We start from the raw sequence: 71431 nt of genomic DNA, 5'->3' as shown, positions 1-71431 counted from the left end.
GTATTTTAGACCTTAAACTGCAGATTTATGCCCCAGAACAATCCAGGCACAGAAAGTGTGATGTCAAACTTCCTTGTATGGCTGTGCATTGGAAACATTTTAGAGTACTGCATGGGCAGCTATTTTACGTGTTCTCCTTAGGATGGAATATCTTTTAGATTTCAGCTCCACTTTTAAATTTTTACAGACAATGCAGACAGGTTACTGCATAGGATTCAGAAGCACAAGACACCTTTCAAATAAAACAATAGATTTCAATTCATACAGACAGAACAATAATATGAAAATTATTTTTTTTTAATGCTTAGCTCACATTTAAAAGGAAATGTATTATTAAGCTCACAACATATCATTTTATTAAGACCTTCAAAGCTCAAATTATTCTAAAAAATGTTATTTTAATTTAAGGAGAGCCTGTTGACACTGGTCTCATTATTCTTGCAGTCCCAATGCCCATTCTTCCAAACTTTGGTCTGTTTAGAGCTATGGCCTTTTAAAGAATCTTTACATTTGACATTTCCTGGATATGTTAGATGCATGTGACCCTTGCATGCAGTGTCTCCCTTCTCTGACCCTTATATCACCAATGTGTCCATTATATATGTGGTGGCTAGAAGGAGGAACTAAAAATCTGATCAGGAATCTGGAAGTGTTGGGTGTATACAGGGGGATTTACTGCATTAATGAGAATTGGAAGAACAGGCACTAGGACAAGTAAATACCAACACTTTTCTTTTGTAGGTGTTATTGTATTTTTGTTAACCCAGAAACAGGGTCACTTTACTGTAGAGTCCCCTCTGGGATATTACTGCATGTAAAGCAAATCCAGAACCACGTTTGTCAACCTCACAAAAAAAATAAAAGCTCAGATTTAAACGAAAACTGATAGTTTGGCAAAAGTAATACAAATTCAAAACATTCACAAATCCTGAACTTATTCATTGAACACCTTCCGGGTGTTCTTTTTTCACTTATGAAAATATGGCTATGCAAGCAAAATGCAAGAAAGTTATGAAAGAACTCAGAATTGGATCCCCACATATGATGGAGGTGGACCTTTTATCATATCCACACACTCATTTTTCTACCTTCTTTCTTTTTTAGTTTATGGGCCTTTCCTGCCCAGCTATGCATGGCACTGCATAATCCATGCTTCATTTACACATTTTTCAAAATTGTTTTCCTGGAAACCCTGAACATAAATGATACTACACAAACTAGAAATAAGCACTTGTGTGTATGGTGTCTTATCCTTGGCAACAAAAACATTTTGCCATTGCCTAATCTTTAAAGCTGCAAAAATGGTTTTACCAGACAGGAAATCAGGAAAATCTCCAGCCACAATCTGAGTTGTTCTCAACCTTGGAAAGGGGAAGTCTTAGGACCCTCGTCAGATTTCTTTGCTCTTTGTGCTGTTGCAAATTTTCCCTTAGTTCTTGTCTGGAGAGTGACTCACTAATGAAGCCTTAGATAAAAATAACTTCAACAGGAGATTTAGTCTATCCAAACAGAAAACACATGATTGGACATAATGCTTAATTTAACCAAGCCTCTGTTACGGCTTTACACTTTAGCCATCCTACAATCAAAGCTTGTTAAGGATGAAGGCTTCAAATGGGCCCTCCCGGAACAAAATCTGCTTATTTTTTATTAGAAAAACGTTGGCATGAATGGTCCTCGACTGTTTGGCCTTCTGGGTGGAAAGCCACCACGGCCTGGTAAATTGGGGTTGATGTGAGGCCTCGCAGGTTGGAAGGGGTCCATAACTGGTCTTCTGCCAGGTCTGAGAATAAGAAGGGGGTCTCTAGCAATAGGTAGTAATGGACGTTCGTCATATTCACCTCCAATAATGCCAGGTGGATAGGGAATGTTGGGTGGGAATGGGTTGGGAATAAAAGGGTTAGGCAGGCAGGGTGGAGGAGGAAGGGACGGGTAAATGAAATGTTGATTTGACTGAAAAATTCTTGCTTTGTGCATCTTCATGTACAGCTGTGGAACACAAACAGAAAATGTGAGGGATGAAACAAATCACAGCGTAAAGTACTATATATCATGGTGTGCAGAACAAAACACACATCCTTCTTTTTGCTCCAGGTAACCTTAGAACGAATGTCTCTTCCATAGTTTAGTATTTCATAATGCTTTATGGAAAAGGAATGCCTGCCTTACACATATATCATCAAGCCTAAAACTAAATGGACCACAACTACAGTATGTGACCAGCCCTACACATTCAGATGTGTAAAGTGAATACTGTTAATGTTACAGCATCCAAAGAGGTATTTTAGTAAATTCTATACATCTATGATAATGTTGGTGCAGACAGACTGTAGCACGATCTGACGTCCAAACTTAAATCGTTTTCATAGCTGCTATCGGGGTTTGCTTGAGTTGTGACATGAGGGAGGGAAGTAAATAAAATAGCAGCATATTTGTGCTTGTCCACTTCGATATGATACAAATATTAAATAAACCTAAGCAATATAAATAGAGCTCTGTGTTACTCATAGCTCTGAAAAAATAAAAGCTCATTCCTTGTGGATTGGTAAACCCAATCTCGAACACAACAGGGCATGTCTCTGACCTCAGACAGACAACTGCTTTCATATAGAGAGCAAAGCCTTGTACATATGTTGGAGGGACATCAGATGATTATTGCTGGAAACAATCTATTGTGATCATTTCCAGTGACAGATTAACAAACAAGAACCGTACACAGAGCACCGTTTCGTTCAATGGAGAGGGGAGAAAGAGTGTTCACACCTATATGAGTGCACAACCGTCATTCCTGATTAGTTAAACAATGCTGTGGGGCTGCTGTACACATGCCAGATTTTCACTGACTTGGGTGCAAATCATGTGACATGTATATATAGCCTACAGTTTTCCCCCCCTACTAAAAAAAATAAATCGATATGATTAAAAAAACATGTCAACATTCTCACTTCCTTCCAGTGTGTGTGGGGGTTTCCTGGAGTTCGATCTGTAAAAAAAAAAAAAGAAAAAACCTGTGATAGTAAAATTGACCAGAAACAGATTTGTTTTCTTATTTGTTCTCCACAAAACTTAGTTTAGACTTTTAGGTCTTTACACTTTGCAATAAGGGATTTTACAAGGCTGGAGCAAACATTCTACATATGCAAAGAGTGAAATTTATTAAAAAGCTGGTGGCCTTTTGAATAGACCCTGTCATTAATAATTTTCACAACAATTTTCACATAAGATTGCACATGTACTAATATATTTTATGCAGGGTATGTATTTGTAAATGTTTTCTTGTGTGGACATCCAAAAGCCTTTAAAATGCTGTGTACAGCTCCCTTACCAACCTATCTCAACAGCCTATGCCACCTACATTGCATCAAGAGACTCAGTGTTGATTTGGTTAGTTCTAAAATAAGGGTATGTAATGCAAAAAAATAAGTAACCAAAAAAAAGAAAAGAAATAAGCGTATTGAGTGGGATGGTGGATCAGGGAATGCATAATATAAACAGAAAATCTTTAAAAGTTTTAAAACAATTTTTGAAATGACATGTTAAAATTTACAAAATGTTTAATGACTGGTATTGGTATATAACTATGGCGTAGCATGTATAATAACTCACGTCCAAAATCTCTTATATATAAGAACTTCCACAGGGTGGGGTCTTTTGTTTCTGTATGTAGATCTTTACAAGAGGTGGAAAGGGAAAGAAGTGATTGCACATCCAGGAGGCGAAATATACGCAGCTTTATCTCCAGTGGTAAAACCAGCAAACCAAAGGCATCGGGGAGTTCCAGGGCTGTAAGAGAGAATACACAAAGTCAGGCAAATTAAATAATGAAAAACTTTATGCAGATATAAAAGACACAGATTAATGTTACTTTAAATGTTTAGCAGGGTAAGTACTTGGATTTGACTTAGTGTCAGCCTATTACAGTTTCTGTACAGCAGAGTTCAGACACTGAGAGGAAGAAGCAGTACAGGGAGCCAGTCACTCATGTACTAACAAGGAAATGCTAATAGGAGAAGAGAACAGAATGGCAAGATATTTAATGTGCTGTTTCTCTTTTTACTGTCCATTCACAGTCTGGGGGTGGGTTGTAGACTTCATGCAAGTCTGTAGAGAGCAGCTGTAGTCTATGAGGGGATATTGCAGTCAAAGTTGCTTTTTTGTATATTTTTTAATAGACTATTCACATTTATCATGTTATTTTTGGCTGGAGTTCTGCTCTAAACAAACACCCAAAGCTTATTACCACATTTCCATGTTTTCATGTACCAACCATCGAATATTGCACAATACACTTTGTATCCATATTTTCTTCAGGTTTACTTAAATCCGAACGCAAGAGCAATGTCTTAATAAGACATTTTCATTCCAGATGAGACAGTTATGTATGAGTTTCCTAGAAGAAAGTTGCTACTGCTGTTCTCCTTGGTTGACCCATAGTGTTCTTGCTATGATTCTCTTGAAGCTCTGTGTACTTTATAAAAAACACAGATAAAGCTCTTGAATGTTAGTTATAAAAAAAAGACCCGAGAAGAAGACAAGGAACCATTTAGCTGTGCTACAGTGCTCATGTGATAACAAGGAACATGATGATAGGAGGAGAGAATAGAATGACAGACTGATTCGCAGTGTGCTGCTTCTCCTTCTACTGCCCATGTACAGGCTAAGGACAGGGAGAGAAAATTTAGTCTGCAGGCAGACTGTGCTGCCTGCCAAGACAGATTTCTGTGTGCACAGAAATGTAAATCTGCTTTGGATAAAACAAATATCACGTGTTTCAACTTTGTTTTATTTAAGCTGTCTGGAATTCTGCTTTAACCCCCTAGCAGTAATACCGAGTGTGATTTTACCTGCAAAAAGTGTTAATCCTGAGTCACACTTGGGGCTCGCTAAAAAAGGTAAAAAAAAAAATTTATCTTGCTCTATTGGCGTCCCCCAGCAACCTGCTGGTCCTCGGGACGCGTCCTTCTCCTTCGATTTCCAGCCAGCGAATGCAGAGACGTTCTCCGGGGTTTCCCAGTGACGTTGATGCGAGCAGGAGGATCGGTGGGAAATTCAAATAATTTTGTATTGAATTCAATACAAAATAACTATTTAGTCCAATACAAAGAAATCTTCTAATTATATATATATATATATATATATATATATATATAATTAGATTATATAAATACATATATTATACATGCTACTGTACAGTTATATGTTTCACAACTTTTTTTTAACAGATTTATGTGTTTTTTATTTAAAGTTTATTATTAAATTTATTAAATATTGGACATATTTCGGTGAGTTATGCCTAAGAATTATAGCCTACAATGTAAAATAAATTTCCATGCAAAATATTGTAACACTTTTTGCATGGAAATATGGACATAATTAGAACGCTAGGAGGGTTAATTAAAGTTTAAAAATTATCTACTATCATTCTACAACAGTTGGTGTCAGGTAGTCAGAGAGAGATGTTTCTGTTGCTCCTCTACTTGAGCCCAACAACATCGAAGGAAAACAAATGCAAGCAGAAGAGTTCAGTTACAATAAGTTCTGGTAAGACTGTCAAAAGGAAAGAAAGCCTTCAGCATAGAAGTAAAACTCATCATATAAACTATCCAAAACTTTAATGTCTTAAAAAATTACCCTGATTATGGAAAAAAAGGAATGTTCCACGGTTTAGCCTACCTTGCCGTGTTGCAGCCAGTAATGGGTAGACAAGCTGATCTTTGAAGAAACGTGATAACCTCTTAAGGTCCCTGTACACTGAGCCCACATTATTCTCTACAAGAAATAAAAGACACATTAACAGATCATTACAACAATTGCCTATGGTTCAGCAATCATCAGGCTATAATAATAGCTACATCCCACTGTCCTAAATGCCATTTAGCCATTCAGTTAGGGTTTATATTTATTTTAAAGATACATGATTAAATAAAAATACATAGGCTGCCATTACCAACATGTTTGAAAATTCAAATGATTGGAATCCTTGACAATTCTAGTTTCCTGGCTACCATCTTGGTTCTCTACTTTTTACCTTTATGGGCTTGGACAAGTATGAAGATCAGCAGTGTAAAAAAGTTTGCTGCTGCTCAGGAACTGGTCACTCCAGTACATAACCTCTCAGTCTCAGCTCTTCAAACAATGCTGATCAGAAGTTGTGACTTCACTGGCTGGATACTAATTCTGGTGCAATTGAAGCCAGAAACAGCCAGGCAACTGACATTTGAAGGTCAGGAATGCCAACATACATTTATTTGTGTTGCTTAACAGTTTCCAGCAGCTGTTGTTATTATTATCATTATTAATAAACAGGATTTATATAGCGCCAACATATTATGCAGCACTATACATTAAATTGGGGTTTGTAAATGACATACAGATACAGACAGTGACACAGAAGGAGGAGAGGACCCTGCCCTGAAGAGCTTACAATCTAGGAGGTAGGGGAATTAACACACAATATGATATTGTAATAGGAGATATTTAGTGGTGGGAAGTAGTGAGGGATTTAAAAGACAGAAGAAGACGAGTAGGCAGGTTTAAAAAAATGGGTTTTGAGTGCACTTTTAAATGACATAGAATGACAAATGGATCCATAGAAACACTGTAAGCATTTACAGCTCATCCTACCATCTTGACTTTATAATCTTCGCTACATTTATCAAAACTATCAATATCAAATGAGGGAGGCATTTCCACTACATAGTTTTTGGTACATTTAAAGAAGATCATACAGCCAAAGCTCACCAATGCCTACATTTCCTAAAATAAAAATCTGAGCACTACACAAAGATTTCATGAGTTGTACACAAGAAAACAAAAATTAGGAAAGAAAATAAATGCAAAATTGTAGATGCATGTTAGAAATCCACATATCTAACTTACCAGATCCTGGGAAGTTAATGAAAGAATTGGTAGGTAGCTGAAGGGTCTTCACACATTTCAACCCCTGGTTTATGTTTATAGCGCCTGCAAACAGGAAGGTGCAAGATTTTAGCCAACAATAAGCAAAAAGACTAAAGCCCCATCAACAATCAGAACAAAAAAAATATTAATTCCTGAATATAAACAGACATGTTAAAAATCTAGCTGCCTGGCTGGTATTTTTTTTGGCTTTAACTCTTCTGGAGTCACTAGTCCAGGAAAGCATATGCAGAGGGTAGGATTTTAACATTATGTTCTATGTAAACATTGATCTCTGTGGCTTTCTTCTTTCCTTGATTTTTGTTTTTAAATAGAGGACCCTAAAGAATAAATAGTGAAAGTTGCTTCCCCTACATGTACAACTGGGACAAAGTGTAAGAGAATGTCATTTTTTGGAAAAGTAACAGTTTTTTTTTTGCTTAGCATAAGTATACACCACAAAGGCTAATAAGGTATTATCATTATACATATACTGTACATTACCATTGATGACAAGGAGCTTGCTCATAGGTACACAGGCCAGATGAGTGAAACTATCACCACACAGGGGATGAGTGTAAAGAAGCTTGTAGAGGCCATCACGGTTCTGCCAGCCCTCCGGCATGGAACCACTCTTTCCTTCAACACCCTGGAGTGTAAGATAAATACAAGCTTCAAACGTCTGGGTTATTAAAGCTCAAAAGGTATGTACAGCCAAACATTTTATTATATTTTGTAAAGAAACGAGACCCAAGTCAGTTTGTTTTCTACTGGCATCTCATTGGAGAGCAGTTTGCATTGGAGACATTACAGGAAGGAAGATATCTTAGGTAGGGGTTTTATATGATTGTTTTTTGTAACAAGGGTCCCTACTGGAACATTTTATACTTCTTGTTTAGGTGACAAATCTATGTAGTGAGAACAAAGACAGTTATAAAAAAATTACAGCGGCTCCAATTCTTCCATACCTAATTCAAAACCAACACTTGGCTATAGATACACTTTAAAGTCTTACTCCAGTACTTTTTATATAAATTGTTTATGATACACAGCAAACTAAAATGCATGAAGGTTTACTCAAGATCTGAATGGAGTTGTCAAACTGAAAAAGAATAAAGATACTAATGCCTCCTCCTAAATGTGTCAAGTACTGACAGTACCCAAAAGAAACAAGATATAATACCTAAATAGAGTGGTATTTTTCTTAGTGATTTAATATATATTCCTAAAATGATTTGTACATAATTAGAACAAGTGCATACAATAGGTAATGGTTTTTCCATTTACCATTCCATGGGATAGAAGATTAAAACACTATACATATAGATTCCTGATATATAAAAATGGTGACAAAGTTAACGTCTCATGTCCCGGTGCGTTTTGCCAGTATTCTTTCTCGGGGATTAGCAGAAATTTCATGCAGAAATTACAAAAATCCTTCAAAGGGGCGAGATCTAAGGCAGAGGTCCCCCACACATGCGCGGTCCGGAGTCCATAGATTAAGTGGTCCGCAAGCTGCAAAAGGTTGGGGACCATTGGTCTACGGAATTCAGAATAGGAGCATGAATATAGCTTCTGCTGCTGGAGAGATACTCAGTGTGGTTGGTGAGTAGAACCACCAAGTAAAACAGCCAGCCAACCTTACCTACTGAATGCACTTGTTACTAATTTTTGTACAATTCACTTTAACAGTATATATTAACCCACTGCCAAATTAATCCTCAGCTTTCTTTGTTCTCTGTTTAAGTATTTTATCTGACTGCAGTTGGACAAGAACAGTTGTTCCCACTGCTTACCTTAGCATTGTATCCAGACTCTATCATGAGTGCATGGATGACCACTATCAGAGCATCATTAGGGTCGGTGCAGCCAGCAGAGAGATAGAGAGACTCCAGGGAGTGAGGTATCCTCTCATTTACAGATTCACTGATCAGCATTGGTTCTTCCAGACAGCAAACAGTCTCTTTTTTCAGTGTGTCCTCCTCTGTAGATACCGCTCCATGACAGGAACCAGCCTGGGGCTTTAGGAATATGGACAAGGAGATAAAAATTATTTTAACCTTATGACGCCATGTGACGTAGTATAGATATTACAGAAATCTGCTCTTCCTTTTAGTTTGGCCTATTGGAAGCAACACTTTGAAACCCAGCAGATTAGAAAGTCAGGGTAAAATCAGAACTCTGATATGCATGCTTGTTCCAGTATTGTAGTAAAAAGAGAGCCAGACACATACTAGAGACAAGAGCATACACAGGTTATAGTCAGTATCCTTTATATTTTTTTTTCAAAATGACAGAATCCAAAATGACTTTGCATACATAAACCTTAAATCCTAAGAAGGATAGTAGAAACAACAAATAAACAAGTTAAAACGAAAACAAACAAAAAGTAAATAGAATAAAATAAACTATTGCATGCATTGGACTAACAGATGATGAGGCAGAGGAGAATATGGAGTAAACAAAAAAAGAAAAAACATTTCAAAAAGGCACAAGTGTGCTTCATGGTGAATGAAGTGAAGTACTTTAACAATTCATATATAAACAATAACAATTCATATAAAAGAGTTTGTTGCAGAGAAGATAAAATAGGTTATATGTTAATAATACTTTAAACACAAATATTCAAGCGAAATGAAACTAGGCAGCGAATCAAGTCATAGAAAAATGTAACAATATGCTCCCAAACCCATATACAATAGGGCAGTGAGATACATTGTGAAAATGCAGGCGGGGGGGGGGGGGGGTAGATAGGCAGTGTGGACGGCAGTTTGCGGTAGTCCAAGTCTAACATTGAAGGACACTTTACCCACCTCTGGTAAGCTCTGTGTTACTGGTTTCCCATCATCTCTCTGGTCACTGGGACTTGTGCTGGGCTGGACACCCTCTGTATTGGAGACAGAAGGCTGGCACTGGTGCAGGGCAGATCCAGCAGCTGGTGAAGGAGCTGCAGCAACAAGCTGTGAATCCGGCACCAGGAGAACTATCAGATCTCCGGATATTATTCCACATGACTCCAGGGGATCTTGGTCCTCAGTCAGAGCATCCATGCCATTTAAAGTGATGGTGAAAGCCGTACTCGAACTGTGAAAACACATATCACACTCTTAAAGTGAACTGCAACCTTTTAACCATACAACAGCAAAGCTTATTTCAATAAATATTGGATTTTAATAATGGTCTCAAGCTTTTATTTATTTTGAAGCAAGATCCTAGGCAGACATGAGGTGCAAAGTGGGCCCATGCACAAGGGCCATGGACCCTCCTCAGCCAAGAGGAGCCCTCCAGTTCAGTGGGGGGCCCAAATCAGTTCTGCACAATACTCTGAACAGCAGGATGGTAAAAAGAACTGGAAGTGTTGGTATGTTGACAAACACAAAAAAAATGTATTAGTGAGGTTAGAACTTTCAATGTTTTCATGGTTATATGCCTTCCTTTGCCAGTAACAAGGAACCAAAAAAATATCCTCAGGAGGGTCATTGACAAAAATAAAACCTAACAGATATTGTAACTTTTCCCCATAGTGTGGCTGCAGACTCTAAAATGGACCTGAAGTTATAAAGTCAAGATTTATAGGGAAATGTTAAATGTTCAAAACCTTATGACAAATTATCTGTGTAATTCCTGGTAGGTGAGGGTCCCTGGGCACTACGGTACCTACAGCTTCCTGTTTGCATATCTGCAGTGTGAGATGTAGGGCACTGCTGCCTCTGACTGCCAGTCCCAGGAGATTTGAAGAAGTCATCATTGTGCTCATCACTGTTCTCCTTGATGGAGGCTATGATATGAGAAAGCAAAGCCCTGTTTAAACCAAGATGGCACCCCGCACAGACAGTGCAAACCAAGGTATAGCAAGCCTGGTATGGAAGAAAGACCCCCGGGGTGATCACTAATAAATGATCAATAATAAAGCCTAGTCCTTCTTAAACCCTCAGTGTTCACCTGACATGTTTTGGGATCAGATTAGAGAGATCAGTTGCTCTTTAAACTGATCACATTCACTTTCATGAAAGTTTGAAAAGACAAAAAATGGTATTCAATAATAGGAAGATAAATAAATGATTGTTGTCACACCTGTAACCCAAGGAGGGAAGGAAGGATTCAGACAGTTTCCTGCGGAGATCTCCAAGGGTCGGCTTATCCTCTTCCAGCTCCAGTCGGCCCGTCTGTCTTCCAATTCTCACCCGGAGCCTCATACTGCAACCCGGGACAGTCCTAAAAGACAGTGCCCATCAGTAATACAGAAATAACATATGTAACAATATACTGCACAGTCAGCGGCGTCTCTACAGTCTAATGCCCCGGTAACACTATATTCTGTACACTTCCACTGGCCAGCTAAAACTTTCACTTTCATATGCCAAAGATAACAAAATAGATGTTTCCAGTGTATGTTAATATAATATCTTAATATAAAAAAATGTGGTATCATTTTATTCATGATCTGATTCCTTTTGTAATATTCAGTTGCTTTCTCTTTCTCATATGCACAGAATGTACAATACAACGCTTTGCTGACCAGAGGATGATAAAGCCTGGGTGCCCGGAATAAATCTAACAACCATTGTATGTATCTTGGTCATAATTCTAGAACTCCCTAAATCACGGAACATGGAACAATTCATACAAAGGGCAATGTACAATATGGAGAAAATGTTTTTGCAGAAGTGACTTCACCTGTTCACTCTGCAAATAAGGAAACAACCCGATTACATTTTACACTTTTCTTCTATATTTTTTAGGTTTGACATTCTTTTTTTTCTAACAGCCCTTCCACTGTCCATGTGCTTTGCTTTGTGCCAGCCACAATTATTATTAATAAAGAGGATTTATATAGCACCAACATATTACATAGCGCTGTACTAAATTAAATAGGGGTTGCAAGCGGCAGACTAATACAGACAGTGACACAGGAGGAGAGGACCCTGCCCTGAGGAGTTTACAATCTAGGACTTACAATCTAGCATTGTGCTTGTGGGGTTTTTTTAGAAACAAACCCAAAGGTTGTCCCCGGCCCCTTTTAGCTGGGCGCACCACCTGGCACTTTTCAGTAGCTACCCGGTTATATTTGGCTGGTTACTGAAGAGTTAGGTCACCACCCGCCTACAAATTATTCCCACCCGGCTTACAAACATTTCTGGGTTCAGCACTGCTCTATAAGACGGATCTGAATAGTCACATCCCAAACTCACCAGAACATTCCCCCGGTCTGATAGATTTCACCCATAACAGGATGTGTATGGTATATGAACACACATGTGTATGGACAGCGGGGGCCATGTGGTATTTTCTACCATTATTGCTGAAATCCAGTCAGATATAAAGGAAAGAAATGATTGCTGATGTGTAGCCATGGATACACTATTTAATAAAGAGACTGGATCTGTGTTGCCAAGAAAATCTTCTGCTTTGCAGGGCAGGACTACCGTAGGATGTGTGGCAAAGCTGTGTAAATCTCCGGACTGGATAGGCAGACATAGAACCCCTTAGAGAATTAATCAGCATTGGCATATATGCATTAGTTGTGTCTCTTTTAAGAGTGCAAGCTCCTCTGCCAAGTCTGTTCTGCATCCATAAACACAAAATGAAAGCAAAACCAGTGAGGATGAGGCTCCTTACCAACCAATCAGGTGTAAGATCTACACAAATAGTTACTGATTGCTAAGGGTAACATTGCCACTTCTCCCCAAGTCTCCTGGCTTTCCAATGTTCTCCAGTAGGGGGAAACATAGAGACCACCCGTTACCACATACCTGCACGCAGGACCCTCAGCAGACGTCGCGCACAGCAACCCTACTCTGTATCACGTGACCCGCCCTCGGCTGCCAGTTTCCACCATCTTTTTGTGGGGCGGAAGTATCTGGCAATGTGACGCACGTTTCCTATTACGTCGTGCTGGGCGGAAGTGAAGTAGTGATTCCGGTGCCGGCTGGCAGTGTGTTGAGACGAGCTGTCACCATGAGTCGTAGCTACAATGACGAGTTGCAGTTTCTGGACAAGATCCACAAGAATTGTTGGAGGATCCGCAAGGGATTCGTCCCCAACATGCAGGTCCCCATAATAATTTCCTTATTCTTTGTAAATAAAGCCTCTGCATTGCCTAGCCAGCTGCTGGGCCACACATGGCAGCACAGAGAAAGGTGTAATGGGATAGGGAGTCCCCATCATGGAGAGTTCATATATCTCACAGTGGTAATATCTAAAGTGGATCTGTCTATTCAGAACAATATTCACCATACAGAACCCATATGTGTTCTTGTCATAACTAAGGCGTACCCCCACCTTCATGTCTGGCCAATAGCTGTTTAGATGCTGTGCATTGCATTGTGGGAAGGACAGGAGGTCACATGTTCCACCAAACCCAGGGGGTATTGTCATGGTCTTAGGGGGTAATAGGGTGCTGGAATTGGAGTAAAAGTGTTAGGCACCCTGGTTATCCCCTTGTACATCCTGCTGGTGATTAAAGCAGAACTAAACTAAAAAAAAAACTTGCTCATCTTTACTTCTGCAGATCCCTCTGGAGGTTTCCTGGATCGCCCTGTTATTCGTCTTCGTCTGGGAGCAGGGAAAACGCCAGGCATCTCCATCTTCTTCCTTCTTTTGGCTATATCACCTGATCTCACAATGCACAGGTCCGAGATCAGGTGACGTAGCCTTCCGTAAATGCCAATCACTGTGCATGGATTTTTATTTCCCACCATTGAAGACAAAGCTCCTTCTGCGCATGCCTGAGATCAGCCAGAAGACTCCTGGGATGTGACATGGGTATCCCCAGAGGCTCTGCGCTCCCATTAAAGCGTACCTAAACTCAGAATTTTCACTTTACATAAAAGGGTAGACAACCCTTTTATGTAAGGTAAAATTTCTGTTTGTGTTTTTTTAACTGCAACCAGCCCTCCAAGGCGATCGAGAATGAATGGGAGCGCAAAGCCTCCCGGGATACCTACTTCACGCATCTTGGGAGGCTCATGGCTGTTCCTTCTGTGCATGCACGCAGAAGGAGCCATTTCGTCAAAAGGCAAAGAAATTGCCGATCTCACACTTGCCTAGTGAGATTGGCAAGTTTTTTTTTTACCATCTATGTCTCCCAATATCATGCCTGTGTCAGGGGACGTAGGAAGAAGAACTTGGAGAAACAGAAGATGCCCACTTCGTCCCAGTATCAGTCTTTGGGTGTTTTCGGGTTTACTTCCTCTTTAAGAGGCTTAACCCCTTTTTTTTGTCTACCCCTTTATGTAAAGTAAAAATTTCAATTTAGGTCTACTTTAAAGCAGAAATAAATTCATATTTTGTCCAAAACATGCAAATATTTTTTGACCCACTTCCCTGCCAGATTTTGAAGTTAGAAGTTTTCCGCCAAGTTAGAATGATGAGGCTCCCATGCATACATGTGGGAGCTACTTTATTATGGCACAGCTTCATGCCAAGTCTGTGTACTCAGCTGATAAAAGTCCTGACAAGCAGAAGAGACTTCATAGTCTTTTGTCAAAAAAGCCTGCCAGCCGAGTCTTTTAAAAAATTTTTATGAAGTTTATATCTGCTTTAACGCCACCACCAACTTGTTCACCCACCGTGCTTGTGATGGAGCTTGCTATGGGTTCTGCCCACATGTGACAGCTCCCGGGCTTTGGATACTCGGGCAACCCTGTAGAAGAATGAAGAGGAGGTCATGTTCTCTACTGTACATGAACTTATGGGGTATTTTCAGGGACCCTGGTAAGAAGGGTGGTATGGGGAATAGAGCGCAATGACCTTGTTTTCCTCATATCTTCTTCTAAAACTTGTCTTCCATGCCAACCTGTCCATCTGCTAGGTTTGTGTCAGACCTTACCACAGACTAGGGAGTATCTGCTCTAAAGTGCAGAGCCATATTCCATATACATTTAATGCAGCCATTTTCTTGTTTGCCTTTCACTCATTCCTACATGTTTTTTTCCTTGCTGCAATCAGGTGGAGGGAATTTTCTACGTCAATGATCCTCTGGAGAAGCTGATGTTTGAGGAACTGAGAAATGCCTGTCGAGGGGGAGGTATGTCTGGTGTTTAAAATATGTATACCAAGCTTGGATTGTAAGCTCTTTTGGGCAGGGTCCTGTCCTCCTCCTGTATCATTGTTTGTATCTGTCTGTCATTTGCAACCCCTATTTAATTTAATGTACAGCGCTGCATTTGTACATATACGTGTGTTAGTGCTTTATATAGTTTAATAACAACAATAGTATAACATAGTCAGAGTTTTCCTCTTCGGTCTATATGGGAACGTTTCTTCTCTCTTATTTTCTAATTAATATGAATTGCATCAGCCGTATTTATAATGTTTTTAATGGGCTTTTACTTTATTACATGAATTGTATAATGTTACTGTATTACATTATTTTTTATTTGTTTAGGAGCTGGAGGTTTCCTACCCGCAATGAAGCAGATTGGCAATGTGGCAGCCCTTCCAGGAATTGTACATGTAAGTATTTTGTTTTGCGTTTATTTTTTTTTTAATTGATTTCGAGCTACAGGTGAAAAAAAAACCTGACCAACCCAGAAATGCCCAAGATTGATAAAAGTTATTAATCTCCTAAAATACCTTTTTAATTTTCAAATTGTATTCCTCCTCCTCCACTGCCACATACACTAAAAAACTAAAAATATGTATGAAAAAACTAACAGTGGATTTCTTTTGTTTATTTTCTGTAAGCAAAATTTACCAGTTCTCCCCCCCTGCAAATTAGTAATTACTCCCTCCCAGGTTATGGAGAAGAGAGGTAACAGTAATGGGAGTGAGCATACTCACCTGAGGATAGAAAGTGTGTTACTGGTAGGATTGCCTGGAAAAAACAATTCTGGAAAAAAACAATGCAACCAGCACATCCAAGGATTAATCATTTGCAGTTTAATAAGTGGTCTTGGGTTTAGATACCCTTTGGGGTCTGTCTATAAAGCAGTGAATTTGGGATTCACTGAAACATTCCCTGATGTAGAGCCTTAAATATTGCTATTGAATGACATGAAAGATTCTCCATCATGTCCGATTCAGTGCTTTTGAATAGTTTAATTCCAAGTGTGATTCCATCAGTCGTGGTCTTTTCATTTATTCCCTGGCTTCAGCAGTGGGAGGTCCTCACCAATGGAGCAGTAAAGTGAGTCAGTCCTAAGAGGAGGGTAGGTCCTTGACATCTCGGCTTACAGGAAGAGGGTTGAATGAGAATGTGTATAATTGTAGTGGGTAAGTGAAGTGTCCGTGTTGGACAGTCCTGGAGAGAAGTTGAGTATTGCAATGAAAACATTAATTATTGTATACACGAGGTAGACTTAAAAATTCCAAAATGTTTTTCTTGTTGTTACAAATAAAATCCTGGTATACACAGTACTTGTAAATGTTTTTTTTTTATTTTGCTTCAGAGATCTATTGGTCTTCCTGATGTCCACTCCGGCTATGGGTTTGCCATTGGGAACATGGCTGCTTTTGATATGAACAACCCGGATGCTGTTGTTTCTCCAGGTCTGTAGTAATGAGGACATGATCTGTAGTTTATCTCTGTATAGCGGATTGTTCTGAATTTGTGAATTGACCATTTGCATTTTAATACCTTAATAACCTTTTTTCTGCAAGTAAATGCCAAAATCACTTGTAGTATTTCTATTGAGAACAATATTTTGTTAATTGATAAGGAAAGTACATAAACAGAAAGGAAGAAAAAAGATTGGGTTTATGCTGGCAGAAATCATTTTTATATTTGGCATAGCAGTAAGAATGCCAATAAGTACGTGAGTATACAATAAGTACAATTCAATAGTAGGTACATATGGTGAAAAAGGCTTCCCCCTAGAAACTGACGAGGGGAAATGCCTTTAGTGCTAAACATAAGCCGCCTAAATATGAGTACTGAGAGAGTCAGGATGGCAATTGTCTCATACCTGACGCGTTTCACCAGTAGGCTTCTTCAGGCGATGGATAGAGACCATTAGTGTCAGCAAGGAAATATTCGTAGGAACCACTAATATTTCATTTCTGACACTACCACTATTAACCGTTTCCTCCCCATCTCCTGTGGGAACTTTTGATGAAGCCTTTACCGCCCTTGGGGATTTTCTTTACCCCTAAACAAACCATTACTACTATCCAGTAAAACCCTACAGAGATTTGGTTATCAACTTAAAGTCGCAATAATGGTCTCTATAAAGTTGTCTATACACTCTACATCAACCTCTAATACGTATTGATCTGCCATTAGTTAGCATTATTCAGCTTATAAAATAAAGCATTGTATAGTAATAAAGTGACACTGTTAAAGTACTAATAAAGTAGTGGACAGTTCTCTTATTTTGACCTATAACTCTTTTATCCAATGCAGGAGGTGTCGGATTCGACATTAACTGTGGAGTACGTTTGCTTCGCACCAACCTAGATGAGGGCGATGTACAACCTGTGAAGGAGCAGCTGGCCCAGTCTATGTTTGACCACATTCCCGTCGGTGTGGGATCAAAGGGTGTCATTCCTATGAGCGCCAAGTATGTGTGGACACAATTCAGACACACTGAGAAAAAATGGTCACAAAGTAAAATACCTGTGTGATAATCTGCAGATAAATGTTTCATTTCTGACCTCAGGGCTGTACACCAGTTTTTTTTCTTGTACTAACCCTCTGTAGCTTCTGTCTTTTTTATCTTTTCTATGTCTTGTCTTACATTTCTCTGACTAAATGTTTTCAGGCCAGGTTGTTTGTTTTCATTGCCCTAGGACACCTTAAAAGTCTAATTGTATCCAGTAGCTCTGTGCTGTATTTTAGGGCAAAATAAATAATCTGTATTACATATATGTGATCAAAAGATTCTGTTTGGCAAATTTTGCCACCCAAGCCCTTAAAACACTACAAAGACAGCAGTAAAAATACTATATACTGTTTTCTTCTCATTGGACTGCTTTACCCTTACAGATTTCTGGGGTTGTTCTTTATCTCTTTTCCTTCCATAAGCTTCTTTACCCCCCACTGTGAGTACGTCACTAGCGGTTTTAGATATAGTAGTTGAGAATTCTTTTGAATAACAACTGTTGCTATCTGGGCTTAATGGTGGGTTGACTGCTTTAAACTTCCTTGTAATTTGTAAAATGTCATCACTTTCTTTTTACTCTTCATGTCCTGTTCCATTCAGTTTAACCAATATCGGTGTATCTGTGTTCTGTTTCTAGGGACCTAGAAGAGGCTCTGGAGATGGGTGTTGACTGGTCTCTAAGAGAAGGTTATGCTTGGGCTGAGGATAAGGAGCACTGTGAAGAGTATGGCAGAATGCTGCAGGCTGACCCCAGCAAGGTGTCTTCCAAAGCTAAGAAACGAGGCCTGCCCCAGGTAAATGAAAATATTTACAGGTTTACATGTTGCTGAATGGTTAGTGAAGCTGTAATGCCAGCATTTGCTGAGAAGATTTATATGAGGGGTTTTAATTTTAAATGGTTGGGACTTTTTTTTAGAAAAGTGTCCATTGCTTCTCGAGGAAGTAGTTCAACCCTAGATTGCCTAAGAAAATTTTCCCTCTGAGCACTCTGCATACTCAGAAAAAGAGTGCAGAACTACTGTTTTTCTCTTTTTTTTTCTAAATATCCTCTATTCATTTTGTAGCAATGAGTTAATAATGATTAATTTGCTATTTTTCTCATTTCAGTTCAGTTGCAGTATTTTTACAGAAGTTCATGTTTCAACCTGTATGTCCTGTCTTCTTTGTCATCCTTGCAGCTAGGAACTTTGGGGGCTGGCAATCACTATGCAGAGATACAGGTCGTAGATGAAATCTACGATGAATATGCTGCAAGGAAAATGGGCATTGACCACAAGGGTCAGGTGTGTGTAATGATCCACAGTGGTAGTCGAGGCCTTGGGCACCAAGTGGCCACCGGTATGTGTTTGTGTATATTATTTTAGGGGATACTTTTATAAATGTGCCAAGTAATAATATTTGCAGAATATGTAGGGTTAGTGGTGGTGCATTGAAGTACACATCGATTGTATGATGTCTTGCCCTGTTGCCACTACTTCCATTGCGCTTGCTGGCAATTTTGTAAAATAATAGACATGAGTTATAAGTACAGTAGCTATAGAAGCTGCTACTTTCAAAACCTGTTTGTACCAGTGTGTATAAAATGGCTTTGGGAATTTTACTGACTGAAATTTACTGCTTATCTGCATTCGGGGTCAGGGCCCTGATCATGCTTTTTTGCAAGAATTGCTTGGTCACAGGACTGTTCACTTAAATGTAAAAAAATCTTACCAGATAATTGAATTGCATGAATAGTTATTATCTTTCCTGAATTCTATTTTCAAATATCCCCATTGCAAAAAACATTTTGTTTACATTTTAGTTCTTTTACATTTTTTATATGCCATATGTGCCCCGTTTGGAAGATTACTGTAGGCACACTAGAAATTGAGAAGAAATCCCCCCCCTTTAGAAACTTGACACTTTAAAGTGTCTAAATTAAAAGATTTTTACTCTATTCCTTCTCTGGTGCCAACTCAAAAATTTGGATTTTTATTTTATTTTTTTCTCCAATGACAAATAATAAATCTTGTTACACAGATATCAATTAGAACCTGTCAGGGCTTTTAACAGTTTCAAACTTCATCAAAAACTGATACACAAAGGGAACCTTATCCTTCATCTTCAAAAGGAAGACTATTTGTTATCAAACCGTATCATAATATAAATGATATGCTGTAAAATACAAGCCTTGACCGGTATAAAGCCAATAAAGTAAGCTTTTCAGAACATAAGTTGGGCCTGAAAAATTAACCAAAATGTGGTTTGCTGAATTATTTTTACCTTCTTTATTATTCCTATGAGCCATCTATTCCTTTATTTGCTGTGCAGATGCCTTGGTTGCTATGGAGAAAGCCATGAAGAGGGATAAGATCGTAGTAAACGATCGGCAGCTGGCCTGTGCCAGAATTTCCTCTCAGGAAGGCCAAGATTATCTAAAAGGCATGGCCGCTGCTGGCAACTACGCCTGGGTGAACCGCTCATCTATGACCTTCCTCACAAGACAGGTATGGGTTGGTAAGACACAGACTGATAAATGCTGACCTTTAGTCATAGTTTTATATGATTATCAGCGAAGGATGATTATGTGTAAATGTTGGAAACCTTCTCCATGTTAAGCTTAGTTAGTAAGCTCCTATGTACAGTAGAGCTCCCAAACCCCCTTAGGGTTAACTGCTAGGTGCATCAAACATAATTTTAGGTGCTAAATAGGTTAGTTGTGCCTACCATTTTTGTTGAGGTAACTCTCCTGTTCTTTTTTTCGATCTTCCTATTTTGTAGTCCTTAGAGCAGATTTATTGGTTAATCAGAGGCACTTCCTTTTGTGCCTTTTTTTGTAGCACTACAAGCTGCCTTAGTCATGGTCAACAAGTAAAGAACCTGTTCTGTCTCTCATAGGCCTTTGCCAAAGTGTTCAATACAACTCCTGATGACCTGGACATGCACGTTATCTATGACGTCTCTCACAATATTGCCAAGGTGGAGCAGCACGTTGTGGATGGGAAGGAAATGACCCTCTTGGTACATAGGAAGGGATCAACAAGAGCCTTCCCACCCCATCACCCGCTGATTGCTGTGGATTATCAGGTGAAAAGACTTAATAACCTCCTTATAAAACATCTAAAAACATAGATCAGCTGAATTTGCTATTCTTTTGATCTAGTAAGTGTCAGTCATGGGTAAGCGAATATCAAGCATTACTTTTTGCCTGCAGCACTTTTATTTGCAGTGTAACACCACATTTATTGAGAATAAAAACAATCCCACTCGGTTGATCTATACACATTGGAAGGATTTAAACAAATGTCTATCTTCTGTTCTGAAGAATTTGCTGTTTGTTTTACCTTGTTTTTTTAACATACTTCTACATTCATTAAAACCACCAGAGAAAATCTTGTTCTAATGAGAAAAACTAAAGTGTTTGCATCCTTTTAGTGGAAAAGTCTTACCTTATCTCAACAAAAATAAAAACACTTTTGCATGGGATGCCTAAATTTTACTTTGTATTTTAGATAAATTTTTAAGAAAATTAGTGAGCCAATCATAAAGCGGTATATGACAGTTTGGAGGGCTTTTTGTACACAAACAGTGTACATTATATTTGTGCACTTTAAAAAACATGTTAATGTACTCCTTTTCATCCCAGTTGACTGGCCAGCCTGTACTGATCGGTGGCACAATGGGGACCTGCAGCTATGTCCTAACTGGAACTGAGCAAGGGATGACAGAGACATTTGGTACCACCTGCCATGGAGCTGTAAGTTTTTTATCTTATACATAGAACTGGATAAATGCAGCCAATGGCCACCAAGTTGATGAGACCTGTCCTTTCTCCTGCAGGGAAGAGCACTCTCCAGAGCCAAGTCAAGACGTAATTTGGACTTCCAGGATGTACTTGACAAGTTGGCAGACATGGGTATTGCTATACGAGTGGCCTCACCAAAGTTGGTCATGGAGGAGGTAAAGCGCACAATGTTTTAGCAGTTCAGAAAAATTTAATGTTCTTTTGTTTTTGGGATGTTCAGATAAATGCATACTTTTAGGGACATATTTATAAAGCTGTAAATGTGACATTTACTAAATATTTTTAGGTGATTATTTCCTGTAATTTAAGACATATACATTCGAAAGACTGGCCTGCAGTAAATATTTGGTGAATGTCACATTGATGCAAAGAAAGCTGCTTTCACACAGAGAACAAAGGCTTCTGTTTGCAGTATGCTGCTAGGGGACAGGCTTGTCTACCCAGGCTGTGACTGCCTTGGAAACAACACCAACCGTAAGACCTTGATGTGTTCTAATGTTGATCTCAATGAGAATAGGCAGATTTCTGATTATTGTTTTATCACAGTAGAGATTTGACTATACCACCCACCAAAGTATCATTGGTTTCATCTCTGTACTCTCCCTTGTACTACATATACTTCTGATCACCTTTGTTGTACGTAGTTACATAGTTTTCTTTTCAAGACATTTAATTTTTTTGTGAAGCTTTTTTTCAATTAGTATAATTTTTTTTTATCCTTGTAGGCTCCTGAATCATACAAAAATGTCACAGATGTAGTGAACACGTGTCACGATGCGGGGATCAGCAAAAAAGCCATTAAGCTGCGCCCTATTGCCGTGATCAAGGGCTGAGCACAACAAGAATACTGGACTGTACAAAGACAAATAACTAATGCAAAATTTTGAGGACTTCCTTTCCCTGGTGGAACCTCCCGGTTATGAATCTTCAGTTTATTCACAGCAATTTTTTTTCTTTAACCGATTAAGCCCTGTACACCAGAAATTGTGTTCAATAATGAAGTGGTTGAAGAGAGTCTGGTTTATCCTGCAGATTTGAATGTCCAATTCTCCATTTCAATTAGTGTTCGGAGGAGCCTGTCATGGGTATAGCAGCTTCCATTTCTGATTTGTATGAAAATTAAAGAGCTGTCATCCTGAATCTGACTTAATCAGGACCTAAAAAGTAACCAACCATAGGCTTGCAGGACCTATGTCTAGTCTAGATTTCTGTTGCTTTCTATCCAAAAAAAATGGTGGAGCCACCATTAGATTAAGAGATTGTTTTCTTTGTCTCATACTGTCCCCACTGCCAGATGCTCTGTCTGCAGGGGGAAGTGATGTTGTTCCATGACATGCATGCAAGAAAGCGAGCTGTCCTATCAGTTCAGCATTGTTTAATTAGGTTCTGGGGCTCACACACATCCTCATTCTGCATTAATTTAGTTGTGAAATACTAAATTATATATCCCATGCACTGGTAGAATAGAACAATCATGTACATATCAAGTGTAAAGACCTTAATTTGCTTGTTCTGAATCAGTACATGAAGAAGTGAGGAAAAGAATCTATAAGTTCTTCATACATTTATAATGGCAGCTCTTGTATTTTTATGCTGATGGGTCCCCCTTAAGATTGTTATATGTGGCTAAGGCAGGTCACTAGAGACAAATTTTTAGCTGTGGATTGTCCAGTGTTAAATTTATGACCCCAGTGTCCCAAAGCTTTCAATAAAAAAGAGTTGATAGAGAGCTGTTACAGTTCTGTTGAAACGGGGCAGTGGTTTTCTTGTCATTCATTAGGGAACACAGCAGACCTCTGAAAGCATACAGATTGCTCCTAGGAGGATGAACACTGAACAGAAAAACACTGGTTCTCCATTTGCAGCTTTTATATTTGCTCAAGGTTTAAAGAAAAAATGGATGTACACCCTTAGAATATAGTTTGATTCTACACATTTGTTTTGTGCTTTCATTACAAAAAGTGTCGGAAAGAAGACTTGTTATTGCAGCTATTAGCAATGATAAAAGTGACTCACTAATTTAAAAAAGTATATTTATTAAAAGTTTATTATCCCGCTGCTCCCAATATACTCTTAAAGTCCTTTAGACTGTCAGGTACCTGGTCCTCTACGATCTCTGGTTCCTTTCTCCAATCCCTACATCACTACAGGACATTGTGTAGGGTTCAGCAAGAAATCATAGTGTGTAGCCAGATACCAGACAGCAGAGATCAAAGAAATGTAAACCTTTTCCATAACACGTAAGCCTTGTGTTAAATTTTTGTTTAAACCAACAACAAAGTATTTCAAACTGTTGCTAGAGACAAAGCTGATTGTTATATTAGGCACAATTGAGTCATAAAGCAGAGCTTTTAACTCCTAATGTAACAGAAGGTGATACTGTCAGTATAAACGTCACCCTGTCAGGCTGAAAAAAATGATCTGAACATAAGTTGTATTATACTTACCCTGCTATTCTTCTGTTAACAAGAGCATAGAACTGAAGCTCTTGTCAGCACCTGCACAGTGCTAAGGACTCTCTTCCCACTCCAGTTATCTGGCACCAGCCCTATCAGATAATCTTCATATCCAGAAGTATTCGTTGTTTTCTTTGCTCCTGGCAGTTTAACAGAGCAGTGAAGGAGCAACAGAAATTTAAGTATATACTGTTGACACTTTATTGTACTCATCAATCAGGCTTCTACATTTCCTGTTGCTACAGTAAGACATAACTTGGGAAAGGGAAATGTTTGTTCGAAGGGATGCAGATTTCTCTAAATACAACCTTGTACCTGATACCTTAGGTGTGCCTTTTGGACCGCAGATGAGCTGGTTTAATTTAGGCTGGATTTTACATGTTGACAACAGTCATCTGTTCCATGTTGTCATCAATAGACCTTTTAACACTAGTCATCTCACCATACACCATGTAAACTAGCGCCGTCAAAAAGTGTATACTGACATATGTGAATGGTCCCTAAAATAAAAAATTCTACCACTTGGTTTATATAAAAGGCCCAAGAACACTGTTACCATGATGAAATGGTTATAAAGAATTCATTTGTATTTTTTGATGTTTGTTCCCTGACGTGTTTTTCAGCAGTTTTAACAACTATGTGAATGCTGACATTTGATAAAGCACTTAAAAAAGATAATAGTTAAGTTCTGTTTGCCTACTTTTCTTTATGCAGTTAAATTTCTGTTTACATTATTTTTGTGTATGTTGCGAGGGGCTTTTGGGCAAAATAGCCTACGTTTTCTTTAAATTGCATGTGTGTGTCAATGTTCCATGAGGAATTTATAATACTTTAAAGCAAGCCCCCCTTCTGTGAATGAATACTTTTTTGTAACAGGAATGAACCTGACTTTGACTATCCACAATGACGTTGATAGGATATGAAATTAAATCCTTTATTTTGCTTTTGAGGGATATTCTGTGCCTTGCGCCTGTGAAATTAAAAGCACTATGAGCAATGAAAGTTATTCTTTGTTTTATTTATTTTGTGTCTTTACATGAACCAATACTTTGCCCATACTAAGCAACATAACAGTTCCACTTTACATTAGGTACTTTTGTAGCCTGTGCTCTGATCTACTGTCAAGTCATCTGGGTATTTAAGTTTTATCTTGCAGAGAAAGTCAAAACTTTCATGAGACTATAAATTCTCTTCCAGCTCCCCTTCAGAGAGAGCACTTGGCTGGTTTGCTGAAAGATCAGGGATATCTAGGAATAAATGCCCCCCCAGTAAATTATTAAAACATCTCTACAGTAATTATCCTATTCAGCAATTATCACCTTGTGGGTAAGCAAGGACGTTACTTGAATTCTTTCTCTAAATTTAAACCAGTACAATTAAATTTAGAACATGTTGGGATTTTAAAATCAAAACTCCATCCATTTTTTGTGTGTTTTTTTGCAGAGTGATAGGAAGCATTTAGTGGGTTCAAAGTCATTGAATCAGATCTTACAGCCAGCACAAAACATAATCTGATAAATACAATCAAAAGATTGTAATCTGCAATTGGCTACATTGTCTAAAAAACTGGTTCATTATTATCATTCAGAAAGGTTTGGGTTTATCAATTCCTACTCCAGGCCTCTTCAGTTCCTCTACACCAAACTTGTCAAATCATGTCTTCAATTATGTCTTTGTGCATATAAATGCTGAATGTAATTTGGAGGGCAGTGCTCATACTTTTGGTCATATAAGGTATATTAGGTATCCTAATTTCTGATTTTCACCCAAGAATTACGACAAAGAGCAAAGGCAGCATGAAGTGGTTTGGTGAAGGTGGCCGTAAAAGTGTAGATGTGTCTGATTGGGTTACCCAACTCGTAAAAGGACAGCTGCCCAGCATCTTAGTCTAAATAAATTCCTAATAATTTCAGTGATGAGGACTTCAGAGGTAGCTCAATTGTCTGTGAATCGTGCATTGCTGTGTAATCTTTATAAAACAAGCACATACACCAGGATTTGTCATTATTACCAAGCCAAGACTTGGGCCCTTCCTTCTCCATGCTGGCATAGCACACCCCTACATACCACACTCCATAGGTACTGATCTCCATTTCCCAAAAGTGTCTTCCAGAGGAAAAGCTTTCTTCACTTAGAACTAGAGATCTCCTAAATCTCTGTGGAGATTCCAGTCGATGTTGATCTATTTCTGCAGTCTGTGCAGTTTTCAAGTCACCCAACATGGCGACATCTTGAGCTGCAGTTCTCACATCCAATGTCAACTCTGAAGCACACAGTTGTATTTTGGCAGCAGTTATGATATCTGCTAGCCCTAGATGTAAAGTCACCAAGATCTGGCCCCTATCCAGATCAACAAGGTCATCCCCAGCTTCCAGGATTTTTTCCACCTTCCACTTATGATCCTGCAAGGCTGATGATTGATCATTTACATTACACAGCTCTTCAATTTCTTGTATCTTCATCGACAGCTCATCATTCTTTATTTCCAGCTGCTGGACCATATCGGAGATGGAGAGTAAAAGCTTCTCTTTCTGTCTGGAGATATCACCCAAAACTCTCTCCTCCAGCTCTTCCAGCTGTCTCCTGATGTCACTAAAAAGGGCAGAGGTTCTATCTGCTTCATCGGCAGCTTTATCTTGAACTTTTTTCTTATGTTCCCACAGAACCTGGATTCTCTTTTCAGTTTTCCCTCTTACTGAAGCCAGGTACTCCATGATTGCTCTGAGTTCTTCAGCTGTGTCACTAAGAGAATCCATTTTTTGTTCTGGTTTTCTTTTGTCGAACGTTTTCTTTCGGAATAAGCAAAGGTTATTACAGAAACCAGTACTGTCACCTGAGTGCTGGGTGTGGACATTGAATCTTGAAATCATTAACCCAGTCAATTCCTGCTTTGAGCATTCAGAAAGTTGACTTTGACATTTACAATAGTTGAAAAACAGGTTGTCTGGAAAAAAAACTAAAGCAGAACCCCAGATTTTTCATTGTTTGGTTCCTACAAAAGTGTTTATGCCTCTGTGTATGTAAAGTATGCAGGGTTTTGTGAAAGCCCAGAAATGCTTTTTTTCAGAATGTGTTCATCTACTACTGTACTGGGATAAAAACAAATGCTGAAGCTGCCGATCATCTCCGAAAATGCTAGTTCCCTGGTTCCCACCCTCTACTTTCAACCCTCCTGGGTGCCACCACTATTTACTATTGTATTTTCACAGTTCATGGCATTACCAGTCTGCCCACAGGGCTATGAAGAATGAGCATCATGTTACCTGGATTCTTCCCGGTCTCTCCATCTTTAAAATGCTTAAACATCTATCCTTTTAGCCCTTTGCTTGATATCTGACAACCTGATAGGCTTACAGTTAAGATTCACCCATTCTTAGTCAGAGAGACTTCAGTCAGCTACACTAATATTATTTAAATATACAATACATTTGTTATTAATACATAACCAAACCCAAACCAAAACTACATTTGAAAACAAAGGTGATTATTTCTATGCATTGCATTAGGAAGCCTATTTATTGGAATGGGAAGCCCACTGCTACAAATCATGAAGAAATGTAGTACATGCTGAGTTTTGTAAAACTTGAACAGTGGTGCCATTGGAGACCAATAAAATAAATAGCAAACCAACACATGCCAGTTAAATTTCAGCACCTTGCATTACTATACATGTTTCTGCATGGACACACATTAATGCAATGGACTAATAGGATTAAGCCATTATATTATGCTGCTTGTGGTACATTTCTAACCCACTGTAGGCACATTTATGTTGCTGTTATGGAGCCGGGGGCTGGGTTGATATAACTCCAATTCATGTACATAGGAATAATAGGATTAATTATCAATGGCCAATCAATTAGGAAAGAGGATGGGGAAGATTTGAAGAAGATGGCAGGGACTATAGACAGAGCAATGAGGAGGAACATGGACCTCACATCGCTGGACACACAGGGCACACTGGAGGGAAACCATGCCATAACCTGCCAGTATTCTGTGCATATTTTGCAACAGCCTCAGGGACTTACAGCAGATTTGTTACTTTTAAAATTTTTGCAATTAACTATATCAACCCTTTGGTCTTTTAAATATACAACTGAACATTTTTTGTTATATCTCCTCAAAATGCTTGTACATTCTGCCAGCTGCTTTTCGGGACTGCAGAACACCCCAACCACTATGTATGTGTGGACAAAAGGAAAGGACAGTCCTAACACATCTCCTGAGAAGATCCAAAAAGGGAGAGAACTTTGCACATCACATAATGCTTAAGACATACAGTTATGTATAAAAGAGTTATAAAGACATTGGGGTGGTCAAAAAAAATTGACTAACTTGGCTGTGTTGTGTAGCTCTCAAGGTAAAAACAAGGTAAAACCTTTGAGCTGTTTATCTAACATTTAGCTTTAGGTTTTCACATTTGAGAAGGAAGATTTACTGATGCTAAATAAAACAAAATATATGCAAGCAGCAAGCCTGATCCATTTATTTACCCAACAGAAGCAATAAAGTGAGATGCATGAAGCAAAACCAAAATACAATAAATGTGTACAATATATAATAGACACATAAAATAGGTTGACATCAGCATACAGTTTGCATGCATCCCTTAAGTATGTGGCTGAGCAAAGACCAATGTTAAGTCAACATTTGTATCTAGAAATGTATTTCAAGCCTACAAAGCCTGCATTGAGATCATATCTCAAGAGAATTCTGGTTCTCCTGTAAATGGTCACTTCTGGTTGTAGGTTTTAGGGCAAGTTGGTGTTTTGGTAAACATTGATTTTGTGGAGAGTCTGGAGGGCTGGCAAAGAGTGCAGATGGTCCTCTTTCTTTCTTTGTGTGACTTTGTTCATGTAGATCAGATTGAGTGTCTTCTAATGGAGACCTCAGGGACTCCAGATCCAGTAATCCTTGAAGACGTTTGATGTATCTAATAGCAGCACGAAGTGTTTCCACTTTACTCAAACGCTTCTCAGCCATGTCTTGGGGAAGATGCTGCCTGAGTCGTGTGTAGCCCTCATTAACACATCTCACCCGTTGTCTCTCCCTTTCATTCCTCTTCCGGATAAAAGCTGGCTCCAAGGAATAATCACAAAGTCCAAGGTGGCTTTGGAAGGGCAAGCATGAAAAATGTCCAGAGTATCTACTCTCCCAGCATGAAGCAGAATCAAAGTGGAAGGAGACTCCATATGAATCTCTTAAAGAGGCCTCACAATGGTCAAAGTGGAATCCCCAAGGGATAGCCATGGAATGCAGTGATTTTCTATTGAAAAACATATCTTGTTTACTGAAGTTCATAACTTAGCAGAGATAAAGTGAAAGTCCAAAATAACTGCACCGCTTATTTCTCTTGAGACTTTTCAATGCATCCGGATGTTCATGGTTTGACTGGTCATTCAAGAAAAGATACTATAATACCATACATATGGATGGAAGGCTAAATTTAATACAATCTTATTTTATCGAATACCACCCAGTCTACGGCTGTAATTTCCCAGACATGGTCCTTATCCAGGAGCTTCTTGGCTGTCCTGTTAATCCACACTTGAAAAGATTTTGCTTTGTGATCTTTTCATACACAGAGATAATGAAGGAGAAGATAGAACATGGAAACAAGGAGGGGGATCTTTTGATTCCTTCTTTCAGTATCCCCTGTAATTCCTAAACCTGAAAGAAAAAAATGAAAGGAAAACATAAACAGATTGCAAATTCCTTGTAACCTGCAGCTGCGGTTGATGTAGGTCCCTCTGAAAGATTGGCAATTTGCAGAGTCAAACTACATTAGGAAGGTGAGATCACAGCACCTTCAAAGACAGAACGGTTCATTCATGCTTAACCAGTTCATTGCCATGGCCAAACTTTCACTTGGTATAGTAATCTGTGATATAATACCTCTGTGAAAAAGGATATTAACACTATAAACTCCCAACTAATGTATTTCATGCTAGTTCTGAAGCAATAAACACTAAAGCTGCGTACACACTTCCAATTTTTGTCGTTGGAAAGGATCTTTCAGGATCCTTTCCAACGACAAGGGAGTGCACGATGCATGAACGGTGCTGTACATACAGCACCGTTCATGCTCTATGGAGAGGGGAGGGGGGGAGCGACGGAGCGGCACCCTGCTGCGCGCTCTCCCCTTCCCTTTCATTAGGATCGGCTGTCGTCCATCGTCCGTGGATCCGGCAGGTCGGTCGTCCGGACGATGGACGACACCGACTGTACACACGGCAGATTTTCGCCGGATAATTGGCCGATGCCGATTATCGGGCGATAAAAATCTGACGTGTGTACGTAGCTTAAGTCTATATACAGTATCACAACTCTAAAACAAATGGTAAATGAGTTGCTGATTCCAATAGAGTCTTTGCACACAAGTGTGTTTTTTATGACAAAATTCCTTTAATACTGTTTATTATTTTCTCATTTTAAATTCTTGTAAAGTTTACCTGAGGGTAGTGTTTCTTTGCCTTATGCCTTTGTTTCAAAAGTCCATTTAAATATATAACTGAAAATTGGTTGGAAGACCAATGATAAGATAAACCAATTTCATTTTGTTAGAACCCAACTCCACTTTTTTTTCTTTTTGAACAGGTTCCCTAGAGGAATCAGAAATAAAAAAAGTAGTTCTGGATGTAACTGTGACTTTTCTTTTGTGCAGTCTCTCACAGTAACTATTAGATGTCCTAAGCCTTCCATGTTAAATGACATCTGGAGTCACTTAACCTGGCAGACTGGGGACATCCTGTGAAAGCAAGAAGTAGTGGGCCCATGCCTTGAGGGTTCCTACACTCACATTGTAATGTTAAGAGCAGGCCCTTGGTCAACTATGCGTTAGGAGACAATTCCCTGGTCAGCGATCCCATTTTGTATACTACCGCAGGTATGCGCACCATGTTTATTCTCTTTGCCAGCATCACTTGAAGCAGCAGGAGAGATCAGGCAAATGGCTGCCAGTCCTCTGCTCTACAGTGTGAGGCAACCCCGGTTTCCTTTTGACTGAGAATGGTCTCTCTGTATCCACTGCACTGAGACAGTGTAGCTGAAGGGAATTTGGAGTTGTGCCGAGGCTAATGAGCAGAGTAGTTTCTGATCCCGGTCCTGCGGTGCCATTTGCTGCTAGGGCTTTATAGCCTTTCTGCTCCCAGTAACCTGTGCATGTTGTAGTATTAAGCTTGGCTGTTTTGCTGCTGGTGTATGATTTTAAAAAATTCACTGCTGACTTTGCCTGTTCCTGACTCTTGCATTGTATGCTGCCTGGACTAACCTTTTGCCAGTGACCCCAACTCTGCTAAGTATTTCCTTTTGGATACCTCTTCTGGCAGATCGATCACCTGTCTATGACCTCTGTCTTAGTGAATTCTGAATTTGCCTCTGTAACAGCCTTGTACTGCATTATCTGTGGGCTCCTGGTCCTCTGCCAGCTCTTCCCCAGATGCCATCCCTTTCCCACAGAAGTCCTTGGGGGGCAACTGTGTGCTTGGAGGTGCAACTTATGTATATTTTATATATATATATATATATAATGCATGTTTTAAAAATCCAAAGAACCAAAAAAAGTATAATAACCAAAAAATGCATTTTTTAGTGTAGCTGTTCTATGCTTGATCCTCCACCGTTATGGTAAACATTATGACCCCCTTACAGAGCGGCATGGGGATCTGTACCAGCTTGGTTTTGAAGATCAGAAGAGTTTCTTGCGGATTTAGGGAGTAATGAAATGACATGTTTGAACGGTACCTGTAATGTTTACGTCTACCCTAAGATGTTCATTAGCTTGGTTGAAGTATTCACAGCTGGCGCTGGTGAGATTAGGACAGTATAGTTTGATTTCTGTGTGTATCAAGTTTCATCAAAATTTCAGCTTTTCAGCTTTTCAGTATGTTTGGAATTTGAACATTCCATAATATTCAGAGATATAATAAAAAAACTAGCCATAAACAAGAGTATACCATTTCAGAATGCAAGTAATTATGGCATGACTATGTGACCTCATAACTTTGTATCACCTCGAATGTTTACCTATTGGTGACTCAAAGCCTAAAGCTGTCAAAAACCACGTAAGCGTGAAGTTTACTTCTATATTTGCTTTTGCTGGTTTCATGGGTTAACTTTCATTGTCAAGCAAATAAAATGTTAAATGTAATCACTGAGACTGTGTACTTCTCTTTGCTATACAGACAGAACATGGTTAGTTGTACTGGTCAGAGCCCTAATGCAAACAGTCAGATGAATGGGCATTCCCAAGGCAGGCTACCCTTGCATGCAGATCTCCCTCTTACAGATAGTCAACAAAATCTCTGGTGTCGGTGGTAACCTGAGAGGTCCAAATTGCACATTGCTTAACGAACCCCTAGCAACCTCTGGAGGAACCTCAAGGGATAAAGAGAAACGGGCTATGTTAAAGTTCCTTACCAGAAAACAAAGTAGTCTCTGACTTGCTTCAGGTTCTGATGTACACTTTAAAAAGTGCATAGTGTGCAATAATATCAAAGTAAGCAATTTCAGTAGGGGGGTAAAGACTGTATAACTGTTCAAGCCTGAATCTAATTTCAACTTACCAGTTAATGTTTAGGGTTTTACAGTAAATCTTTATAAATTTACTAAAGGTGTCCTTTAAAACAGAAGTTCTGCCTAAACATCATTTTTTAATTTTAGACATTGTGATGAATGGTTACAATCTTTTTTGTTGCCGTATGATTTCACTTTAGGTTCCAGAAGCTTTGTAAGTGCGTCCACTCCCATTGGACGTATATAACACAACCACGAAAGAAAACTGTTCACTAAGACTAAATGGGTAGGTAAGGAGGGCATTGGGCAGAGACACAATTTACAGCAGCAATAAGGGAAACTACCACTGGACACCTATAATCTGGGACATTAAAAAAAGGAGCTTTATAAAAAGTAATTAGAAAATATAGTTTTGCCGAAAAGGAGTTGTCAAAAGACTTGTATAACACAACAACACAACAACAATGTATCCAATGTGCCCAGGAAGAAATGCTAAACACAGAGTCAAATCTACAGTGGAAAGGTTTAATACCTGAGTGTCAAAGCCCAGACCTGAATCCTTTTGAGAATCTGTGGCAGTATCTAGTAGTAATGTACCTGTGTGTAATCCACTGTATTCCTCATCCAATTTGACAGAGCCAGGGCTAAAAAGAATAGGAAAACATAGCATGATTCTGGTGTACAGATACGGATACAGGCATACTTCAAAAGCCTGATATCTGTAATGTAAAAATGTTTCTACTGAGTAGTGATTCAGAGGAGGACCTGGAAAAGTTATGGTATGTAAATCAGGGGATAAAAAATCCAATCCAAAATCTGATTTTATTCTTGGTTGTGAGTATATTTTTTTTCCAGAGAACTATACTGACTCGAGAGGAAAACTTTCCCTTAGAAAGCTTTTTTGTCTCAATAAGTGCTTTTCCCCTTTAATAGTAACACAAATGTTGTATGTAATCTGTATGTAAATTTATATGTGTAAATCTAATGCAAACAATGCAAAATTAAATCAATTTCAGGTCTAAATTGTAACTCCACAAAAATCCAAGGGGATGTGAATATAAATTATAAAGAACAATATACAAACTATGTCATATAAAGATTTACTTATAAATCATTCCTTCTGCAGGGGATGGTATTATAAATTATAAAGAACAATATACAAACTATATCATAAAGGGCTTTATTTATAAATCATTCCTTCTGCAGGGGATGTTAATATAAATTATAAAGAACAATATACAAACTATATCATAAAGGGCTTTTATTTATAAATCAGTCCTTCTGCAGGGGATGTTAATATAAATTTTAAAGAACAATATACAAACTATATCATATAGGGCTATATTTGTAAATCATTCCTTCTGCAGTTCGCTCATAAAATTTGTTTCTTGCCTATGCATTTCCTATTGTGACAGCTGTGCACTTTTGACAAATGGCCACTAAATGGCAGAATAAGTAATTGTTTTAATAGGAGACCTGTAGAAAAATATGACCATAGTATGCACCAGTGGTCCCCAACTTTTTGGATGTCACAGACCACTAAATTTACAGACTCGGGACCATGCATGTGTGGGGAGCCGTGTGTCACTCAAAGGGGAAGAAACTTCCCCCATAGTGACGTCATGATGCCAGAACCTGCCCACTGACCCATCGCAGGTCTGAGTCTGGGAAGCATACGGGTGACATGGTCTGCAGCTCTGGCCAGTGCGCCCCCCCAAGGAGGGTCCTTCTCCTGATCCTGCTGGGGGGTGCAGCGCCCAGGGCCGTGGACCTCCAAAATTTGGTTGGGGTCGCTGGTACACACCACCAGTGAATTTCAGGCTGGAGGAACATTTTAAAAATAGAGCCCACAGTGTTTATTATTCATTAGTATTTAAAGCTGAACCTAGAAGGTAGATATAGCAAATAATTATAATTATTGCAGCTCTGTACTCAATAATCATTAAATGTGAGTGTCTGATTCTGATATTGTATCCATCTCATGAAGCAGCACAAGACGCCAGTGAGTTCTGCTGCATTACAGGGAGCATACTGATAAGAGTAGAGAATAAAGTGACAAAGAAATGAACTGATCAATCTGTGGCCTCTCCTTTCATAGTCATGTCACAGGTTAGGAAAGGGACAAGACCTGTATATCCAACTGACCGACATTTCTGCATAGTGTGGCAGAGCTGTGTAAAACTCTGAATAAACAGAAATGCAAACCCCTAAAAATTAAACAGCTACTTATACGTGGATGTCATTTGTGTATTTAGCTGTTTGATCATCTTAAACTGTATTTACCTATATATATATATAAATTTATGTTTCTACATATATATATATATATATATATAAACGTTTTAGATTTCCCAACCAGCTGTACTGACATCCTGAGTAGTCCATTCCTGCAGGATCCTCATATATATATATCTTCAAATATATAGCATCCTCATATACAAAAATGCCAGTGCTCATTTATTACACATCTGCAAGGAATGTTTGACACACATTCTGAATAGCGGGACAAAAAACGTCTTTAAAAAGAGAAAAATAATGATCTGTGCTGACAACACATGTTATTAATACAAACAAACTTGATGTTCCCCACCTGGAGAGGATCTGCCCTTATTTATAACGTACTGTCCTAAGTGTCAGGAGTTAAATAGCGGTACTACATCTTTACATAACAGAATCATCAGCTAATCTACAAGTAACACACTATTCTATATTTTACAGTTCTAATGGCCATCCCAGGTTCGAATCTTGGTCACAACATTTTCTGCATGTTGTTTTGTATGTTCTCCCACTGTTTGTGTGGGTTTCCTCCCACATTCCGAAAACACACAGGTAAATTAATTGGCTTCCCCCAAAATTGTCCTTAGACTGTTAATGACATATATCTAAAATTATAGTAGGGGCATTATATTGTGAGTCCCTTAGTGACATGACTATGGATTTTGTATAGTTCTGTGTAATATATTGTACTATATAAACACAAATATAATCTTTCCCCTGTAAAATGACTGATAGATTTTTGTATCTTACTATCTAAAGGCTATAGGTAATTAAACCCAAAATTTGCTACATGTATGGCCAGCACTGGGAAGGTCATCCAAGATGATATCTCTGGTTTCCTGTATGTTGGTCCACATGTGTGCACCATTCTTATAATCCAATCATTTTCTCAGAGAAAGCCAAAGAGTGATTGTACAGGATTATTTGTACACAATCTACCAACACATACCATAATTTTACAACCATTGAGGAGTAAAAAAATTGATTGCAAATAATTGGTGTGAAGTGCATTTTACTTCTGATTCACTTCAGCTTCGATTACTTTATTGGATTTTGGAAAAAAAATCTGCTAGTGAATTTAAACTTGTTTGTGGGGGTTTACATTCACTATAATCTGCCAGTATGCCATGTACAATGCAGGCATCGTGCTCTGCCCTGTCAGCGGCCATCTCTGATAGTGCTACATCTGGGTTCCCAGGCATCCTAGCATCGAGCAGCCAAAGGTAATGCACTTTGTATGCATGTGCGCAGAAGTTATATCGTCCCTGGCACCTGGCCCATTTTATGCCCATGGTACATGCACAGTGAGGGAAAGAGGAAATACATAAATATTCAATCACTAGCAAATAACCAATAATAAGGCCTTTTTTATGGCTGAAGAGACTTTGCATGTCATTTTCCAGAAAAAACACATTTTTTTGTGTTTTAGCTCTACCTTAAGTTATTGGTCGCTTTGTTTTCTTCATCTATCAGCATTCCCACTGTTAGCATATACGCACTGCAGCTGATTGACTTTGTGCTGCTTCCCCCTTTCCCAACCTAAACTCTTTTGTATGGGGATTGCAAGAGACTGATGCCAAGCCAAATTCAGTTACTTACACTGCAAGCATAAAAAAATAACTAAATGTAATGATGTAAGAGCCACAGAACTGGATTCATTTCTGTCTATTATGCCTTCCTGGATTGTAGCTTTCAGTAGGTTTTTCACCCAAAAGTTTGAGGTACACTAAATATTAAGTAATAAAATAAAACTTATATTAGTTGGTGATTTATTTATTTTCTATGCTATTTTGGGTAATTTAAAATTCACTGCATGTACCTGAAAATATACAAATAGCAATGAATATAGTATAAACCCCAAATGACCCACCTATTCCCAGTGTCTATACAGTCAAAACACAATTTTGTAATCTTACTTTAAAAACTCTCTTGAATATATTTAAAAATGCAGAGCATAGAAAAGTAATCTGAAAAGAATCGGAGAGCAAAAAAAAAAGATATATATAAAGTAAAGGAGAATATGGGTGACAAAAAACTGAAAACAAAGAAAATGAACAAAGAGGAAAAATGAAGAAAAGTAAAATTACCAAAAAAATTGAGAAAACAAATTAAAAAGACAATCTAGGAAAATATAACTAAAACAGGAAAAAATACAAATGGTAAATAAAAAAAAAAAAATCAATAATATAAACTGACCTTTTTTATTTGAATGCCTCCCCTCCTCTGTAAAAGTTTCTTCTTGAGTTGGACATAAGTGGAGACTGATAAGTAATATCCTGACAGGTAAGGACTTTATAGCCTCAGGTGAGATCTGTGTGTGAACAAGAAACCACGTGAGTGACTTAAAACAAACCCCCTAAGCTTCATCTGGGTACTTAGGTCTGAGAATAATGATTTACATCAAAGGATCATTTCAGTATCTTTATCATGTTCTTCCCCAGCACTTCTGCCCTACCTCTCCCTTTACTCCATTAAATCTCTCTATTGAAGGTGGGCCAGATCACATTACAGAGCAAGGTACACAAGAGTTATTTTAATGCATTATAGGATTACATGCATCCGCTTAATGAGAGCGATTTTTATCCCAAGATATGGGCATAATAAAAAAGTAAGAATGAAAAAAATGTGTCAGTTTCCTACAGTGTGAGAGAAAGGATTTTGATTCTTTTGGTACAAGAACAGGTTCAGATTAGTTGGAAGGACATCATATATTCTCTGGAAATCCTTTAAAAACCATTATACCCCCCCCAAAAAAAAAACTACCCAAAACCACCTGAAATTTGCCATTTCTATTCTACCAAATGGGACTTTTCACTGTAAATTCCCAGTATTAAATTTCACTCATATGTATATTTACAAATCCACAGGATGTGTGAGACATGAAGGTCACACATTATTATAATAAATACTTTATATACAAATTCATGTATTATATGTAGTATAACCTGTACTGACTTTGTCTGGCACATGAAGAGCAGTGTTAAGTGATCTAGGGTGTCTGTGGGGGCAGTCTTATGATCGGGGGCAAGTCTTATGATCTAGGGTGTCGGTGGGGGCAGTCTTATGATCGGGGGCCAGTCTTATGATCTGGGGTGTCTGTGGGGTCAGTCTTATGATCTTGGGTGCCTGTGGAGCCAGTCTTATGATGTAGGATGCCTGTGGGGGCAGTCCTATTATTTAGGTTGCCTGTGGTATCAGTCTTATAATTTGAGGTGCCTGTGGGTACAGTCCTATGATCTGGGGTGCCTGTGGGGTCAGTCTTGTGATCTGGGTTGCCTGGGGGGCGGTCTTATTATCTGGGGTGTGCGTGGGAGCAGTCCTATGATTTGGGTTGCTTGTGTGGACAGTCTTATGATTTGGGGTGCCTGTGTGGGCAGTGTTATGGTTTTGGGTGCCTGTGGTAACAGTCTTATGATCTGGGGTGTGTGTTCCGTCAGTCTTATGATTTGGGGTGCCTGTGGGGTCAGTCATGAATTGGCGGGCCCGTGTGGGCAGTCTTATGATCTGGGGGGGCCCGTGGGACAGTCTTATGATCTAGGGTTTGTGTGGGAGCAGTCCTTTAATTTGGGGTGCCTGTGGGGTCAGTCTTATAATTTGGGGTGCCTGTGTGGGCAGTCTTATGGTTTGGGGTGCCTGTGGGGTCAGTCTTATGGTTTGGGTTGCCTGTGGGGTCAGTCCAGTGATCTGGGGTGTGTGTTGGGTCAGTCCTATGAACTGGGGTGCCTATGTGGGCAGTGGTATGATCTGGAGTTGCTTCAGGTGATCAGGTTTAGGTTCAGCAATGTTTTTCCCCAAAAAATGAGGTCAACTGACTATCTGAATATATTGAATAACCAAGGTTTTTTTTATCAATGTTTTTTTTATTCCCTTATGGCACAGCCATATTCCGGGATGGCAATGCCAGGATTTATCAGGCTCGAATTGTGAAAGAGTGGTGAAGGAAGTATTATTTCACACATGGAATGGGCTGCACAGAGTTCAGACCCTAACCCTTTGGGAATCCTTTGGATGTGTAGTAGAAGACTTTACACAGCAGTCCAACCCTCTGCCATCAATACAAGATCTTGGTGAAAAATAAATGCAACCGGACAGAAATAATTGTTGTGATATGGCAGAAACCTATTGAAACTGATACCATGTCAAAAGTGTGCCATAACAAAACTAAAGATGATCTAATAAATATTAAAGTGTGTTTTTTTGGCCGTGCAAATTATAAAGTTTTTTTATATACAATATGAGGTTGTGTCTGACATAAATGTCCTGATTTAATAAAGTTCTCCAAGGCTGGGGAAGTTAGACCATCATGGGAGAACCTAGGTGATTCAGCAACCTGGAATAGATTTCCTCATTCATTTGCTATTTGTTGACAAATATTTTCAATCCTAGACCATTCCAGGTTTGCTGGATCGCCCAGGTTTTTCCAGGAACTAAGTCCATTCAGTAAAGTATGTTTCAGGACTTCTGTCACACAACCTGTGTGTAATGCCAGGCCCCAACACACACTTACATCTTGTATGTCTGACTACACAACCATACTGATCCTTCTGCGGTCTACAATGTACTGGGAAGGGAGGAAGTGTTTTTTATTTTGGTGGAAAGTGGCAATTGTTAAATTATATTGTTATATTATATAACATATAATATGCCCAGGTCGTGTCGGATACAAAAGTGCAGCATTATATTAAATTATATTATAGTATATACAATGTAATGTACTGACATATATGTCACATTTTACTGTACATTGTGCTCATAGTTCAGGCTGTGTCTGGCACACAGAGGGCAGTGTTATATTATACAAATTTATTATATTATGTATGCCGTCCCAGACTGTGTTGCTCTTTCTGGTGACAACCCTCTGGAACACAGAGGACCAGAAACACAACACAAGCCTCAGCATCCTCCCATCTCCATAGTAACACTTTAGATTTCAGAGAAGCGCGTCTTAAGTATTCCCCGCCCACTCCTCCGTGGCCTGACCCTTTGGCTCTCAGTGATTGGACGGGCCCTCGGACGTGACGTCGCTTCCGTGTGCGCCATCTTGGGAGTGGAGAGCTAAAGATCTGTGAGGAGGAGATGATGGGGCAGAGGGGTTGTATTGGTAAGGGATATGAGTAGCAGGTGGTATGGAGTCGTATGGCCCCTCTGCATTGTCTAGCGGGCCTTAGAAGAGCCGGACGTTCTTTATCCGGTGTTGGAGCGGAGATCCCAACATGCCTTGTTCTCCTGGGTGTGTGTTATTATATGATATGCCTGTCATTTTTTTCGTGTCACAGGGAGCTTGGACCTTATATGGCCTTTATTATGTGTTAATAAATCGGGTAGTACACAGAGCAGTCTACACAGAGCAGTGTCCTATGACAACCAATTACAATTCTTTTTACTGAAGCTAGGTGGTCAGCAGATACTGATTGGTTGCTATGGGTTACCACATATAGCATGGATGTATGTTTCTGACAAGTATGGATGTTTGAGCAAAGTGCAGACAATTCTGGCATTGGTTCTAGAAAATAATAGAAACCTAATGGTAGTACTGAAGAGTAGCCCAGTGTTATTTATTTCTCACAAATTATTATTAATAATCAGGATTTAAATAGCGCCAACATACTACGCAGTGCTGTACAATGATTGATCAGGCCTCTCTGAGTAGCTGTATAAAATGTCCCACCATGGGCTGGGTGTGTGATGGAGCAATGCTAAATGTTGGAGGTGCTGTGATGGCCCTTTATTTTCTGTCCCAGCAGGAAGTAGAAGGAAATCTCTCAGAAGTAAGGAAAATCCCATCTTAGTTGTCAGTACAACACCGGTCCTGGTCTCAAGATTTCTCATCAGTGCTAGTACAGAAGGTGAATCTCCCCAGCAGGAAGTGGCAGAGTTTGTCTATTTAGAGTCAGATGTAACAGCCAAGCAGTCTTTATCTTTCACTAACCTGTTTGTTTTATTCTCATGAGAAAATCATTTTGTCACATTGGGACGTTGCTAGGAGAACATTTTTGGAAGCACATAGATAGCATCCATCAAATTGCAGTTTAAAATCTTTTATTACTATTTCTGTGAACTATCATTTCTTGTTCTAGTGATTGTCAATGGGTTATTTATCATCTTGTGTTTGCCTTGCAGGCCCCCAATCACCTTCTCTCCAGCCAGTAATATGGAGGCTGCTCGTGACTTGCAGAGTCTGTCATTCTATCCTGCGGCAAGATTTATTCCACAATGAAACTGGCAGCGTACACAAAGTGAAACAGGTGCTGGTATTGTGCTAGTTAGGCCAATGTATGTATTATGCTAAGCTCTATGTATTATGCTAGTTAGGCCAATCACAGAAATGTTCAAAATGTATTGTTACTGTTCACAAATGTCATTTGTTTTATAGTAAACCGGTTATTGTTTTCCATTTTCCTTAACTGGTAAACGAAAAATGAAATGCGGACTCCTTGAATAGTCCAGGTTTTCCAGTTCTGTGGGAAAATGTCTTCATCTTTTTACTGTTACTATCAGTTTATCCTCCTAATAGTTCCTCCAGAGATTGCTAGGGCTTCCTTGATTTTTGAGCAATTTTATGCCTCTCAGGTGACACAGATGATCTTTTGGCTATATCTAAGGGTGACATTGTTCCCACTGGCCATTCTTCCTACTGACTGCCACACTAATATACTGTGAGCTGTAGATAAGGTAATTATAGTAGAAGTTCCTTAAGACCCAAAAGTTATTTCAAGCCCCCCCCCCCTTGTTAAAAAAGGTACAGAAAATCTGGCCTAAAGGAAAAGTCCATTTGTTGTGGACATCTAACCGATGAAAAGGCAAGAAGAACACATAGATCCCTGTTGTAGGGCTCTCTGTAAGATGTGACAATGGCATTGCCAGCTTTATCCTGCAGAGAAATGGTCTGGTCTGATATTATGATCCTTTTTTGTAAAAGAAGTTAAAAGAGATCTTAAGATTTAAAAAAGAGAAACAAGCCCATACTCATATTTGAGTAATATATTTTCTTATATAGTGTGTTCATTTTACTTTAAAAAATGCAAATTTATGTAGTCAATCTGAAGTGGAGACTGCTGGTGGTTTTCACTATTTCTGGGAGCAGAGTGACTTTAATGTCCTACAAAAAAATCTGTATGATGGATGGGAGTGTTTTCACTTGTAGGCTCCTCTCTCTACAGCACAACGGTATGGCTACACACCAATTTCATATGTTTTTTTGAAACAAGAGAAAAACGGTTTGGATTAGTATGGCACATAAAATATTTTTTTTTTTTTTTTTTTTACGTTGGTGACACAGCTTAAGTGTGAATGTTTATTTTTTACTTCTGCAGGATGAATGAGTTGAATTTGAGCGCTGTGGGCATGGACCAGCTTACCTCCTCTTCGGTTGCCAATGCTATGCCTGTCTCAGGAAACCACCTTGGGCTTACAGCCTCTCCGCCACACAATGCTCTCACCACACCAGGTACAGAGGGTCACTTGTATGTGCCTATTTCATTTCAATAATGTTTTCGTTTTTTAAAGTCTGTTTTCCATTCTGAAACTGTATACAATTGCTGGCTTTTCTTTAACGTATGCTCAGTGGTGTAGGCCTAGCAGGTCTGTTTCTGTAGATCTGCACAAGCTCAACACCCACTGCTTCTGAACCCATAGCCCAACTTTATTAACAGAGCTTGTAACTGAACCCCTGCAGAAGAATGGCAACAATTATAATATTATATCCTTTGCTTACAATGGTTTCACTGCACACTTTGAGCTTTTCATTTGTCTGTCTGGAGAGTGCCCAGGGTCATCTAACACTTGTCTCTGCAGCTTGACTGTCCAGGTCTGCCATTTTATTTAATTAGGTTTTGGATCTTTTTAATCATGGAGGTTTAGCATTATATCCTACTGCTTATATCAGGACTGATTGGCAGAGAAGGGACCAAGTAAAGCAAAATATAGGAAGACTAAACTTCAGCTGTAAACTCTGGTGGTAGATACACTTGATGCATTTAGTAATTAATGCAGTCAATATTGCTTAATTGAATTAAATGATAGAAAACTTATTGGCTGATGTTTTTTTTTTTTTTTCCCCATAATTTCCAATCACTTAAAAACTTCCCATGTACCCTAATGGTGGCTTGTTCTCTTCAGCTGCAGTTAAATGTAGCCTACATTATGCTATTACAGTTTTCCAATAAATCTTCTATAAGGTAGATCAAAACAAATATATGTAAACAGTTACCCCTGCCACCGGGAGATTAGCCACAATAACATGCATAAAAGTGTACGGATCTGATCATATTTTGCCAAATTCCAATGGTAGATGACTGGATGAGAGCATCTCTAAAATGGCAGGCCATAGGTTCCCAGTGTGGTTGGTACCTATTGAAGAAAAAGGACAACCAGTGACGGGGTGGTGGCCACCCAGGACTCATCATTGTGTGTGGGGAGAATAGGTTAGACTGTTAGATCCAATCCCACATACAGAACACACAGTACAGTTTCCTACATATAGGGCTGCATAATTTCAGACCAGTCAAATGCCTACAATGGAGAGATAAGCACTAGAAATGGACCGTGAAACAATAGAAGAAAGGCATCTTGTCCAATGTATTATATCTATTATATATATTATAGATTATGTTAATTGCTGACTGATTGTGTGTCATTCACAAGGAGATGAGATGGCAGCAGTATTGCCTTTGAGAAGAAAGCAGGCCAAAGGAGGCTATGTGATTTTGGGAAAATTTGGTGTCCTGGCAAACCACCTATTTAAATATTGTTGACCACATACACCCGTTTAAGGCAGTGGTATTCCCTGATGGCACTCATCATTCAGCAGAATAAAGTGCCTGATATGTAGCTGAAATAAAACTTTTTCCAGGAAAGTTGAGCCTTGGAAAAATTTTAAGGTAGTTACCTAGTGAAAACCCAGAGCTGAAATTTAAAGTATGGCTAGGTTTGACCTTCAATCGTGGGATATATATTTTATTTTATTGATTTTTTTTTTTTTTTAATTTTTATTATATTTTACAGGTCTGCCTGTGGCCATCCCCAACATTGGTCCATCTATAAGCTCTCTTCCTTCTGCCCTGTCTGTCATGCTTCCTATGGGCATTGGAGAGAGAGGTGTAATGTGTGGCCTACCAGAGAGAAATTACTCATTGCCGCCACCGCCATATCCACATCTAGAAAGCAGCTACTTCCGCCACATACTGCCTGGTAACTAATACATTTTTTTTATTATGAAAAGTGTGTCATAATGTTATAGTTTGAACTAGGGCAGTGTGGAGCAGATGACTGAAACCATCCCAGCTACAGGCATGTTATTGCAAGCTGTTACTTTATTTTGAAGGAAAGGAATGTGAAGAGTCACAGTGATATTAAAAACCCCAACAGTAAAGGTCACCAGATATCTTCTTGCCCGCTATGTGGGCTGCTCTTCTTTTTACATTGCATTCCCATTGTCCCTCTCACTAGGAAGTTAATAGGGGATTGGCAAATGGCTGTATTAAGTAGACTTTTTTTTTTTCTTGAGTGAGAATTTTTAAAGAGAAACTGTTCTCAGGTTATGATTATTTCTTGCTCTTTGTTTACATTAGGGATTGAAATGAGGGAAGGCTGCTGTGTCACTACATAGAAGATGTGCCAACTTGTGAACTGCACAGTCAGTTTTTTAGGAGAAATGAAAAACTTTTAGGTGATCTAACTGCAGTATATAACAACTGGTATATAGGTCCACCAATGGACTTGGTTCTACATTGAACTTTCTCTGGTAACTGTATGTTAAGAGCTTGTTTGTCCTGTTTTTGTACCTTTACAGGAATATTGTCCTATTTAGCAGACCGCCCCCCACCTCAGTACATACATCCTAGCTCCCTGAATGTCGACGGTAGTGGAGGCCTTTCTGTGTCCAACAACTCTCAGTCGCTGGATCCATACCAATCCGGTGGTTCTGTCGGGCTAGAGACGGGAATGGTGTCTCTGGACAGGACAGTTGGCGGACATGCCGGTCAGAGCTTACATCCAAGTGATGGGCACGAGGTGGCACTGGATGCCGGGATCAGTATGGACAATGTGTCCCGGGTGAACAGCCCTATTACTTCTGATCGGATTACAGAGGAACTAACTATAGATGGCGTGACCAGGGAGCACTCACAGATCTCCAGTGTGTCTCGCTCCCATGAGTCTCTCACTGTTGATGCCAATCTACCTCCAGATGCTGTGGGCCACTCTGGTGTCCTGCCATTACACAGCGCATCACTGGAGCTTCCTGTTGTCATGGAGAGTGAACACCACATGGGGTCCCGATCTGCCATTACGGAAAACTCGCTTGGCGATGCCATACATAATGTGGCCTTGAACAGTAACCCTGTCAGCGTAGCACTGTCTACCTCACATCAGCTCTCCTCTTTGACCTCAGTATCGCTACACGGGGGTGCCATGAGCTTGGAGCCAGTTACAGTGTCTTCCATTACGCAGGAAGTGTCGCTGACAGGCGGGCATGTCGATGCTGGCAATCTGACTTTTGTCCCATCGTCCTTGCAGATTGACTCAAACTCCAACAAGGAGAACATAGCAACTCTCTTTACAATATGTGAGTAGGTCTCTGATAGAATGTCTAACTGTACGTGTAATTGTAAACTTTAATTTTATTGTGTTATTAGAGACAACTTTCTTTGTATGTGGAAGCTCAACGATTATGCTTGTGTTATTTTTGTGAGCTTTTTACCTGCATGTATTGATTTGATTGCAGTGTTTTTTTTAAGCTCTTTTGTATCCAGCTTTCTTTTAAACTGTTTCCTGCTTTTAGGGTGTACACTGTGCAACCGAGCGTATCCCTCAGAATGCCCAGAACATGGCCCAGTCACCTTTATACCTGATAACCCCATTGAGAGCCGAGCACGTCTGTCCCTTCCCAAGCAGCTGGTCCTGAGGCAGTCTGTCACAGGGGCAGACGTAGGTAAGGATATAAACTGACAAAGTAATAGACTCTCCAAAGTGTGCTTTTTCTTTTTTTAACATTTATTAAAGAAAATGAAGATTGTTAATCTCCAACCAAGTAGTCTGTTTAGTTACTTATTTTACATTACCTTTAGGTGTGTGGACCCAAGAAAACATCCCAGTCAGAACCTGCTTTGGCCCCTTAATAGGACAAGAGAGTCAGTCCTTGGAAGTTGCAGGCTGGACTGATAAATCTGCCAATCACATCTGGAAGGTATGTCTGTGAAGAATGTTATTGTTCGTGACTGCCATAAATTTTAGTGTATGCCTGAGTAAAATAAAAAAAAAAAATGCTACATCTCTGTAGGGTCTGATTCGTCTATATATCAGTTTTCATTCTGATTCAAGGTCACATTTGGACTACTGTAGACTGGGAGATGCAGAACACGGCCTAGAAATGCCCTCCTTTAATGAATATTGCATAAGTTACTGTCCATGCCACAGTCTGGTATCAGTTTACAATGCTTTCCAGAGCTGGAGGCATTGGCATTTTTTATGGGTTAACACAGGGGGACAAAATACTAACATCATCTGGTGAGTCTTTCGCCATATTTTTCTCAATACTTTTCATCGTTATATATTATTTTACCATCTTTATATCTTAGAAAAATCATCTTACCATTTCTGCTGTTGCTCTGCGGAGCCAAGAGAAATACTGATCGCCTCCAGCCACCAAACCTTCATCTGCTACCAATTGCAGACCAAATACCATCTCCTAACTTGTTGGCTAGGATGACCTATCAAGATATTAGGTGACATTTAACCTTAAGATAAGTTAAGCGACTTACCATACAGAATCTATCTCTGATCTGCCCTTGGTAATGGAGACCTCCGAGTCTATGGCCTAAGTAAGTCTGTGAGATAGTTGAGGTCATACAACCCAACCCCAACACTTGGCTTTTGTTAGTTTTCCATGGAAACACTCCGATATACTACTCTTGGCCCCCCTTCACTTTCTGCACTGGGATGTTTCTGTTCAGAAAGGCATGTGACAATCCTGGACCTGTCATTGCTGTAGGTCACTAAGAAAAAAAGTAGGTGTGTTCCTCAAAAGCTGACCAAAACTGGCAAGTTTAGTTCCTCTTCAAAACTCGGTCCTGGCTATGACGCTGCTTTTTCTAAAGTTTGGTTGTGTGAGTTAAATCTTCAGAGCAGTCTCCAGTTAGCCCTGCTTTACTAGAATGTTTGGATGTCAGAGTTTAATTCTTTATGATCTTTTGTTAAAGGCTCCTTGCCTTTTTGTGTAAAACCCTCTGATTATCATACTTGGCTGCTGGACTTGGAGAAATTAGATTCTTTTCTAGATCTGCCTTAGATGTTGCCACTAAGAATGGCACTACAGGGCGTTGTGCTTTCTCAGAGAAAGAAGTGTAAATTAAATTGGAGAGAAACCGTGTGTCCTCAAATATAAAGGTAAACCCACTGGCAAGCCATGGTGGTCACAGCCCTGTCAAATTTTCCACATGAGGGGAATTCTTGGTGGAAGTGGAACAAGAATCTCAATGGAAGGAGATTTCCTGTTTGCACCTTCCTGAACCTGCTAAATAGGGCTTTGTTGAACCCTATCAGAAGTCTTGATGGACCCTGCAGTAACAGCAGACCTGTCCCTTTTTTCCTGACTAGACATGTTACTGTCTTGCAGTAAACCCAATAAAGTAAAAGTAGAAGACCTCTAATACCAACCACGTCTGGCAGCAGATGAGTCTGATAGCCAAATGTGAGTGTAGCTGAGCAGTATAAAGGAGGATTCAGAATTCCATGTGGCTCTAAAGGGCAGAAGCAGCAGTAAGGGTAAACCAGCTAAGTCCAGGGCTGGTCTGTGTTGTTTTATTTATTATTTCTCTAATTTTACAGTACACAGCAGCATAACCCCAAGGCAAAGGTTTTCCTTTCTCCCTTAATGGACATGAAGGACGATGTTTTCACATCACTTCACGTGATGAGTGATTTCCCGTCACTTCCTAGTTGGTTCCTAGTTCCTAAATGGATGAAGTTTAACTTTCAAATTCAGCTAACTTTGTTGAGGGTTCCTAAGACACTATTCTGTTTTCAGATGTACGACAACAATGTGATGGAATTCTGCATCATAACGACAGACGAAAATGAATGTAACTGGATGATGTTTGTCCGGAAAGCAAGGTATGGAAGGATACAATAAACCTGCTGAGCAATGAAATCTTTTTCCACAAACCCCTGATCTCTGGTTCTGTATTTTTTTTTTTCTACCAGGAACCCGGAGGAACAGAACCTGGAAGCGTACCCACACAATGGCAAGATCTATTTCTGCACATCTCAAGATATCCCTGCACAAGAAGAACTGCTTTTCTATTACAGCCGGGACTATGCTCAGCAGATGGGTACGGTGAATGTAGAGCAATTGAATCCTAAACCTTTTTGACAGCCAAGCCCAGCCAACCAACTAGCCACAGTCTGAAATACTTTTCTGGTTTAGGGAGGATTTTCTGTACATGCATAGGGAGAGGGTGACTTATTTCAATGATGGCTATGTGTGTGTGCCCAATTCTGTGATACCACTACATAAACTATAAATGTAAGCTCTGTGTTGCTATTCTTATGTTTTAGAAGTCCAGGACATATCTCTAGCTGCAGTTAATAAAAATAAATGTCGGCCATATTGCCATTCCAGCCTATGATTTACTAGTGAAGAGTAGGAGAGGTTCCTCCTTCTGCTCTCTCCTTTTATCAGTAACCATTCAGAGCAAAGGCATAGAATCTATTAGAAGAACTGCTATGCCACTCATTCTCCATTGTGTCTATCAGATTTTTTAGAAGTGCTCAGTACAATCAAATCCGGGGAATTGCATGTTACTCCCAGTATATGAACTCAATTGGGTAATATTCAACTGTGGAAAAGAAAGTTGTCCGGCCTGTTTTAGGCTCAGACACTGAGCCTTAGTTTCAATCCTTAGGTCCTGCAAATCAATGAAGCAGAACTATCTATTTTTTTGGGGGGGAGATGGAACAGCTTGTCGTACAGTTTTTTCCTTCTACCTCTAGTTTATTATTCACAGTAGTATGTGAAAACATAGTCTTTTGGGGGGGAATGCTCAGTGATTCTGTTGCTCAGTGTTCTGTTGTTTTTGTTCTTTTAAATCCCTGTTTTGAAAATGGTGACTTGCTTTTGTTAGGTGTGCCTGAGCAGCCAGAGATGCTGCTATGTCACTGTGGGAAGGAGTGCTCATCATATGCTGAATTTAAGGCTCACCTCACCAGTCATGTGAACAGTCACCTCCCCAGCGAGACCCTGAGCAGTGAGGACACCAGCCAAGCCCTGACCCCCAGCAAGGAGCGCAAGTGGAAGTGTTCAGTGTGCCCTCGTTCCTTCTCCTCATCCTCCAAGCTTAATGTACACTACATGGGGCACATGGGCATGAAACCACACAAATGTGAGTTCTGCAGCAAAGCTTTCAGTGACCCGAGCAACCTACGCACTCATCTGCGTATACACACAGGTAAGACAAACCCACTGCACATCTTAAATACTTATTTTTGATGGACATTCTACAATCCTTGTCACCAAATTCAAAATGGCACATTAAAGAGGAGAATCAAAAATGTAAAGCAGTAATTGCACAATGTTTCACAATATTTTTATTCATTTTAAGTTGTGCCCCTGAAATCGATAGCCTACTACTTCTTTCCCCTCCTGTGGGATCTGTTGGACTTATTTTAATGCTGAATGCCTGGATCTTTACACAGGACAGAAGAATCATCGCTGCAGTCTTTGTGACAAATTATTCACACAGAAATCTCACTTAGCCTCACATATGGTGACCCACACAGGTGAAAAGAACCTGAAGTGTGACTTCTGTGAAAAGATGTTCATGCGGAGGCAGGACCTTAAACAGCATATGCTCACTCACACCCGGTAAGAAGCAGTGTCAAATTGATAACCAGGCTTTGTCTGGACAACCTAAAGGCTTGGTTTGGGACTAAAAGTTCTCAATTTTTTCCAGGAATTGGACTTCCAAATTTCTTAGATTGTATGCAGCTGCTTTAGGTTAGAAATTGGTTGTTTAAATATGATTACACCTAGAATAAAAAGGTTTTAAAGAAAAGTTGTGCACTTTCTAAAAAAAACAACTTGAACATTCTATGACATAAGCAACAATAAAACACAGCTCTGTTGCACCCGGGGGGAGGAGGCATTTTCACTGCTGGGGCTCAATTACTTTTCTTCACAGCACATAGCACTGTTTGTTAGCAAATCCAGCACTCCCAGTGCTTTTAGACTCTTTGGAGACTTAAAAAACAAACAAATCAAAAACAAATCTAGACTAAATGGTCATGGATGTCAGTATGGCATACTTATGTCCCCTTCCCACCCTGTAACAGCCTTCACTTTACTGGGAAGCCTTTCAATAAGATTTAGGAGTGTATCCAATGGAACTTTGCATTTGTTGGATCAGGTACTGAAGGTGGGTACAATGACCTACCTTACAATAGGCATACTGGTTCATCCGGGATGTGATCAATGGTCATGGAGCACATTTGTAAAAAACTGTATGCTGTTGCATTCACTATTTCCTTCACTGGAAACACCAATACACCTATACAGTATATAGGAGTGGTACTGCCACATAACTTTACCACTGCCACACTTTTACAGTTTACCAGACAGTTGTTAGATTTGGGCTGTCTGACCAGTCTGGTATTGCACCTGCGTTATAAATTCTGTGGCTTCTAATAAAATCTAGTATACCATTACTAAAATATATTTCATCTTTTATCTCCTTCCACTAGTGAACGACAAATCAAGTGTCCAAAATGGGAAAAGCACTTCTGCAGGACTAACCAACTGAAGAAACACCTAAATTCCCATGAAGGTAAGAGGGACTATGTATGCGAGAAATGTTCAAATGCCTTTCTCACTAAATACCACCTCACTCGACACCTTAAGATCTGCAAGGGCCCCACCATGGCACCTCTCACTGACGCAGATGAGGAAGACGAGGACTCTGAGGAAGAGGAGTTACTAAATTCAGACTGCAATGTATTTAATACTGACGGGAATCTAGCTCATACGTGACATTAGTGGTGTGGACGCTATTTATTTTATTTATTGTCGCGCCTTTCTCATTGGACTGAATTCACTGTGCACGATTAGAAGGAAACCGTAAATATTTTTTTATGCTGGTTCCAAGATGTATAGAAGGAGCTTCAATGTTAATTTGTGTACATATTGATGTATCCATATATAAATAAAAGAAAATGTGAACATTCTGTTTAATATTGTCTATTTCCCCCATTGATCATTAGTGAACAGAGTATACGACAAGACTTGCAAGTTTTACTCTGCTGCAGTGGTAGAAACTGTATAGTGAGTGACCCACTCACTATACAGGGCAGATCGATGTGATAGAGCAGAGTAAATCTTAGTACTGGAGGTAGGGAAAACATTTTTTTTGTTGGTAAAACATCCCCCTAACAAACTCTTCATCTATTAAAATTAAATATAAATTAAATTTTATTTTTAGTCTCCACAATATGATCATTATACATAGCAAAACCATTACCAATGAAGGCAAAATTTCTACTTACGAAGACAATGCACAGACCCTCCAGCTTCGATTGAAGTTCATTATGGCTTTCATTTCATCCTCAGATAGTTCAAAGTCAAACACCTGCAGATGACAATCATTATAAAGACAGACATACTTTATAAAAAACAAAAATCAAAAAAGACTGAAGTCAAAAGGGACCACTACCTGATAGTTCTCCACAATGCGTTGAGGAGTTACAGATTTCGGGATAACAACCAAATTTCTTTGAATAGGGAAGCGGAGCAGAACCTGAAATCGTAATTGGTGGGGTAGAATTGTAGCACATTAACATTTAATCATGGCACTCTCTTTGCTTAGCTACTCCAATATGCCTGTATAATCCTACCTGGGCAGATGTCTTGTTGTGTCTAGCAGCAATCTCTTTGATTTTTGGTTCTTCTAGAAGAGATGGATCTTCTGGCTTGGCCCTAAAATACAAAAAATGTTTAAATAGCAACCAGTGATCTTCCTGAAAGAAAATTTGAAGATATATATATTATAAAAACACCACACTAGATCCTAAGGTCACAAAATACAGCAACCGCATCACAAAACAATAAAAAATAAATAAATAGTAATAAAAAAATCTACCTTCACTACCTTACTACTAAATGAAAAAGTCTGATTATCAAAGGAGATTTCTTCCATCCTCTCTTCCCCCACAATCACTCACTAAGACAAGGTGAGAGTAGTAGAGGGGAAGGGACAATGGTTGACTAATGCAAGACATGCACTGAGTGAAGAACATAAATGCTACTGTACAAACACTAGCTTTTACGTGACTGCATCATCTTTGGGGACATCACAATATTTCAAGAAGTAGATGGAAACCCTGGATGATACCTAAACAAAGATAGCTCCATTCTTCTGGGAAGAAAAAAGGAAAGATTTCACAAGTATTAAATTTATATATAAAAGTTACACTTAAGGGTACTTAGAATAAACAAATGACTAAGGCTGGGTTTATAAAGAACTTTGTGAGAGCAGAAGGACAAAAGCTAAACAATAGGGGAGGGAAAAAAAGCCAAATTTTGTAGTAGTAAGGGTTACTCTACAGCACTCTGACATATCAGACCCCACAGCAGGTTAAGGGTTAATGACTGAAGCCCTGTTCATATCATTAAATTAGACAAAATTGTCAAATCCAGGGCCTAATGGCTGTGTGTAGAGGGCTGTGAAAATGACAGTTTATCAATTCAAGATCAGCAACAATCACAGTGTTGTCCCAATTGTTTTTCCAGCTGAATGCCTCACAAGAAAAGGTAGCCTGGAGTGGGTAGAGATAGAATATAAAGTAAAGCTATAACATGTAAAGGCTACATACAATACCTCTCTATCTGACCTTCCTACAAAGTAGGCACATGGCATTCTCTGTACAGACATCTTTTACACTTCCCATTCCTACACAGGACAATCCCAGCATGGAGTGGAAGTTCCCTCTATCCCAGTCAGGATCTATAATCTAGAATAATATATTCCCCTGACCCTACAAACTGCACCGCTATGAGGAGCGAACACAACCTTTTGCCCATGCAGCACCATACCAGATAAAATAAATGTGCTACACAGTCAATAGGAAGACAGAAAGCACCAAGTAAAGCATACAAATATCACAATGAAGTTTCTTACCAGGGTCGGTCTGGAGATCCCAGGGGGCTGTATGCAGTCACTGCAATGCCTTTGGAATGGCAGTAATCAATGAGCTTCTGCTGGGTTAGGTAAGGATGGCACTCAAACTATTGAAGGAAAAATATGAATTAGCCAGGTTACATTTTTCAAGGGAATCTTGCTTTTGTACCATAGGAAGACAAAAGTTTCAGAAAAAAAAAAAAATTAAGATTACCTGATTTACAGCTGGTTTGTATTTCAAGTTTGGTTTGTTTAACAACAGCTCAATTTGTTCATGGTTAAAGTTGGAGATACCAATGGCTTTCACCAGCCCAGCATCCACAAGTTCCTCCATTGCCTGAGAAAAGTATTGGAAAACGTTTTGGACAATCATTAGAATGGCTATTCGCTCTGAAATTTTACATTCCACTTCCACTTTACAGTTCCACTTCTGTTTTTAGTTACCTTTTAAAGAAGAACACTTAAGAACCATAAACTTTCCATTATTTGTGAGCAGAAAATGTACAATTTAATACCTACCTCCCATGTGTCCAAAAAATTTGTGTCACTTTGGATCACCAGACCCTCCTCATTAGTGGGAAACAATGCATCTCCTGCCTGCAAAAGACATTTAAAGAAATAAGACTTTGGTTTTGAATATTATCCTATTTCACTTTTAAATCAAAAATGTGACCCCTCCCCCCAACCTCCACAGCACTGCTTCGAAATTGGTCATGTGCAAAAGGGGCTTTTCCTCTTATTAAAAGAGCCAATCTCACGCATGTGCAGTGAAGTAGGTGGTATTTTTTTCATCTTTATGATGATTATTATTATGAGGTTTATTTATACATTTGTGACTCTAAATATATAATCAAATACCTTAAATCCTGTTGGCCAGTGGATCAGGTACAGGTCCAGGTAATCAAGTTTCAAAGCAGCAAGTGTTTTCTGACAAGCTCCTTTCACCAAGGACTTTTCGTGGAAAGTGGACCACAGCTAAAAACAGATCAGAATAGACTAAACTGTGGGCATTAAACTTGGATCTTTGTCAATCTGGATAATTGTTAAACCACAATAAAGCTTGCACGAAAACCAGTCAAAAGAGAAGTCCCCTTCTTCTAAAATGCAAAGCGGTCATGTTGATATTCTCACCTCTATACATTTGAATCACAAACATAATTGATGATAGGACATTAGACTTTTATCTTACCATTCTGACTGGTACAGTTGTTCCAAGTAAGGGACTCAAAGTATAAAAAGGTCAGACAAGCAGCTAGCACTGTCTGAAAGTTATCCTGGATTTTTAGCAAGATGTGTGAATCTGCTGCTAGGTGCTTATTTTTGGAATTCCACTGCAAGGCTTTGTCCATTTTAGTTTTTCTGCCCTTTCCCAACCAACATATGAAAATGTCACATGATTTGTATTGTTATTCCACATTATAAAAAACGATTTAGGAAAGAACAGTCATCTTTAGTGGTCACATATCTTATATGAAAAAGAAATTCTGATGGGAATTGTCATAAAGACAATCAAACTTGCCATGAACTGTAGAAAATTGACACTTCAGGTTTGGATGGATTTGGTCTTTCACAAATCTGCAAACTTGTGTTCCTACTCCCATGGTAATTGAGAACATGTCAACACTTCACATATCTTGTAATAGCAATTTCGTTTGCCCAAGTGGTTTTGAGTACCGCTGAGGTAAAGAGTTTTAAAAACACTGTACAAAAAAAAAAAAAAAAAAAAAAAACACATTTAACCAAATACTTGTGCCAATGTAAAGGGTTTACCTTGCTGGTGACGAAAATGTCCTCCCTCTTCACAACACCCTCTTTGATCTTTTTTTGAATGCCCTCTCCGACCTCATTCTCATTTTGATAGACATAGGCACAGTCCAAATGCCTGTATCCTGCATCTAAAGCCGCCTCCACAGCCGCAGTCACTTTGCCTGGTTCAGACTGAAAAAATAAACACATCCACAACTGTTAAGCTTCATTCACATTTGTTTTTTTTAAGTTATAAAACACTTGCTACTGGGAATTATGTTCAGCTATGTCTCTGCACTTTCTGGAAGTACATTCGGTGCATTATGTACCAAAACCACCTGCCTTGCAGTGTGCTTCAGTGGTCACGTAGTGAGTAACGGGGACACTCCAGGCTTGTGTGCACATAAACAGTGAAATGATCGGTTAGGAAAAATACAGAGCACAGAAAACTCATGGTGATGCCTATTCATAGTTCCATAGAATAGGACTAATCTACTACAATGTTGTTCAAGGTGCAAGAATAGTGAAGCTGTGCGAAACTTAGCCAGCATTCAAGAAGCAGATGAGTGGCCAGGTTGTATACTTAGAACTGAGCACTAAAACTTATGGAGCACCAGCGTAAGATTCTGTAGCCAGCAAATAAACAACCTTAAGTATTTGGTAATGGATGTCACAAAGTCAATCAATAGGTATATATGAAGATAGTTGAAGGGGAAGAACCTTTTACTGTAGATAAGCTGCAAAAGTTTAACTTCAAGTCAAACTTACAACTGCAATTACCAGTTATATAACTAATCTACACTGATAAAAAAAATGCTTGTGAGCCCACATGTCTATATACTTACATGCCAAAGACTTTATGGTGGTTTACCAATACTGGAATGGTACGCCTATAAAATAGGCCAAAGACTACAAAGAGCATAAGAATTCCCAGTACATCATCAGGTTATACCAATGAGAGAGATGGTTCATAGGAAGCTCACATGCTTAACAAAACCGCAGGGTCACCGTATTCAAAAAAATGCTACAAACTTGCAGAAACAAACATTTAGAACAAAAGTCAAGAGTTATAAGGACTTCTATTTTATTTAAGGTAAAATTACAAATATGCAAGCTAGAAATAAGTAACGAGTTTTAGGGGTGAATTGAGGCGAGTTTACTGCTTCCTCACACCAGGAACTGCATCAGCTTGGGGAGATGCTACATGCAGCCTGCCGCAGCCCCACAGAGGGTGCAGTGAGCACTACCAATACCAATTTGTATATGGACATTAGGTAGGTTTTTTTTTTTTTTAAATCACGATTGGATCTACTCTTGATTGGAATAAAATTATGCAGATTTATAATATACCATGCTGCCCCAGTTCAGATGGTAGAGCTACTGTCGTGGATTACTGTACACTTAGGCTGCGTACACAGCTTCAATAATTGTCGCTGGTAAAAATCTTTCATGATTCTTTTCAAAAACAAAAAGCTGAAAGATGCATGAAGGAGGGCTGTACGTACATCAGCCCTGAGGAATTATCGGATGAGAATCATCAGACGCGTGTCCGTAGCCTTAAAGGGGTGAAGGTTACAACTTGTTCCGTTAGTGGATTCAGTGTTCCTGTGCTTTACTTCTGATCTTCAGTTTTGAATAACCTTCATGATGAGTGAACCATTTATATCCAACCAAATTGTTATTTTAAGCCACATCCTTGGAACTTGTGTTGTGGACAAAAATTTTGGAAAATCCGATGGACGTGATCTGATTTTTTTTTAGCACCAAGGTCATTTAATTTTAAAATGATTTTGAGGAAGTGATTAATCCTTCATAGTGTGCAGCTGGGATACTAGCACAAGATCACTTTATATATATTTTTAGTTCTTACAGTTTTGTGCAATCACTAAATAGAACTCCAGATACCAACAAGGTTAAACACTATTTGACTTAAGTCAATTTTCCCACCTTTGTTTATTTGATTATGCATAGAATCCAATTCTTTTTTCAATATTTATTCAGGGTTCCAGCTCAATAGGCCAATCATCAGATTCCCATTACCCAGACGGTTCGGAATCTATTGATTTAACACCAGCAGTCCCACCATTGGTGGGTGGCTCTGGCGGGTGCACCCCCAAGTGGGGTCAGAATGACCCTGCTGGAGGGGGAGGGGGGGGGGTGCACTGGCCAGAGCTGCTGACCATTTCTCTGGTATGGATCGCAGGCTCAGAGCGGTGGACAGGTTGTGTCCCTGTATACAACCCACCCACACTCCTATCACAGGCTCAGATCTGCCATGGGGGAGTGGGCAGGTTCTGGCATCATGACTTCACTCCGGGAGAAGTTTTTTACCCTTCGAGTGACACACGGCTCCCCACACATGTGCGGTCCGGAGCCAGTAATTGAAGTGGTCCATGGGTCCAAAAAGATTGGTGACCACGGATCTAGATGACTGAGAATTACTAGTGTGCCAGAAAGTTAAGTGAAATAAGATTTACTTCTGAAAGTGTATCAATCCTAGTGCTGTAATCATTGGGTCTCTGCACTGGGAATTTCAAAATATTTTGTATTGCAAATGTATTGAATGCAATACAGTATTGAATGCAATTGAATGCAATTGAATTGCATTGCAATTGCACTGTATTGAATGCAATACAGTGGATTTATTTATGTCTAAAAGCGGTACATTGTCTTTCACAGTATAATAGTATGAGTATATTATTTTTTGTATTCATTTATTTAATTTATCATTTTGACATAATTTTGTGTTTCAAAACTTTAATATACTCATCTATATTATATATATATATATATATATATATATATATATATATATATTACTGTAAAATAAATTTTCATGAAAAATAATGTACTGCTTTTAGACATATAAATCCGGACAGAAATGAACCGCCCAGAAGGTTAAAGCAACAGTTTTATTTATCTAATGGACTAAAACAAAAGGCCAGGAGACATCAGATCCCACAACTAGGAGTGTGTACTGTGGTCTTGTAGCTAACTTTGGACTTGGAGTGGTGAAGAACAAAGCTAGAACACATCCTGGACACAACTAACAAGGAGCACTACCCTCCTAAAGGAAGGGACAATGGACCAGAACAAGGAGGCAGAGGTGATTTCCTAAACTTTAGCAACCAGTGTTGGGATTGAAGGAGCAGGAAATCACTAGCCTGTCACAAGCACAATTTACAACAACAACGGGAATATCTGCTGACCTTATCAACACATGTAATAAGGAAATCTAATCCTGGTTTCACTATGCTACAAGAAGCTCAGCTTTCCTGTCTTTAGGCTGAGCCCTGCACTAGTCATCCAAGGAGTGTCAAGCAAGCTCCAATGGGACAGATTTTAAAGTGGAATTAAACTTGTTGGTGGGTGGTGAGATTCTGCCATATTCAGCAATTGGCATACCATACTTGCTGATAATGGCACATACTTACCTCCCTTGGCTGCTCCTTCTGCACATCTCCGAGCATCTAGGGCATGTGCAGAAGGAGCCTTTTCATCAATAGCGAAAAAACTGCCAATCCCACGCATGCGAGCTCAGGTGACATAGGAAGAACACAGAAAAGAGAAGATGTCAGCACCTGACACTCCCTCTCCGCTGAGCTGAAGACAAATACCGGGACAACACGGGACACCTCCCGACGGATTGACTGATGTGCGGGATTGAAGGCAAGTGTGACTTTTTATGTTTGAGGTTTACTTGCGCTTTAAGTTTAGGTGGATGGGACAGAGGGTGCCACCATCTTTTTTTACTTCTTCTGCCACATCAGTAATAATGGAAGGGGAGGGATCCTTCCCAAAAAAAAATAAAAAAACAAACATTTTTACAATATATAAAAGCATTAGGCACCCTTTTACATAATGTTACAAATGTGGTGATTTTTCCACTTTAAGTGTATGTGTGCATGGGGGAAGAAGTGGGGCTGACCCCTAAAACCAGGGAAGCCAACCCTCCAGCAACAGTTAAAGTGGATGAGGAGGGGCACAGAGAAGAGGCTTTAATATGAGGTAACAAGTAACATCGGCTGTCATCTCCCTTTGCCAAAATTACTGACAACTGAAAAATTCAGAGTTGCTGATCACATTTCCCCATTTCCAAAAAACTAGACACTTTTCAAATCTTCTTGATAAAAAAAATAAAAATTAATAAAAGATTTGGAAGAGGATAAAACATAAAAGGGTCATTTACATTTCAAGAAAATGTAAAAACATCACAGGCTTGCTTAGATTAAAGTTTGCTTTTAACTTGGGTCAAATGAAGACCGGTGAATCGCTGCTAAATGCCTTGAAATCAGCAGATAATACAGAAGATACTGAGAAGAGACCGAATCATACTGCTGTGTAATGCGATTACCCAGCAACAAGTCGCCACACAGAATCTGCCTGTTCCAGTCATAATACACCAATATTGGGATAATAACCACAAAATATCTTCTAATCTGCAAACTATCTAAAGACCACATGAGAGTCTGAAATACACACATGTATCAGCACGATTTGTAACACTTGTAGTTTGGCTAATCAAACTAAGAGGCCTATTAAAACAGTGAATGGGAACAAAATGTCATCTACATACCCTCGATAATATCCCTGACTAATCTTTAAACTATGCTATAAATTGTATTTCACAACCAGTCATGACAAAGGTTTATAGTAAGGGAAAAAAAACTTTAATATAAAAAATGCCATAAACAAACAGGAAGTGGAAGTAATTACTTTAACACTGAGATAGCATACAGCTATAAAAAACACACCGAAAATGTACATAAAACTAGATGTACACGGCTGCAAAAGAAACCAGTTCAACTGAGATTTTCACTGTTTGATTTACACAGCATGCCTAAAACATATTTATTGGACAAGTGGTAACGGCAAAACCCGAGTCAATGTTTTTATTGTTAAATGATGTCCCCATTAGAAAGACGTACACTGTTCTGGTAACCTGGACTGAAAGGGAATCCCAAAATACTACAAGAAGAAAAGGATACAGGATGCAAAGAAACTAACCCCCCCCCCCAAAAAAAAAAAAAAAAAAAATGAATAACTGACAGGGTTTTTAAAGTGGAACTTAAAATTAAAAAATTGTGACCAAGCAGGTATTTAGTTACAGAAAGAACAGCCAATGTCCCTTCTGCATTAAAATAACCTTACCTGCCTGAATACGGATTTTTTTATTTGCACTCATATGGCTTTGCTCCAATGCAGGAACTTCCATATTCACCCAATCTTTCTCCTGGAATCGGGTCTTCAGCCATCATTCATTCACTCGCGGCAGCTGCAGTGGAAGCCAGGATGAATCAGCAACCCCGGCACCTTAGGCTGGGCTGCGTATTTTTTTTTTTTTTTTGACAGACGAAGACCGTGATTAGGTCATAAATGTTGTTAAAACATGTTGGTTCCATTATGTTTCATGGAACCATCTACCAGCTACTAATTCAACCTGCAAGGGATTTGGGGTGTCATGCCTTTGCATAGATCCTGCACTAGGGGTAATTAAGTTTGCTTTAGATTTGTAGCTGAAATAACTGGAATGAAGTGTGTGCCATTTTAGGACATTTAAGATTTCAATCAAGGACATTTAAGGCACGAGTTTCAGACAAGGCAGTAGTAAATCAAGGATGCCACCACTAACCACAGGAATTTTTTATGGGTCTGTTATTTCTACAGTGGTCAGAAAGTCTCTTTGGCAAAAGTGATCAAACATGGTCCTCGTAGAATCCCCTTAGAGGAACATTTCTGAGCTCAAACAAGACATTTAGAGCCTTGAGGTCCAGAATAAGAAAAATGCCCCTTTGGTGTTTAGGAATGTAAATAGGTTGAAGTATCCCCTCCCTAATCTAGAATGCCTGCAAGACCACAAGTGCAATCTGACAATTTATATGGCCCACAGACAAAACAGAAGGAACCTGGTAAAGGGTTGACCAAAATTCTAGCAGAAACACCAGAATACCACCTTAGAACACCTACACCTGAGAATAAGTGGTAAAAAGAGGACAACAGCGAAACACGGGACTAAGGGAAGACCTCACATGGAGACCCTTCATCCATCAAAGCCAGTGAAAACTAAAGAATGCTTAGACACTACTAGCAGGGGCCGTGGGTACAACCTGCTGATGTTGGTAGATCCTGAAATGTCAGCAGAGCGAGAGCTTAAGATAGCCATAGCAGTGTGATTTCCCCTCTCATATCCAGAACCTCCTGGCATATAGGTAACTATAGCTCAAGGTGCAAATAAAGGGGTCAGACATTCAGAACCCAGACAGCTTATGGCAGGCAAAGGTTGAGCCAAGGTGACCTGGACACTGGACTGCTAGTAATATTCTCACTGACCTTACTACTAAGTTAGAGTTGGAATAGTTACAAATGTTGTAGGTTCCTGAATTTGCATGCCTGGCTGTCCCCTCAAAACACTCCTTTATGGCTATGATGACAGACACCATGCCGATGGTCAATGAGGACCTAAATAAGATTGTACTGCAGCCTGGGAATACCAGGGAGACCAAATACAAGACACCAGTCTCCTCCTCCGCCAGATACAGAGCCCACAACCTGCAGATTCCAAGAAAAAGGTGGGGGAACTCCTAGGTTCCATCGGACACTAGAGGGGTTGTTGCCTTCTCGCTCTGAAAAATTGGGAACTCCTACAAAATATAATAGGGAGAACATTCCTACAATTCACAGGGATAGTAGTCTCCCCTTATCACACCAGCAAAAAGCTTAATACAGCCATTTCTCCCATCACGACAACCCAGCAGTCTTGGGGTCTCTTTTCACACCTTTATATTCTGTGTGTTTCATACACTTCCCTAGGCCAACATGAATCACACACGTGTAAAACTAGCAAAAAAAATTCTAATCTGTGCAAACAGAATAAAAGTACAGGTAGTCCCTGGTTACATATAGGATAGGGACTGTAGATTTGTTCTTAAATTGAATTTGTATACAAGTCATAACAGGTACATTATTTTATTAGATTCAATTAGGACAAATGTTTTCTCAACATATTATTAGGCAGCGTGGTGTCGGTTACTGTATAACATCCTCACTGTGAGTTAATCACAAACAAAGCAAAAAAAATTTTATGGAGCCTAGACATTCATTATCTTCTGGAGCAAGCTCTGCTTTGATATACAAAAATAAACAACTGGGACAAAAAAAGGATGGAGGGCAGCAGAAGTATCACAAGGAATTCCTACACATAGGGAAAAGATAAAGTACAGAGCAATAAAAAGATAAACACATGTTATATAATAATTTATGAGGAACTGTGTCAGAGTTCTATTTGTGGGGCAACTGAGTTTATGGAAAGGAAAAGAAGCAGCAGAAAGTATACCAACCGGACCTATAGGATTTACAATGTGCATGGGGTGATTCTTCAGATATGATTGCTAGGTTGTGGTGTATAAAAGCGGTAACTGTGGATTTGCACACAAGTTTATAAATAACTTGTTTTTATTTGATGAATTTCACGTTTGTGTTTTTTTTGTACCCAACAATAAAACTAAATGTGATAAAATAAGATAAGGATAAACAAATAGCATTCTATAGTATAGGGAGAATACACAAGGTAAGGTAATAGAGTATGGGCAGATACCAATATATAGATCGGGGTTTCCTAAACTTATAACCATGGGGAAACCCTAAAAAATGTTCAGGTCTTCAGGGACCCCCTACTATATCCACACTGGTGTTGTGATTGGTGGGAAGCGTAATTCCTTCATTCTGGGAGGAATATCACTCTTACAGATTACCAATAGGAGCACTGGTGTCTCTTACTTACCTGAGAGGTACAGATTTCTCATTGCTGAAGGAACCCCTAGCAATCTCTGGGAAAACCTGGATTACAGAATGAATACATATATTATAACAAATTACGGCAGTGTTCAGTGTTCCTCCAGAGGTTGCTGGGGGTTTCTTAAGATAGGAGCAGCTTGTGCCTCTCAGGTCAGTTTAGGTGACCCCCCCCAAATAACTTTTTGGCTGAAAGCATGACATTCTTCCCACTGACTATGAGATTATTATACTGTGTAAAGAGTAATTAAAGCCTACCTAAACTCGGAATATTCACTTTACACAAAAGGGTAGACAACGGCAAGTTTCCCCCCCCCCATCTACATCACCCGATCTCGTGCTTGCATTGGGTGACGTAGGAAGAAGAACTCAGAAGAACAGAGAGAAGATGGCAGCGCCAAGTGCACCAACCCAAAGACAGATGCCGGGACAACGTGGGACTCAATGAAACACACCTCCGGACCGAACGGCTGCTCTGCGGGATTGAAGGTAAGTGTTTTGGGTTTACGTCCTCTTTAAAGTAGGGGTTCCCTGAACACCTTTATTCTGCCTGATAAAACCATCAAGAAAGGCTGATCGAATGGGTCAGCCACCATTCAGAACCCCCAGCAGCCTCTGGAGGAACCCTGAAATCCCATGGAACCCGAGCAGGGAATAAATAAACTAGAGCGGTGCTCATCATTCAGGATCACTCCACAGGTTGCTGGGGGATCCATGAGCAATTCATGCCTCTCAGGTCAGTTCCGGTGACACCAATGATCTTTTTGGTGACATTTATCCCACTGGCCAGCAATGCAAGAGGCATTCTCCCTACTGATCACCACAATAATGTACTGTGAGCTTTGAGTATAGTAAGTATTATGAACTACCAAAAGTAATTTTAAGGGTTCCCCCATGGTAAAAATATGAGGATACACTGACCTAGACATAAAGCAATGTAAGGAAGGTGTAGGAAGACACTGCAGCTATGGTAATCTATAGAAAGCATTACATGATGGTGACAGAGCAGGTATAAAGCTGAGGACATTATGTAATACACTTCCTGTATAATAGAATATGAGGCGGAGGGGGCAGAGCTATAGAAGGACCATACAGAAACATGAGCAGGTTATTGCAGGAAGTAATGTATGGGGCAGAACTACATACACCGCACATCACGTGACTAACTGGGCCCTAAGTAAAACTGGACCAGAACTATATCTGCACAATGAAGTGTATATTTAGAAGCTCTATATTGAGATATAAGGGAAGGTATAGAGGACATATGCAGTTAGTCCATGAAAGACCAGACGACCCTCACCTTCCATGTCCCCAGGCCCAGGATGGGCATCTTGGCCCCGGTGTAGAGCTCTACGTACAGAGGTCCCTTCATCTCTGCAGCTGTCACTGACTGACAGCACGAGCCGCCCTGTCTTTCTATGAATTCTGCCGCTGCGAGGATTCCTATTGGTCGGCGTATGGGGGCGGGATGGCGCCAATTGGTGGTGTGGTGTTCTGGGCGGGAAGCAGAAGGTTTCCTCAGGCAGGCAAAGCCGTGACGCGACTTTAACCCTTGCGCTGCCATGGATGTGAATCACGTGACCGCTCTGTGCTTGTACTCACTGTACAATGGCAGCATCCTGTATGGGGGGGCACAGATACCGCCTGGCACTGCTGCCCACTCAATGCACCTATACAGATTTATTTCTAATATAAACTTCCCTGCCTTGAGAAGGATAAAAAACTAAAGGAGGAAGCACATTATCCCAAGGGAAATATTCCAGAACACATTTGTTTTATAAATACATCATAACTGTTTACAGAACACACTACGATACAATTAAATCTGATCACAGATCTGCTTGAAAATATTTTTATACAGGAAGTCCCCGGGATACATACGAGATAGGGACTGTAGGTTTGTTCTTAAGTTGAATTTGTATGTAAGTCGGAACAGGTACAAATATTTTAATAAATGCAATGTTTATCTCACAATATTATTAGTCAGCGTGGTGTCAGCTACTGTATAAAATCCTCACTGTGAATTAATCACAAAGCAAAAAAAAAACTTTCTGGAGACATTTAATAACTTCTGGAGCAAGCTATGCTTTGATATGCAAAAATAAAAATAACTGTAGAGTTTGTCTTGGTCATTAAAGAGTTACAAGATGTTCTTCTGAAAGTCATGCAACACCCCCCCCCCCACTAAGCCTCTGTCCTGAAGATAGAAGAAAGTGGGAATCCCCCTAACACAGGACACTTGTCACTAGGACAGGTGACCCCCATTAGAAGATTTCCGCTCTTTTCCTGTTCAGTGAAAACTAACATTTTGGATGTCCTATCCATGTCTAACAATTCTCACCAGGGGAAATAGAATGAATCACACACTACAGCCAAAGTAAATATGGTGCCAAATACACTGATCAGTCCTTAGCGTTATGTTCATCCTCTGTTCCTCCAGATAGTAAGAGGTATTATTAATATTATTTCTTTTTTATGAAGTGCCAACATATGACACAGAGCTGTACAATAAAAAGGGGTTACAGATGACACATCTGCATAACCAACATGTACAAACAATGACACAGGAGGAGGAGAGAGCCCTGGCCAACAGAGCTTACTATCTAATAGGTGACAGAGATTAGTATGGATTGGATGGATTGAGAGAAGAAGAACAAGAATTTGAAAAGATAGGTTTTGATGTTTTTTTTTGTGTGGAAAGTAGGAGCAATCTGAAAAGGATGAGGAAGGGAATTTAGGAGAGTGGGGGCAGCCCTGGAAAAGTCTTGCAGGTGACAGTTATGAGCTAGGAAGTCATTAGTAGGTCATTGGAGGAGTGCTACCTGCAGGTCTGCGTGTCCTCATCTTGCAGAAGCCCTTACAGGGGCTCACACGTTCCCTACAAACCTGCACTCAGTTAACAGCCCCGATGCAAGCTGTCAAGTGTCGGTGGGCTTGCTGGCAAAGACCACCAAATCCTGTTCTGGCTGGGGACTGTCCAGGGGCCCTTGTGTAGCTGCACACTGTCACCGCAGCTCGATCTGTCTGCTGGTGGAGAAGGTGACTAGGGGTGTGTTTGTATATAGGGCCAGAAATGGAGGTAAAATGGAAGCCAATGCAGAGATTTGCAAAGATGGGCAGCAAAAGAGGAATGATGGGTAGAATGGATAAATCTAGCTGCTAGTCTAGTCGAAAGATGGTAAGAGCATATACAAGGAGTTTGATGTGGACAGGAAGGGGGGTATTTTGGAGATGTTGCACTGCTGGAAGTTACAGGACCTAGTGGTGGTAACTACTTGTTTAGTTTATGGGAATTGTACAGCGGAGGAAGCCTGTTCCTCATTTCTGCAGATTTGCTGGACAACCTGCTGCTTAAAGTGGTTCCATGCTGCCTACCAATGTCATGTACATCTCCTGCATTGTATATAACGGGTCAGCAAACTTTTTGGACTACTAGGCCATTTCAGGAGGTCAAGAAGGCACACTAAGCCAGAAGAAACAAGGTGTCCAAGGAAAGGTTTTTTTATTTAAAAATACAGTACGATCAATGGGAAACATGTTGCATTTTCTTAGAGACAGATACAATATCAGGTTCTAATGATGAGGAGTTCAAAAAACAAAACAAAAAAATATTAAATAACCCTTATCAGAACAGGTGCAAAGCATTTTTTTCTTGGAACAGGACCTTATAGGTGCTTTGTGCAATAATATGCCTAATGACAAGAAAATAAATCATTCACTGTGTTTATGATCAAATTAATCCAATTTGGGCTTTCCCCAAAAAATTGACCTTAGACTACATTATTGACATATGACTATGGTAGGGACATTGGATTGTGAGCCCCTTTGTCGGACAGTTAGTGACATGACTATCAACTTTGTACAGCGCTGCGTAAGATGATGGCGCTATAAGAAGCAATAATAATTTATCAGATGAATATTATATGATTAGTTACTAATCATCTATTAATCATATATATCAATCATAATCATATTATTCATCTGATAAATTTTGCATCATTAGTTGATATAACTTACTTTTAAACTTACTCGACTTCTTTTTTCCTGGCTCCCAGTTACTGCTTTTGCATCTAGTCCCGTGTCCCACGTGTAAGCACCCGGCAACACGTGGGACACGGGACTCCTATTAGCAAGGAACTCTCTCTAATCCCGTGCTGATGGCTCTGCTCCCTGGAATGCCCCCGAAGGTAGATCACTCTCCCCCGCAATGCATTTGGAGGAGAGAGAGTGTCCCCTTACCCCGGTGGTCAAAGTGTTAACACCGGCCGCAGTAAATCGAGAAGGGGGCCACAACAAGGAGGCTCAAGAGCTGCAGGTTGCTGACCCCTGCCGGCCGGGCATAGGCCGGATCGACCATTAAAAAACTAGGGGGCGTTAGGCCAGAACGGACTGCTGGCTAGGCCGTATCTGGCCTAAAGGCCCAAGTTTGCCAACCTCCGGTATATAAGGATGTCATTGACAAGCCCACATACCAGAACAGGAGCATAGTACTGGTATAGGTAGATTTTTAGAGTAAAAAAAATCTACATCTCATTGCCCATTCAACTGCTCCATTCCTCTGTATTGGGGACAACACCGCAAGTAAAACTTTCCTATAAAACCGAATGTCACTACTTTGTGCATGCAGAGTAAAGTGTGCACTGCTTTATAAAACAGTAATTTTCCTGGAAAAGGAAACACAGCTCTGAGCAGGAGCAGCACAGTGTAGATTGGAGGAGCAGGGCAGAAGGAAGTATTGTCCTAAATGAAGGCACTCAAGAAATTGGGTGGAATTTAAAAAGGACAACTGTACAATGGTGTTTCTGGGAGCAAATTTAGTTGGACCTGAGAACATACAAACTCCATGTAGATAGTTCCCAGGGTGTTATTGAAAGTTAGGGTCCATGGTCCTGCTAGTCAACACTGACAACCCCTTCCTAGGTGGAGTTGGAAGTGCATGCATGATCCGATTGTCTTCAGTGTGGGATTAGCCAGTAATTTCACAACAGCTATAGTGCTGCTTCCAGATGAAACCACGTCTTCTTAACAGATATATATTTATATATATATAACAGATATAACAGAGATATATTTCCCGGTTCAATTGTCCTCACAGTGCACTTGACCCTTGCTGTAGTCATCTGTAGTGATCAACCTGTGAATCTTCCCTTATGTAAACCTAAATCTAAAAATGATGTAAAGTATGTCTTTTAATCAAGTGTAAAATTTTCTTGGACACTAACAACTGTAAAATGCAATAGTAAGACACAAAAATGTGATTGTGAAGAACAATGGCCATACTGTGTCTTGATCGGCAGTGCAAAAAAAGAAAGTGCAGCCAAGTGTAAATGGCCTGACACATATTGGAACAGCACTGCCATGGGCCAAGCAGCCTATCAAACAAAGAAAACCAGATTAACCCTACCCTATGTAAAAGGTGCCTTTGTTATGGAGAAAGAAATGAATATAGAATATATGATACTGTTCAAAGGTGAGACAAAATGAACATAAGCCTTCTCCATAAAAATCTATAGGAGAAAAGAAATTCCTTTTCCTTAAGTGTACCTAAACTAAAATCCACCAGGAGGTAGTACCGCTTGACAAAAGAGACATTGCAAAAAAAAACAAAAAAAACAAAAACAAATTCCCTGGCTCCTGCTGGCTTTTGTTTAAACTCTAAACTGTATAGCGCAAGCACTTTATAGCTTAGATCTCAGCTCTGTGTTCTGATCGGTAGCTTATAACTCCAGAAGGGACAGGCTCTGTCCCTTCGACCTACCTGTTTGCTAGATGGCCAAAGACCCAAACCCAAATGAAGACCAGATAATGACTTCAGTATTGGTGATAAAACAAGGAGAGGAGAGTTACTTCCACTTTAATTCCACCTATAATTATTAGTTTATGATAGAGAACGGAAGAGTTTTTCCATGCTTTCCTGCGTTGAAAGCAATTGTTTAGTAAGGGTAATTGCACTAACCAACAATATTTCCATAAACTCCAGCAAATGACTTCCAGGATTCCGTGTATATACCCAGCATACAGAATGAAGTCATGCACTCCTATGTAATCGTTATGAAATCGTTATTATTCCCCCAAGGGTGTTATAGTTTATGTTTTCCATAGCTTTTATGATTTAAAGTGAACCACTCATAAAGGAAAAAGGAAGGCAACTATTCCTTACCACAAGGTCCTTGTAACTAACAGTATTTAAGTCATGGTTCTAACACCATTGACTATAAACTTTTGCTAGGTCAATGACTTAAGCTACGTACACACTTCCAATTATTATCGTTGGAAAACAAACGACGAACAATCCTGCACGATATCTACGAACGATCGTATAGCACCGATCCTGGACATACCGCTAACGACACGATCGTTCGTAGATATTGTACACACAATAGATACGATCGTTTGAGCGATAGAGGAACTATGTGCACGACAGGAAAGTGAACGAACGTTCGTTCATTACGCATGCTCAGACCATGGACGATCAACGAACGATCATACACACGAACGATGGTCAACGATCGTCGTCCAATCCGATCCGCCGGTCCGGTCGTTCGTTTCCAACGACTTTCCTCGTTCGTCGGCGTCGTTGGTTACTTTTTTTACGAACGATTTTTGCCCAATCGATCGTTCGTTGTTCGTTCGTCGTTCATTTTGAACGATAAAAATTGGAAGTGTGTACACACCTTTACAGATCAACACAGCAGACAAGCAACTAGGCTTTTCTGTTTGCAGTTTTTTACAATCTAAGATTACACAAGTGAGTGCTCCTAGTTCTGAAATGTCACTGTGCCTGTGAATGTATAGATTCAGATGTAAGTAAAGATGATCTTCTTTTTATGGCTGCCTTTAAAAATACAAAAAATCATATGAGAAGCTGGTGATTGTTTTCCTTTACTTCTTTGAACACCTACACCAACCCCTGCACAGGCATTCGCAAATGTCTTAAAAATCCTGAAATGAGGTTCCCACGGTCCCTTGGCTCTACTTATCATTGATAAGTACAGCCCAAGGACTGTTGGAACCTGGACCATGGGTACCTGCAGTCACAGCTGATTGGAGACACGTGCCTATTGATAAGTACAGCCCAGGGACTGTGCAAACCTGGACGGAGGGAACCTGCGGTCACAGCTGCTTGGAGGCATTTCCAAATCACACCCCCCCCCCCCCATTGACTTTATTGAAATTTACGAAATCTAGAAGAGCTTGGACACCTACTTATATATGTAAAACCTACATCACATCCAATATATTTCTAAACGCTTGTTTAAGTATTTTATTGTAAACTGCATAATGTTATAATAAAAGTCCCAAATATTTGCTTGTTGCTTCAAGGGTTATTGCAAAACCATGTTTGGGTATGGAGTAATTGGCATAAATCATAATTATTGTGTGTCACGCCTTTTTTCATTTGTTTAAATATGCCTGAGGTTAAACTGTAGACATAAATAATTAAACTGTCTATGGGGAACAATTACATAAGTTTACTGAATTTCAAAATCAGCAGCTTAAGTTACATGAACATCTCAACTTTTTTTTTGAAAAGTGTTCCTGACCTTTCGAACTTTCCAATTGGTTCTTTAAACCAGCGGTTGCCAACCAGTGGTCCGCTAGAAGACTTTGGTGGTCCGCGGCTCTGGTCGGTGCACCCCCGAGCGGGGTCAGAAGTAGGACTCCGCTGGGGGGACGTACCGGCCAGTTCCCAGGCTCGGGGAAGTGGGCAGGCTGTGTCCCTGGACACAATTTTAGTGATTTTAGTGGTCCGCATGACCTGAAAAGGTCCGCACTTTAAACTATTTGGTGCCTTGCTGTATTCTTGAGGTCCTGTTCTCAATGCACACATGACTGTGAGGACATGCACTTTTCAGTACAATGCTCCATATACAGTGTATGTAGTGGGACGCAGTGTGTTTTAAACATTTTTCATGCCATAGCCATATGAGTTTTTATGCCATAACCATAAACCATTTCATACCCCTGACCATGAACAACTAGTAATAGGCAACAAAGAGAAAATACAGGAATTAAAAAAAAATTGGACACAGAAGACCTTATTGAAAAAATGCAGGCAAACGCAGACATAAAATTAAACAATTAAATAAAACTTTACAAGTGGCAGATCCTTGGGACGTCAAGGAATACATCTGATGGAAAGACACTTAGGGCCTGGTTTATTAAAGCTCTCGAAGTTCTCCAAGACTGGAGAAGATAGACTATCACGGGTGAACCTGGATGAGAGCTATATTAAATCAGGCGTTTGGGGCTCTATTTATAAAACAGGTAATCCGACATTTCCTCAAATATTCTCTGATGGGAAACAGTTATAGTCATTGAATTACATGGACCTTGAAGAGGTAATGTTTTCAGGAATGTCACATTCCCTGTTTTACAAACAAAGCCCTTGTGTTCCTTGGGACACAGCACCCTCCAGTTTATGTATTGTGTCCTCCATGTCACTGGAACTTTTATTTAAACCTTAAGCAATTTTCTTCCAATTTTCTTTTCAATCAATGTTGTGCTTGTAATATCAATAATAATTTATTGATTGTCTAATCATTTTTAAATATCGCATAGTGTATGACTGCATTGTAGTGTATTATTAATATTCTTTTCCACCATAGAAGCAGTGATGTAGTTCAAAGGACGGAAGGTGAAGTAAACTTGCTTAACTAATGGGACATATTGGCTCTTTTTGGTGACCCACAAGTCAAAACCAAGAGATTGGACTTATAGTGAATTCTATCTGGCTAGCATTTACTACATGATCTTATTTGCTGCCTGGGCTTGTTGTTAATATAAGATCGCCATTCTTATATCTGACACATAACACTGTGTCTTTACAAATGAAACCTGTATCACTTACAGCTCACAGAAACCAAACCCTGTGGACTTTTTTTTCCTCTTGCCAAGTTATAACTTTGCTGAAGAATTTATTTATAAAAAGGAGGACATTAATTAGGATTGGCACTGACAGCACTTAATTAAAATGTTGGTTAATAGTATTGAGCCCAGTCAGTACAGGGACAAGGACCGGAGCCAAACAAGATTTGTCTGAAAAAAAAACCTGAAATGTGGCAGCTATGAACATGAGTTTGTAGTTACACAGCCACAAAAAGATAACATATGATTTTGTTCAGCTAAAACTTAGATGTGCATAGCAGGGTAAATGATTCTATGTATGTTTCAAACTATGGAGTACATGTACCAAGTACTGAGTCATCGACTATTAGCCTCTTTGGAGGAGTGAAATGGCCACATTTTAAAGAACAT

The 71431-nt window shown here is 39.6% G+C and overlaps 5 protein-coding genes across 7 annotated transcripts; 2 read left to right on the top strand and 3 right to left on the bottom strand.

Annotated features, from left to right (window-relative positions):
• Window positions 1-281: 281 nt before the first annotated feature.
• FBXO7 (F-box protein 7) lies at window positions 282-12759 on the bottom strand. Its single transcript, XM_072400163.1, has 10 exons — window positions 12651-12759; window positions 10972-11112; window positions 9711-9981; window positions 8694-8918; window positions 7402-7546; window positions 6880-6963; window positions 5674-5769; window positions 3607-3783; window positions 2946-2983; window positions 282-1989 (listed from the first exon to the last, which is right to left on the bottom strand). Exons 2-10 carry the CDS (start codon window positions 11091-11093, stop codon window positions 1651-1653), a joined length of 1497 nt encoding a protein of 498 aa, XP_072256264.1. The 5' UTR covers window positions 11094-11112; window positions 12651-12759; the 3' UTR covers window positions 282-1650.
• Window positions 12760-12801: 42 nt separating this feature from the next.
• On the top strand, window positions 12802-24683 carry RTCB (RNA 2',3'-cyclic phosphate and 5'-OH ligase). Its single transcript, XM_072400161.1, has 12 exons — window positions 12802-12948; window positions 14848-14926; window positions 15287-15354; window positions 16290-16389; window positions 17243-17399; window positions 18079-18235; window positions 18620-18779; window positions 19752-19927; window positions 20319-20507; window positions 21067-21177; window positions 21261-21380; window positions 21951-24683. Exons 1-12 carry the CDS (start codon window positions 12856-12858, stop codon window positions 22056-22058), a joined length of 1518 nt encoding a protein of 505 aa, XP_072256262.1. The 5' UTR covers window positions 12802-12855; the 3' UTR covers window positions 22059-24683.
• A 112-nt stretch (window positions 24684-24795) lies between these two features.
• On the bottom strand, window positions 24796-26454 carry LOC140323253 (uncharacterized). Its single transcript, XM_072400164.1, is given in 1 exon segment — window positions 24796-26454. A coding segment is annotated over 1 exon segment (1008 nt). The 5' UTR covers window positions 26438-26454; the 3' UTR covers window positions 24796-25429.
• Window positions 26455-39511: 13057 nt separating this feature from the next.
• Window positions 39512-50689, top strand: PRDM4 (PR/SET domain 4). Of its 2 annotated transcripts, none has more exons than XM_072400157.1 (12): window positions 39512-39702; window positions 40593-40717; window positions 41786-41919; window positions 43476-43661; window positions 44263-45036; window positions 45253-45402; window positions 45539-45657; window positions 47497-47582; window positions 47673-47800; window positions 48593-48916; window positions 49164-49332; window positions 50208-50689. In XM_072400157.1, exons 3-12 carry the CDS (start codon window positions 41787-41789, stop codon window positions 50491-50493), a joined length of 2355 nt encoding a protein of 784 aa, XP_072256258.1. In that variant the 5' UTR covers window positions 39512-39702; window positions 40593-40717; window position 41786; the 3' UTR covers window positions 50494-50689. The 2 variants fall into 2 exon arrangements, with proteins under 2 accessions (XP_072256258.1, XP_072256257.1); XM_072400156.1 differs by having other exon boundaries at window positions 40593-40745.
• A 272-nt stretch (window positions 50690-50961) lies between these two features.
• Window positions 50962-63629, bottom strand: AKR1B1 (aldo-keto reductase family 1 member B). Of its 2 annotated transcripts, XM_072400153.1 has the most exons (9): window positions 63474-63629; window positions 54407-54574; window positions 53495-53611; window positions 53156-53233; window positions 52851-52973; window positions 52637-52743; window positions 51354-51435; window positions 51173-51256; window positions 50962-51088 (listed from the first exon to the last, which is right to left on the bottom strand). In XM_072400153.1, the coding sequence occupies exons 1-9, from the start codon at window positions 63543-63545 to the stop codon at window positions 51002-51004; spliced, it is 918 nt and encodes a 305-aa protein (XP_072256254.1). In that variant the 5' UTR covers window positions 63546-63629; the 3' UTR covers window positions 50962-51001. The 2 variants fall into 2 exon arrangements, with proteins under 2 accessions (XP_072256254.1, XP_072256256.1); XM_072400155.1 differs by lacking the exons at window positions 54407-54574; window positions 63474-63629 and adding an exon at window positions 54156-54303.
• Window positions 63630-71431: the final 7802 nt, after the last annotated feature.

The sequence above is a fragment of the Pyxicephalus adspersus genome, chromosome 2, assembly GCF_032062135.1.
Source record: "Pyxicephalus adspersus chromosome 2, UCB_Pads_2.0, whole genome shotgun sequence".
Classification (NCBI taxonomy): Eukaryota; Metazoa; Chordata; class Amphibia; order Anura; family Pyxicephalidae; genus Pyxicephalus; species Pyxicephalus adspersus.
Note: the sequence above shows the minus strand (reverse complement) of the source record. Positions and strands in the feature narration are given on the sequence as shown.

Coding starts and splice junctions, on each gene's coding strand:
- FBXO7 (XM_072400163.1), bottom strand. CDS start 11,093: ATGAGGCTCCGGGTGAGAATTGGAAGACAGACGGGCCGACTGGAGCTG. Junction 5,770..6,879: donor CATTAACTTCCCAGGATCTG/GTAAGTTAGATA, acceptor TATTTCTTGTAG/AGAATAATGTGGGCTCAGTG. Junction 3,784..5,673: donor ACTGGCTGCAACACGGCAAG/GTAGGCTAAACC, acceptor TCTCTCTTACAG/CCCTGGAACTCCCCGATGCC.
- RTCB (XM_072400161.1), top strand. CDS start 12,856: ATGAGTCGTAGCTACAATGACGAGTTGCAGTTTCTGGACAAGATCCAC. Junction 15,355..16,289: donor CCCTTCCAGGAATTGTACAT/GTAAGTATTTTG, acceptor ATTTTGCTTCAG/AGATCTATTGGTCTTCCTGA. Junction 21,178..21,260: donor GTACCACCTGCCATGGAGCT/GTAAGTTTTTTA, acceptor TTTCTCCTGCAG/GGAAGAGCACTCTCCAGAGC.
- PRDM4 (XM_072400156.1), top strand. Junction 48,917..49,163: donor TCATCTGCGTATACACACAG/GTAAGACAAACC, acceptor ATCTTTACACAG/GACAGAAGAATCATCGCTGC. Junction 49,333..50,207: donor CATATGCTCACTCACACCCG/GTAAGAAGCAGT, acceptor TCCTTCCACTAG/TGAACGACAAATCAAGTGTC.
- AKR1B1 (XM_072400153.1), bottom strand. CDS start 63,545: ATGAAGGGACCTCTGTACGTAGAGCTCTACACCGGGGCCAAGATGCCC. Junction 51,436..52,636: donor GGATCTCCAGACCGACCCTG/GTAAGAAACTTC, acceptor TTTGTATTTTAG/GGCCAAGCCAGAAGATCCAT. Junction 51,089..51,172: donor GCATTGTGGAGAACTATCAG/GTAGTGGTCCCT, acceptor TGTCATCTGCAG/GTGTTTGACTTTGAACTATC.